The 60,948-nt window shown below is 41.3% G+C and overlaps 1 protein-coding gene across 2 annotated transcripts; it reads right to left on the reverse strand.

The window, feature by feature from the left end:
- Positions 1 to 1,973: 1,973 nt before the first annotated feature.
- slc22a13b (solute carrier family 22 member 13b) lies at positions 1,974 to 60,701 on the reverse strand. 2 transcript variants are annotated; one of them, XM_065006855.1, is made up of 10 exons: positions 60,205 to 60,691; positions 30,411 to 30,514; positions 28,961 to 29,115; positions 22,819 to 22,987; positions 22,275 to 22,395; positions 17,340 to 17,434; positions 10,061 to 10,275; positions 7,456 to 7,564; positions 2,702 to 2,911; positions 1,974 to 2,463 (listed from the first exon to the last, which is right to left on the reverse strand). In XM_065006855.1, exons 1-10 carry the CDS (start codon positions 60,583 to 60,585, stop codon positions 2,382 to 2,384), a joined length of 1,641 nt encoding a protein of 546 aa, XP_064862927.1. In that variant the 5' UTR covers positions 60,586 to 60,691; the 3' UTR covers positions 1,974 to 2,381. The 2 variants fall into 2 exon arrangements, with proteins under 2 accessions (XP_064862927.1, XP_064862928.1); XM_065006856.1 differs by lacking the exons at positions 1,974 to 2,463; positions 2,702 to 2,911 and adding an exon at positions 2,969 to 3,131 and having other exon boundaries at positions 60,205 to 60,701.
- Between the last annotated feature and the right edge of the window lie 247 nt (positions 60,702 to 60,948).

The following is a 60,948-nucleotide window of genomic DNA, read 5'->3' on the forward strand; positions in this document are numbered from 1 at the left end:
CTGTCTGCTCCCAACAGTCTGCTGTAGCTCCAACAGTCTACTGTAGCTCCAACAGTCTACTGCAGCTCCAACAGTCCAACAGTCTGCTCCAACAGTCTGCTAGCTCCAACAGTCTGCAGCTCCAACAGTCTGCTCCAACAGTCTGCTGCAGCTCCAACAGTCTGCTCCAACAGTCTGCTGCAGCTCCAACAGTCTGCTCCAACAGTCTCTGCTGTAGCTCCAACAGTCTACTGCAGCTCCAACCAGTCTGCTTTCAACAGTCTCCAAAGCTCCAACAGTCTACTAGCTCCAACAGTCTCTGCTCCAACAGTCTGCTGTAGCTCCCCAGTCTACTGTAGCTCCAACAGTCTACTGCAGCTCCAACAGTCTGCTCCAACAGTCTGCTGTAGCTCCAACAGTCTACTGTAGCTCAACAGTCTTGCTCCAACAGTCTGCTGTAGCTCCAACAGGAACTGCAGGCTCCAACAGTCTACTGCAGCTCCAACAGTCTGCTCCAACAGTCTACTAGCTCCAACAGTCTAGTAGCTCCAACAGTCTGCAAGGATGCTCCAACAGTCTACTGTAGCTCCAACAGTCTACTGGAGTCCAACAGTCTACTGCAGCTCCGTTCAGTCTGCTCCAACAGTCTACTGCAGCTCCAACAGTCTACTGTGCTCCAACAGTCTACAGTAGCTCCAACAGTCTGCTCCAACAGTCTACTGTAGCTCCAACAGTCTACTGGAGCTCCAACAGTCTACTGCAGCTCCAACAGTCTCTGTAGCTCCAACAGTCTACTGTAGCTCCAACAGTCTTCTACTAGCTCCAACAGTCTACTGCAGCTCCAACAGTCTACTGTAGCTCCAACAGTCTTCTGTAGCTGCCAGACAGTCTACTGGAGCTCCAACAGTCTGTCTGTAGCTCCAACAGTCTACTGAAGTTCAACAGCTCCAACAGTCTACTGTCTGCAAGTCACTGCAGCTCCAATGAGCTCCAACAGTCTACTAGCTCCAACAGTCTACTGCAGCTCCAACAGTCTACAATAGCTCCAACAGTCTATCAGCTCCAACAGTCTACTGTAGCTCCAAGTCAGATAGCTCAACAGTCTACTGTAGCCAACAGTCTACTGTAGCTCCAACAGTCTACTGCAGCTCCAACAGTCTACTCACCAACAGTCTACTGCAGCTCCAACAGTCTACTGCAGCTCCAACAGTCTACTGTCATTGCTCCAACAGTCTGCAGCTCCAACAGTCTACTGTAGCTCCAACAGTCTACTGTAGCTCCAACAGTCTACTGTAGCTCCAACAGTCTACTGCAGCTCCAACAGTCTACTGCTCCAACAGTCTACTGTAGCTCCAACAGTCTAACAGTCTACTGTAGCTCCAACAGCTCCAACAGTCTACTGAGCTCCAACAGTCTACTGTAGCTCCAACAGTCTACTGTAGCTCCAACAGTCTCTAGCTCCAACAGTCTACTGCTCCACAGTCATTAGCTGCTCCAACAGTCTACTGTAGCTCCAACAGTCTACTGTAGCTCCAACATTCTGCTCCAACAGTCTACTGTAGCTCCAACAGTCTACTGTAGCTCCAACAGTCTACTGTAGCTCCAACAGTCTACTGTAGCTCCAACAGTCTACTGTAGCTCCAACAGTCTGCTGTAGCTCCAACAGTCTGCTGTAGCTCCAACAGTCTACTGCAGCTCCAACAGTCTACTGTAGCTCCAACAGTCTACTGTAGCTCCAACAGTCTACAGTAGCTCCAACAGTCTACTGTAGCTCCAACAGTCTACTGCAGCTCAAACAGTCTACTGTAACTTCAGCAGTCTGCTCCAACAGTCTACTGTAGCTCCAACAGTCTACTGTAGCTCCAACAGTCTACTGTAGCTCCAACAGTCTACTGTAGCTCCAACAGTCTGCTGTAGCTCCAACAGTCTACTGCAGCTCAAACAGTCTACTGTAGCTCCAACAGTCTACTGTAGCTCCAACAGTCTACTGTAGCTCCAACAGTCTGCTCCAACAGTCTACTGTAGCTCCAACAATGCAGCAATATCTAGCAATACAATAACACTACACACATAATCCAAACGTAAAACAATAAAGGAAATGTATTTGGAACCGAAGCAGTGATTTATACAAACACATATTTTATCATTTGTATTTTTATTTAGAAATGTTCAACTATATCAAAATGTTTTTTGTGATATAAATAATGTATTTTATAATTTGATTTAATACAAAATAAAGTAGTTATGTTTACAAAATGTCTCTCTAACAATATAGTATGAGATCTGAATAACAATCGAATGTTTTGATTGACCATTTAGTAGATCTACTTGATATTGATAATAATCAAAACAATCACATACTCTATGTAAAGCTCAAGATAATATAAAACAGTGATAATCATTTACATTTTCGTGATCATTGTTTCTTCTGTCTTATCCTCTACATGACTGAGTCCATTTTCAAGATTCAACTTCTCAGGAGTTCTAGAATCAAAAATAACAAGTAAGCAATCTACTTGCAGAAATACACCATTTGAAATCATTTATTACAGTGGAAATGCTAAATCTTGATATCAACACAGTTGAAATTACGACAATATAAGCACGCTGAACCAGACTGCTTTCAAGGAGGTCTCAAAAAATATAACATCCTTCTATCCATTTGCTCTCTCATCCATCCATCCATCCATCCCCCTCCCCATCCCTCCAGAATGATACTCACACTGAGTCCTTCTCCTGTGGTTCAGTGTGGTCTTGTAGCTCAGTGTTGAGTGTCTCAGGCAGCATGAAGCAGAGGCCTCCACCCAGGAAGGGCAGGATGCCATAGATCAACATAGGGATGGAATAGTGATACACCTCCAGCAGTCTAATCAGGGGGGCAAGGATGCCAGCAACACGGGCACACATGGAGTTCAGACCCACTCCGTTCTGTCTGCAAGACAATACACATGGAGTTCAGACCCACTCCGTTCTGTCTGCAAGACAATGCACAGATCAGGGAGTTCAGACCCACTCTGTTCTGTCTGCAAGACAATACACATGGAGTTCAGACCCACTCTGTTCTGTCTGCAAGACAATACACATGGAGTTCAGACCCACTCTGTTCTGTCTGCAAGACAATACACATGGAGCTCAGACCCACTCCGTTCTGTCTGCAAGACAATACACAGATCAGGAAGTTCAGACCCACTCTGTTCTGTCTGCAAGACAATGCACAGATCAGGGAGTTCAGACCCACTCTGTTCTGTCTGCAAGACAATGCACAGATCAGGGAGTTCAAATCCAAGATGCTCTCCCCGGCCCGCTAGCTGTCTGAATCATCGTGTCTCCAGCTCGCCTAGCTACTCACTGGACCCTATGATCACTCGGCTACACATGCCTCTCCCTTATGTCAATATGCCTTGTCTATTGCTGTTTTGGTTAGTGATTTCTGTCTTATTTCACTGTAGAGCCTCCAGCTCTGCTCAATATGACTTAGCTAGCCCTTTTGTTCCACCCCCCACAAATGCAATGACCACACCTGGCTTAAATGGTGCCTCTAGAGACAAAACCTCTCTCATCGTCACTCAATGCCTAGGCTTATCTCCACTGTATTCACATCCTACCATACCATTGTCTGTACATTATGCCTTGAATCTATTCTTCTGTGCCCAGAAATCTGCTCCTTTTACTCTCTGTTCCGAACGCACTAGACGACCAGTCCTCTGTTCCTCTGGTGATGTCGAGATTAACCCAGGCCCTGCAGCCCCTAGCTCCACTCCTATTCCCCAGGTGCTCTCATTTGTTGACTTCTGTAACCGTAAAAGCCATGGTTTCATGCATGTTAACATTAGAAGCCTTCTCCCTAAGTTTGTTTTATTCACTGCTTTAGCACACTCCACCAACCCGGATGTCCTAGCCGTGTCTGGATCCTGGCTTAGGAAGGCCACCAAAAATCCAGACATTTTCATCCCTAACTATAACATTTTTCTGACAAGATAGAACTGCCAGAGGGGGCGGAGTTGCAATCTACTGCAGAGATATCCTGAGATCTGTCATACTATCCAGGTCTGTGCTCAAACAACTCGAGCTTCTACTTTTAAAAATGTCCAGAAACAAGTTTCTCACCGTTGCCGCTTGTTATAGACCCCCTTAAGCCCCCAGCTGTTCACTGGACACCATATGTGAATTGATTGCCCATCTATCGTCAGAGTTCACACTGTTAGGTGACCTAAACTGGGACATGCTTATTTAACACACCGGCCGTCCTACAATCTAAGCTACATGCCCTCAATCGCACAAATAATCAAGGAACCTACCAGGTACAACCCTAAATACGTAACCCTCTTAGATATCACCCTGACCAACTTGCCCTCTAATTACACCATTGCTGTTTTCAACCAGGACCTCAGCAATCATTGCCTGCGTGCCTAATGGGTCTGCGGTAAACCGACCACCCCTCATCACTGTCAAACACTCCCTAAAACACTTCTCCGAGCAGGCCTCTCTAATCGACCTGGCCCGGGTATCCTGGAAGGATATTGACCTCATTCCGTCAGTAGAGGATGCCTGGGTGCTCCTTTAAATTGCTTTCCTCACCATCTTAAAAAAGCATGCCCCATTCAAGAAATGTAGAACTAAGAACAGATATAGCCCTTGGTTCACCCCAGACTTGACTGCCCTTGACCAGTACAAAAACATCCTGTGGCGGACTGCAATAGCATCGAATAGACCCTGCGATATGCAACTTTTCAGGGAAGTCAGGAACCAATGCACTCAGTCAGTTAGGAAAGCTAAGGCTAGCTTTTTCAAAAATACATTTGCATCCTGTAGCACTAATTCCAAAATGTTTTGGGACACTGTAAAGTCCATGGAGAATAAGAGCACCTCCTCCCAGCTGCCCACTGCAGTGATGATAGGAAACACTGTCACCACCGATAAATCTACGATAATCAATCATTTCAATAAGCATTTTTTGATGGCTGGCCATGCTTTCCACCTGGCTACCCCTACCCCGGCCAACATACACCCCCCCCCCCCTCCCCGCTTCTCCTTCACCCAAATCCAGACAGCCGATGTTCCGTAAGAGCTGCAAAACCTGGACCCCTACAAATCAGCTGGGCTGGACAATCTGGACCCTCTCTTATCCGCAGAAATTATTGCAACCACTATTACTGGCCTGTTCATCCTCTCTTACGTATCGTCTGAGATCCCCAAATATTGGAAAGCTGCCGCGGTCATCCCCCTCTTCAAAGGGGGAGACACTCTAGACCCAAACTGTCATAGATCTATATCCATCCTCCCCTGCCTTTCTAAAATCTTCAAAAGCCAAGTTAACAAACAGATCACCGACCCTTTCAAATCCCACCGTACCTTCTCCACTATGCAATATGCTTTCCAAGCTGGACATGGGTGCACCTCAGCCACACTCAAGGTCCTAAGCGATATAAAAAAAAAACATAGATAAAAGACATTACTGTGCAGCCGTCTTCATCGACCTGGCCAAGGCTTTCGACTCTGTCAATCACCGTATTCTTATCGGCAGACTCAATAGCCTTGGATTCTCAAATGATTGCCTCGCCTGGTTCACCAACTACTTCTCAGATAGAGTTCAGCGTGTCAAATCGGAGGGCCTGTTGTCCGGACCTCTGGCAGTCTCTATAGGGGTGCCACATGGTACAATTCTCGGGCAGACTCTCTTCTCTGTATACATCAATGATGTCGCTCTTGCTGCTGGTGATTCTGTTTTTATTTTTTATTTCCCCTTTATTTAACCAGGCAAAAACAACAACACAGAGTTACACATGGAATAAACAAACATCCACCTCTAAGCAGACGACACCATTCTGTAAACATCTGGCCCTTCTTTGGACACTGTGCTATCTAACCTCCAAACCATCTTAAACGCCATACAACACTCCTTCCGAGGCCTCAACTGCTTTAAAATGCAAGTAAAACTAAGTTCTCTGTACCGATTGCTGTCCGCACTCATGTAAGTAAGTATGTTGAAACGTTTAGGCCTGTATCTGTGTGTGTTCCAGCCAATGTGTTTTAGCAGTATGAACATCTCACCTCACTACAGTGGGATAGAGCTCAGCTGTAATAAACATACCTCACTACAGTGGGATAGAGCTCAGCTGTAATGAACATACCTCACTACAGTGGGATAGAGCTCAGCTGTAATGAACATACCTCACTACAGTGGGATAGAGCTCAGCTGTGTAAACATACCTCACTACAGTGGGATAGAGCTCAGCTGTAATAAACATACCTCACTACAGTGGGATAGAGCTCAGCTGTGTAGACATACCTCACTACAGTGGGATAGAGCTCAGCTGTGTAGACATACCTCACTACAGTGGGATAGAGCTCAGCTGTAATAAACATACCTCACTACAGTGGGATAGAGCTCAGCTGTAATGAACATACCTCACTACAGTGGGATAGAGCTCAGCTGTAATAAACATACCTCACTACAGTGGGATAGAGCTCAGCTGTGTAAACATACCTCACTACAGTGGGATAGAGCCCAGCTGTAATGAACATACCTCACTACAGTGGGATAGAGCTCAGCTGTGTAAACATACCTCACTACAGTGGGATAGAGCTCAGCTGTAATAAACATACCTCACTACAGTGGGATAGAGCTCAGCTGTAATGAACATACCTCACTACAGTGGGATAGAGCTCAGCTGTAATAAACATACCTCACTACAGTGGGATAGAGCTCAGCTGTGTAGACATACCTCACTACAGTGGGATAGAGCTCAGCTGTAATAAACATACCTCACTACAGTGGGATAGAGCTCAGCTGTAATAAACATACCTCACTACAGTGGGATAGAGCTCAGCTGTAATAAACATACCTCACTACAGTGGGATAGAGCTCAGCTGTGTAGACATACCTCACTACAGTGGGATAGAGCTCAGCTGTAATAAACATACCTCACTACAGTGGGATAGAGCTCAGCTGTGTAGACATACCTCACTACAGTGGGATAGAGCTCAGCTGTAATAAACATACCTCACTACAGTGGGATAGAGCTCAGCTGTAATAAACATACCTCACTACAGTGGGATAGAGCTCAGCTGTGTAAACATACCTCACTACAGTGGGTAGAGCTCAGCTGTAATAAACATACCTCACTACAGTGGGATAGAGCTCAGCTGTGTAAACATACCTCACTACAGTGGGATAGAGCCCAGCTGTAATGAACATACCTCACTACAGTGGGATAGAGCTCAGCTGTGTAAACATACCTCACTACAGTGGGATAGAGCTCAGCTGTGTAAACATACCTCACTACAGTGGGATAGAGCTCAGCTGTGTAGACATACCTCACTACAGTGGGAGAGAGCTCAGCTGTGTAAACATACCTCACTACAGTGGGATAGAGCTCAGCTGTAATAAACATACCTCACTACAGTGGGATAGAGCTCAGCTGTAATAAACATACCTCACTACAGTGGGATAGAGCTCAGCTGTAATGAACATACCTCACTACAGTGGGATAGAGCTCAGCTGTGTAAACATAGATGATGGTGAAGGAGGCAGCCAGGGCAAATTTCCCTGACACGGCTATGACTGTCGTCACTACTGGCATGTCTGAGGGAGGAGAAACAATCAGACAGAGAATCTGTTAAACGGATTGAATTACACAAAGTGTTACAGGTGCTTAAGAATTAAAACTAGCACATATATGTTTTTAATGATAGTGTGTTGAGTGTCAAAAGTGTTTAGAAAATAACACTTAAAGCTAGAATCCTTAATTGGTGAAACAGTGGTTTGTGATATTACAACAAATAACTTGTTATCGCCGCAGGGGCAGTATTGAGTAGCTTGGATGAAAAGGTGCCCATTATAAACGGCCAGCTCCGCAGTCTCAGTTGCTAATATATGCATATTATTAGTATTGGATAGAAAACACTCTGAAGTTTCTAAAACTGTTTGAATTATGTCTGTGAGTATAACAGAACTCATATAGCAGGCAAAAACCTGAAAAATTCCACTTCCTGTTCTTTTTTCCTAGGGGTGGCAGATTTTCAACCAAGCTCTCATTGAAATTACAGCGAGATATGGATGAGTTTTCACTTTCTACGCCTTCCACTAGATGTCAACAGTCAATAGAACTTTGTCTGATGACTCCAATGTGAAGGGGGGTCGAATGAGACAGGAAATAGTCACCACTGCCACGAGTTGACCATGCTTTCACCATGCGTGTTCACAGGGGAAGGACCTGCGTTCCACCGGTCATCTGAAGTCATTCTAATTCTCCGGTTGGAACGTTATTCAAGATATATGTAAACAACATTCTAAAGATCGATTCAGTAAATCCTTTGACATGTTTCTACTTACTGTTATGGAACTTTTGGATATTTCGTCACGTTATAGTGGACGCGCTTTGTGACTTTGGAATTGTTTACCAAACGCGCTAATCAAAGTAGCTAATTGGACATAAATAATGGACATTTTCGAACAAATCAAGCATTTATTGTGGATTTGGGATTCCTAGGAGTGCATTCTGATGAAGTTCATCAAAGGTAAGGAAACATTTATCATGTACTTTCTGGTTTTTAATACATGGTGGCTAATTTGTTACCGTTTGTTACTGTTTTTCTGGTGAGCTACTGTTCTGAGCTCCGTCTTAGATTATTGCATTGGTTGTTTTTTCTGTAAACTTTTTCTGAAATCTGACACAGCGGTTGCATTAAGGAGAGGTATATCTATAATTCCATGTGTATAACTTGTATTATCATCTACATTTATGATGAGTATTTCTGTTGAAACGATGTGGCTATGCAAAATCACTCTATGTTTTTGGAACTAGTGAATCTAATACGCCAACGGAAACTCAGAGTTTTTGATATAAATTTGAACTTTATCAAACAAAACATGCATGTATTGTGTAACATGAAGTCCTATGAGTATCATCTGATGAAGATAATTCAAGGTTAGTGATTAATTTTATCTTTATTTCTGCTTTTTGTGAATGCTATATTTCGCTGAAAAATCGCTGTGCTTATTGTGGTTTGGTGGAGACCTAACATAATCGTTTGTAGTGCTTTTGCTGAAAAGCATATTTGAAATCGGACACTTTGGTGGGATTAACAATGAGAATAGCTTTAAAATGGTATGAGACACGTATGTTTTAGGAATTGTAATTATGAGATTTCTGTGGTTTGAATTTGGCGCCCTCTATTTTCACTGGTAGTTGTCATATCGATCCCGGTAGCGGGATTGCAGCCATAACAAGATAAGTAAACAACACCGTGTTTTACTTCCTCAGACATCATGATAGAACAGCAGAATATGTACCGCGGTGGATGCTCCTCTACTCTGTTAATCAGAATATGTACCGCTGTGGATGCTCTTCTACTCTGTTAATCAGAATATGTACCGCTGTGGATGCTCTTCTACTCTGTTAATCAGAATATGTACCGCTGTGGATGCTCCTCTACTCTGTTAATCAGAATATGTACCGCTGCCGGATGCTCCTCTACTCTGTTAATCAGAATATGTACCGCTGCCGGATGCTCCTCTACTCTGTTAATCAGAATATGTACCGCTGTGGATGCTGCTCTACTCCATTAATCAGAATATGTACCACTGTGGATGCACCTCTACTCTGTTAATCAGAATATGTACCACTGTGGATGCTGCTCTACTCTGTTAATCAGAATATGTACCACTGTGGATGCTCCTCTACTCTGTTAATCAGAATATGTACCACTGTGGATGCTGCTCTACTCTGTTAATCAGAATATGTACCGCTGTGGATGCTCCTCTACTCTGTTAATCAGAATATGTACCACTGTGGATGCTCCTCTACTCTGTTAATCAGAATATGTACCACTGTGGATGCTCCTCTACTCTGTTAATCAGAATATGTACCACGGTGGATGCTGCTCTACTCCATTAATCAGAATATGTACCGCTGCCGGACATTCCTCTACGTTGTTTATCAACAAAAGTGCTGGGGCAAAAGAGTGGCGCTGTTTCAACAAATGTGGATTCCATCTTCAAGTGTTAAAACAACCTTAATAATGTGAAAAGTATTAAAATAACAGCATAAAAATCTCCTTTATAAAATACTGATTTTACCATCTGGAACAGCTAGAAGAACAAGACAGGCTGTGCCTCCGAAGAACAGGGCGATGGCCTGACACATCCTCCGTCCAAAGTGTTCTATGAGGGGCAGGGAGCCCAGTCGGGCAGGGAGCTCAGCAATGCCAAAGATCAGCTGGGTCAGATAGATGTCCAGACCAAAGTTACCCACGTTTAGACTCACCCCATAGTACACCAGACTGGTTACAAACCTGAGAGCGAGAGAGAGCAAGAGAAAGTGAGAGAGACCAAAAATTCCAATTGGCTATACTTATATATCATCCTCAGCTCTGGCATCTTCCCCAATATTTGGAACCAAGAACTGATCACCCTAATCCACAAAAGTGGAGACAAATTTGAACCCAATAACTATCGTGGGATATGCGTCAACAGAAACCTTTGGAAAATCCTCTGAATTATCATTAACAGCAGACTCATACATTTCCTTAGTGAAAACAATGTACTGAGCAAATGGCAAATTGGCTTTTTACCAATGACAGACCACGTATTCACCCTGCCCACACAAATTGACAAACAAACAAAACAAAGGCAAAGTCTTCTCATGTTTGGTTGATTTCAAAAAAGCTATTGATTCAATTTGGCATGAGGTTTTCCTATACAAATTGATGGAAAGTGGTGTTGGGGGAGAAACATACCACATTACAAAATCCATGTACACAAACAACAAGTGTGTGGTTAAGTTTGGCAAAAAAACACAAATTTCTTCCGCAGGGCCGTGGGGTGAGACAGGGATGCAGCTCGAGCCCCACCCTCTTCAACATATATATAAACATATTGGCGAGGGCAGCACCCAACCGAACCCGACTAGAATCTGAAGTCAAATGTCTACTGTTTGCTGATGATCTGGTGGTTCTGTCCCCAACTAAGGAGAGCCTACAGCAGCACATAGATCTTCTGCACAGATTATGTCAGACCTGGGGACGGGCAGTAGATATCATTAAGACAAAAAAATAATGGTGTTCCAGAAAAGGTCCAGTTGCCAGGACCACAAATACAAATTTCATCTAGACACTGTTGCCCTAGAGCACACACAAAAACAACAACATCAGACTACACAGGCCCACAAAGAATTAGAAAACAAACCCAATTTTGATAAACCCCCATATCTATTGAGTGAGTGTAATGTTTGAGAGAGAGAGAGACTAACCATTTATAGCTAACCTCTCAGATACCAGTGAGTGAGAAAAAATCTTTTGGATTGAGTGTCAGTCATGCCATTGTAATTTGAATATGGCAAATCATGGGTAGTTACTGTAAACATTGATGATGGAGAGGGTGCCACAAACAGTCTCATACTGACCAGATACAGCAGAGAATGGGGTACTGCCCAGATAGAGCAGAGAATGAGGTACTGACCAGATAGAGGAGAGAATGAGGTACTGACCAGATAGAGCAGATAATGAGGTACTGACCAGATAGAGGAGAGAATGAGGTACTGACCAGATAAAGCTGAGAATGAGGTACTGACCAGATAGAGCAGAGAATGAGGTACTGACCAGATAGAGCAGAGAATGAGGTACTGACCAGATAAAGCAGAGAATGAGGTACTGACCAGATAGAGCTGAGAATGAGGTACTGACCAGATAGAGCTGAGAATGAGTTACTGACCAGATAGAGCCGAGAATGAGGTACTGACCAGATAGAGCAGAGAATGGGGTACTGACCAGATATAGGAAATAATTGGGTACTGACCAGATTGAGAATAGAATGAGGTTCTGACCAGATAGAGAAGAGAATGAGGTACTGATCAGATAGAGACAGAATGAGGTACTGGCCAGATAGAGGATAGAATGAGGTACTGGCCAGATAGAGGATAGAATGAGGTACTGACCAGATTGAGCAGAGAATGGGGTACTGACCAGATAGTGCAGATAATGAGGTACTTACCAGATAGAGAAGATAATTAGGTACTGCCCAGATAGAGCGGAGAATGTGGTACTGACCAGATAGAGCCGAGAATGAGGTACTGACCTGATATAGGAAATAATTGGGTACTGAACAGATAGAGAAGAGAATTAGGTGCTGACCAGATAGAGCAGAGAATGAGGTTCTGACCAGATAGAGCCGAGAATGAGGTACTGACCAGATATAGGAAAGAATTGGGTACTGACCAGATAGAGCTGAGAATTAGGTACTGACCAGATAGAGGAGAGAATGAGGTACTGACCAGATAGAGGAGAGAATGAGGTACTGACCAGATAGAGCTGAGAATGAGGTACTGACCAGATAGAGGAGAGAATGAGGTACTGACCAGATAGAGCTGAGAATTAGGTACTGACCAGATAGAGCTGAGAATGAGGTACTGACCAGATAGAGCCGAGAATGAGGTACTGACCAGATAAAGCTGAGAATGAGGTACTGACCAGATAGAGCAGAGAATGAGGTTCTGACCAGATAGAGCAGAGAATTGAGTCCTGACCAGATATAGGAAATAATTGAGTACTGACCAGATTCAGAAGAGAATGGGGTTCTGACCAGATAGAGAAGAGAATGAGGTACTGACCAGATAGAGAAGAGAATGAGGTACTGACCAGATAGAGCAGTGAATTTGGTCCTGACCAGATAGAGCAGAGAATGAGGTACTGACCAGATAGAGGAGAGCATGAGGTACTGACCAGATAGAGGAGATAATGAGGTACTGACCAGATAGAGCAGAGAATGGGGTACTGACCAGATATAGGAAATAATTGGGTACTGACCAGATTGAGAATAGAATGAGGTTCTGACCAGATAGAGAAGAGAATGAGGTACTGATCAGATAGAGACAGAATGAGGTACTGGCCAGATAGAGGATAGAATGAGGTACTGGCCAGATAGAGGATAGAATGAGGTACTGACCAGATTGAGCAGAGAATGGGGTACTGACCAGATAGTGCAGATAATGAGGTACTTACCAGATAGAGAAGATAATTAGGTACTGCCCAGATAGAGCAGAGAATGTGGTACTGACCAGATAGAGCCGAGAATGAGGTACTGACCTGATATAGGAAATAATTGGGTACTGAACAGATATAGAAGAGAATTAGGTGCTGACCAGATAGAGCAGAGAATGAGGTTCTGACCAGATAGAGCCGAGAATGAGGTACTGACCAGATATAGGAAAGAATTGGGTACTGACCAGATAGAGCTGAGAATTAGGTACTGACCAGATAGAGGAGAGAATGAGGTACTGACCAGATAGAGCTGAGAATGAGGTACTGACCAGATAGAGGAGAGAATGAGGTACTGACCAGATAGAGCTGAGAATGAGGTACTGACCAGATAGAGCTGAGAATGAGGTACTGACCAGATAGAGCTGAGAATGAGGTACTGACCAGATAAAGCTGAGAATGAGGTACTGACCAGATAGAGCAGAGAATGAGGTTCTGACCAGATAGAGCAGTGAATTTGGTCCTGACCAGATAGAGCGGAGAATGAGGTACTGACCAGATAGAGGAGAGAATGAGGTACTGACCAGATAGAGGAGATAATGAGGTACTGACCAGATAGAGGAGAGAATGGGGTACTGACCAGATATAGGAAATAATTGGGTACTGACCAGATTGAGAATAGAATGAGGTTCTGACCAGATAGAGAAGAGAATGAGGTACTGATCAGATAGAGACAGAATGAGGTACTGGCCAGATAGAGGATAGAATGAGGTACTGGCCAGATAGAGGATAGAATGAGGTACTGACCAGATTGAGCAGAGAATGGGGTACTGACCAGATAGTGCAGATAATGAGGTACTTACCAGATAGAGAAGATAATTAGGTACTGCCCAGATAGAGCAGAGAATGTGGTACTGACCAGATAGAGCCGAGAATGAGGTACTGACCTGATATAGGAAATAATTGGGTACTGAACAGATAGAGAAGAGAATTAGGTGCTGACCAGATAGAGCAGAGAATGAGGTTCTGACCAGATAGAGCCGAGAATGAGGTACTGACCAGATATAGGAAATAATTGGGTACTGACCAGATAGAGCTGAGAATTAGGTACTGACCAGATAGAGGAGAGAATGAGGTACTGACCAGATAGAGGAGAGAATGAGGTACTGACCAGATAGAGCTGAGAATGAGGTACTGACCAGATAGAGGAGAGAATGAGGTACTGACCAGATAGAGCTGAGAATTAGGTACTGACCAGATAGAGCTGAGAATGAGGTACTGACCAGATAGAGCCGAGAATGAGGTACTGACCAGATAAAGCTGAGAATGAGGTACTGACCAGATAGAGCAGAGAATGAGGTTCTGACCAGATAGAGCAGTGAATTTGGTCCTGACCAGATAGAGCAGAGAATGAGGTACTGACCAGATAGAGGAGAGAATGAGGTACTGACCAGATAGAGGAGATAATGAGGTACTGACCAGATAGAGGAGAGAATGGGGTACTGACCAGATATAGGAAATAATTGGGTACTGACCAGATTGAGAATAGAATGAGGTTCTGACCAGATAGAGAAGAGAATGAGGTACTGATCAGATAGAGACAGAATGAGGTACTGGCCAGATAGAGGATAGAATGAGGTACTGGCCAGATAGAGGATAGAATGAGGTACTGACCAGATTGAGCAGAGAATGGGGTACTGACCAGATAGTGCAGATAATGAGGTACTTACCAGATAGAGAAGATAATTAGGTACTGCCCAGATAGAGCAGAGAATGTGGTACTGACCAGATAGAGCCGAGAATGAGGTACTGACCTGATATAGGAAATAATTGGGTACTGACCAGATAGAGCTGAGAATTAGGTACTGACCAGATAGAGGAGAGAATGAGGTACTGACCAGATAGAGGAGAGAATGAGGTACTGACCAGATAGAGCTGAGAATGAGGTACTGACCAGATAGAGGAGAGAATGAGGTACTGACCAGATAGAGCTGAGAATTAGGTACTGACCCGATAGAGCTGAGAATGAGGTACTGACCAGATAGAGCCGAGAATGAGGTACTGACCAGATAAAGCTGAGAATGAGGTACTGACCAGATAGAGCAGAGAATGAGGTTCTGACCAGATAGAGCAGAGAATTGGGTCCTGACCAGATATAGGAAATAATTGAGTACTGACCAGATAGAGAAGAGAATGAGGTTCTGACCAGATAGAGAAGAGAATGAGGTACTGACCAGATATAGGAGAGAATGAGGTACTGACCAGATAGAGACAGAATGAGGTACTGGCCAGATAGAGGATAGAATGAAGTACTGACCAGATATAGGAGAGAATGAGGTACTGACCAGATAGAGACAGAATGATGTACTGGTCAGATAGAGGAGAGAATGAGGTACTGACCAGATAGAGCTGAGAATGAGGTACTGACCAGATAAAGCAGAGAATGAGGTACTGACCAGATAAAGCTGAGAATGAGGTACTGACCAGATAGAGGAGAGAATGAGGTACTGACCAGATAGAGGAGATAATGAGGTACTGACCAGATAGAGCAGAGAATGGGGTTCTGACCAGATATAGGAGAGAATGAGGTACTGACCAGATAGAGCAGAGAATGAGGTTCTGACCAGATAGAGCAGAGAATTGGGTCCTGACCAGATATAGGAAATAATTGAGTACTGACCAGATAGAGAAGAGAATGATGTTCTGACCAGATAGAGAAGAGAATGAGGTACTGACCAGATATAGGAGAGAATGAGGTACTGACCAGATAGAGACAGAATGATGTACTGGTCAGATAGAGGAGAGAATGAGGTACTGACCAGATAGAGCTGAGAATGAGGTACTGACCAGATAGAGCTGAGAATGAGGTACTGACCAGATAAAGCAGAGAATGAGGTACTGACCAGATAAAGCTGAGAATGAGGTACTGACCAGATAGAGGAGAGAATGAGGTACTGACCAGATAGAGCAGAGAATGGGGTACTGACCAGATATAGGAAATAATTGGGTACTGACCAGATAAAGCTGAGAATGAGGTACTGACCAGATAGAGGAGAGAATGAGGTACTGACCAGACAGAGCCGAGAATGAGGTTCTGACCAGATAGAGGAGAGAATGAGGTACTGACCAGATAGAGGAGATAATGAGGTACTGACCAGATAGAGCAGAGAATGGGGTACTAACCAGATATAGGAAATAATTGGGTACTGACCAGATTGAGAAGAGAATGAGGTTCTGACCACATAGAGAAGAGAATGAGGTACTGACCAGATAGAGGAGAGAATGAGGTACTGATCAGATAGAGACAGAATGAGGTACTGGCCAGATAGAGGATAGAATGAGGTACTGGCCAGATAGAGAAGAGAATGAGGTACTGACCAGATAGAGCAGATAATGAGGTACTTACCAGATAGAGAAGATAATGAGGTACTGACCAGATAGAGCAGAGAATGGGGTACTGACCAGATATAGGAAATAATTGGGTACTGACCAGATTGAGAATAGAATGAGGTTCTGACCAGATAGAGAAGAGAATGAGGTACTGACCAGATAGAGGAGAGAATGAGGTACTGATCAGATAGAGACAGAATGAGGTACTGGCCAGATAGAGGATAGAATGAGGTACTGGCCAGATAGAGGATAGAATGAGGTACTGACCAGATAGAGCTGAGAATTAGGTACTGACCAGATAGAGGAGAGAATGAGGTACTGACCAGATAGAGGAGAGAATGAGATACTTACCAGATAGAGAAGATAATTAGGTACTGCCCAGATAGAGCAGAGAATGTGGTACTGACCAGATAGAGCCGAGAATGAGGTACTGACCTGATATAGGAAATAATTGGGTACTGAACAGATAGAGAAGAGAATTAGGTGCTGACCAGATAGAGCAGAGAATGAGGTTCTGACCAGATAGAGCCGAGAATGAGGTACTGACCAGATATAGGAAAGAATTGGGTACTGACCAGATAGAGCTGAGAATTAGGTACTGACCAGATAGAGCCGAGAATTAGGTACTGACCAGATAGAGCCGAGAATTAGGTACTGACCAGATAGAGCTGAGAATGAGGTACTGACCAGATAGAGGAGAGAATGAGGTACTGACCAGATAAAGCAGATAATGAGGTACTGACCAGATAAAGCTGAGAATTAGGTACTGACCAGATATAGGAGAGAATGAGGTACTGATCAGATATAGGAGAGAATGAGGTACTGACCAGATAGAGCAGAGAATGAGGTTCTGACCAGATAGAGCCGAGAATTAGGTACTGACCAGATAGAGGATAGAATGAGGTACTGATCAGATAGAGACGAGAATTAGGTACTGACCAGATATAGGAGAGAATGAGGAACTGACCAGATAAAGCAGAGAATGAGGTACTTACCAGATATAGCAGAGAATGAGAGCCCGTTTTCTCAAGTAGGGGATCCTGAAGAGGTCCAACATACTGCCCGTCTTGGTCGAGCCCTCCTCCTCCAGCTGCAGAGAAAGATCAAATCAAATTCAATTGTATTAGTCACCTGACAAATACAACAGGTAGACCTTACAGGGAAATGCTTTCTTACGAACCCCAAGCAGTTTAAGAAAAATACAGATAAGAATAACATAAAAGTAACAAGTAATTAAACAGTAAAAAATAATATATACAGGGGGGTGCCGGTATAGAGTCAATGTTTATTATTTATTATTTTTTCACCTTTATTTAACCAGGTAGGCCAGTTGAGAACAAGTTCTCATTTACAACTGTGACCTGGCAAAGATAAAGCAAAGCAGTGCAACACAAACAACAACAACAGAGTTACACATGGAATAAACAACAGTACAGTCAATAACACAATAGAAACATCTGTATACAGTGTGTGCAAATGAAGTACGGAGGTGAGGCAATAAATAGGCCAATAGTGGTGAAGTAATTACAATTTAGCAATTTACACTGGAGTGATGTATGTGCAGATGAGGATGTGCAAGTAGAAATACTGGTGTGAAAAAAGCAGAAAAACAAAAACAAATATGGAGATGAGGTAGTTGGTTGGATGGGCTATTTACAGATGGGCTGTGTACAGCTGCAGTGATCTGTGAGCTGCTCTGACAGCTGACGCTTAAAGTTAGTAAGGGAACACCCCCCTGAAATGTACAAAAATGAATGGGAAGTCATTGGCACTGTACAAACCATATACAGTACATGGTGTCCAATACCACTCAATTCGGCGTCGTTTCATTCAAAGTTGATTGCAAATGCCATATGGCAGATGCCAGGTGTAACACTGCAAATATCCAACAGGTGGCGAGTGCGCTCCACCATGATTTTTCATATTGCAAATGTAACACAAGTCAAGACCCAAAAGTAACATTTTGAAAAACTGAAAAAAATTCCCATTTTTTTTTTGGTCAATTACACACGTATAAGAACTGTATGAATATACTTTCGTCAAATTTTATTATCATTATTTTGCAATTTGCAAAAGTCAAAAGTCAAAGTCAAAAGTAACTTTTTTGGGGGGGCCAAACGCCATAAGAAATGTCGAAATGCAATATGAAACCTGCTGGATGTTAGTATGATAGTGATGATAACCTAGATGTCAGTATGATAGTGATGATAATAACCTGGATGTCAGTATGATAGTGGTGATAATAACCTGGATGTCAGTATGATAGTGGTGATAATAACCTGGATGTTAGTATGATAGTGATGATAATAACCTGGATGTCAGTATGATAGTGATGATAATAACCTGGATGTCAGTATGATAGTGATGATAATAACCTGGATGTCAGTATGATAGTGATGATAATAACCTGGATGTCAGTATGATAGTGATAATAACCTGGATGTCAGTATGATAGTGATGATAATAACCTGGATGTCAGTATGATAGTGGTGATAATAACCTAGATGTCAGTATGATAGTGGTGATAATAACCTGGATGTTAGTATGATAGTGATGATAATAACCTGGATGTCAGTATGATAGTGATGATAATAACCTGGATGTCAGTATGATAGTGATGATAATAACCTGGATGTCAGTATGATAGTGGTGATAATAACATGGATGTTAGTGTGATAGTGATGATAATAACCTGGATGTCAGTATGATAGTGATGATAATAACCTGGATGTCAGTATGATAGTGGTGATAATAACATGGATGTTAGTATGATAGTGATGATAATAACCTGGATGTCAGTATGATAGTGATGATAATAACCTGGATGTCAGTATGATAGTGATGATAACCTGGATGTCAGTATGATAGTGATGATAATAACCTGGATGTCAGTATGATAGTGGTGATAATAACCTGGATGTCAGTATGATAGTGATGATAATAACCTGGATGTTAGTATGATAGTGATGATAATAACCTGGATGTCAGTATGATAGTGATGATAATAACCTGGATGTCAGTATGATAGTGATGATAACCTGGATGTCAGTATGATAGTGATGATAATAACCTGGATGTCAGTATGATAGTGATGATAATAACCTGCTGGATGTTAGTATGATAGTGATGATAATAACCTGGATGTTAGTATGATAGTGATGATAATAACCTGCTGGATGTCAGTATGATAGTGATGATAATAACCTGGATGTCAGTATGATAGTGATGATAATAACCTGGATGTCAGTATGATAGTGATGATAATAACCTGGATGTCAGTATGATAGTGATGATAATAACCTGGATGTTAGTATGATAGTGATGATAATAACCTGGATGTCAGTATGATAGTGATGATAATAACCTGCTGGATGTCAGTATGATAGTGATGATAATAACCTGGATGTTAGTATGATAGTGATGATAATAACCTGGATGTCAGTATGATAGTGATGATAACCTGGATGTCAGTATGATAGTGATGATAATAACCTGGATGTCAGTATGATAGTGATGATAATAACCTGCTGGATGTTAGTATGATAGTGGTGATAATAACCTGGATGTCAGTATGATAGTGGTGATAATAACCTGCTGGATGTCAGTATGATAGTGATGATAATAACCTGGATGTCAGTATGATAGTGATGATAATAACCTGGATGTCAGTATGATAGTGATGATAACCTGGATGTCAGTATGATAGTGATGATAATAACCTGGATGTCAGTATGATAGTGGTGATAATAACCTGGATGTCAGTATGATAGTGATGATAATAACCTGCTGGATGTTAGTATGATAGTGATGATAATAACCTGGATGTTAGTATGATAGTGATGATAATAACCTGGATGTCAGTATGATAGTGATGATAATAACCTGGATGTCAGTATGATAGTGATGATAACCTGGATGTCAGTATGATAGTGATGATAATAACCTGGATGTCAGTATGATAGTGATGATAATAACCTGCTGGATGTTAGTATGATAGTGATGATAATAACCTGGATGTCAGTATGATAGTGATGATAATAACCTGGATGTCAGTATGATAGTGATGATAATAACCTGGATGTCAGTATGATAGTGATGATAATAACCTGGATGTCAGTATGATAGTGATGATAATAACCTGGATGTTAGTATGATAGTGATGATAACCTGGATGTCAGTATGATAGTGATGATAATAACCTGGATGTCAGTATGATAGTGATGATAATAACCTGGATGTTAGTATGATAGTGATGATAATAACCTGGATGTCAGTATGATAGTGGTGATAATAACCTGGATGTCAGTATGATAGTGATGATAATAACCTGGATGTCAGTATGATAGTGATGATAATGATGATAATAACCTGGATGTCAGTATGATAGTGATGATAATAACCTGGATGTCAGTATGATAGTGGATGATAATAACCTGGATGTAGTATGATAGTGATGATAATAACTGCTGGATGTTAGTATGATAGTGATGATAATAACCTGGATGTCAGTATGATAGTGGTGATAATAACCTGGATGTTAGTATGATAGTGGTGATAATAACCTGGATGTCAGTATGATAGTGATGATAATAACCTGGATGTTAGTATGATAGTGATGATAATAACCTGGATGTTAGTATGATAGTGATGATAATAACCTGGATGTCAGTATGATAGTGATGATAATAACCTGGATGTCAGTATGATAGTGATGATAACCTGGATGTCAGTATGATAGTGATGATAATAACCTGGATGTCAGTATGATAGTGATGATAATAACCTGGATGTCAGTATGATAGTGATGATAATAACCTGGATGTTAGTATGATAGTGATGATAATAACCTGGATGTCAGATGACAGTGATGATAATAACCTGATGTCAGTATGATAGTGATGATAATAACCTGGATGTCAGTATGATAGTGATGATAATAACCTGGATGTCAGTATGATAGTGATGATAATAACCTGGATGTCAGTATGACAGTGATGATAACCTGGATGTCAGTATGATAGTGATGATAATAACCTGGATGTCAGTATGATAGTGATGATAATAACCTGGATGTCAGTATGATAGTGATGATAATAACCTGGATGTCAGTATGATAGTGATGATAACCTGATGTCAGTATGATAGTGATGATAATAACTGCTGGATGTCAGTATGATAGTGATGATAAACCTGGATGTCAGTATGATAGTGATGATAATAACCTGGATGTCAGTATGATAGTGATGATAATAACCTGGATGTCAGTATGATAGTGGTGATAATAACCTGGATGTCAGTATGATAGTGATGATAATAACCTGCTGGATGTCAGTATGATAGTGGTGATAATAACCTGGATGTTAGTGTGATAGTGGTGATAATAACCTGGATGTTAGTATGATAGTGATGATAATAACCTGGATGTTAGTATGATAGTGGTGATAATAACCTGGATGTCAGTATGATAGTGATGATAATAACCTGGATGTTAGTATGATAGTGGTGATAATAACCTGCTGGATGTCAGTATGATAGTGATGATAACCTGGATGTCAGTATGATAGTGATGATAATAACCTGGATGTTAGTATGATAGTGATGATAATAACCTGGATGTTAGTATGATAGTGGTGATAATAACCTGGATGTCAGTATGATAGTGGTGATAATAACCTGCTGGATGTCAGTATGATAGTGGTGATAATAACCTGGATGTCAGTATGATAGTGATGATAATAACCTGGATGTCAGTATGATAGTGATGATAATAACCTGGATGTCAGTATGATAGTGATAATAACCTGGATGTCAGTATGATAGTGATGATAATAACCTGGATGTCAGTATGATAGTGATGATAATAACCTGGATGTCAGTATGATAGTGATGATAATAACCTGCTGGATGATAGCGATGACGGTGTAACTAACCTTGTCCAGCAGGGCTTCAGGGACCTCCCTTCTGTTGACTCTCGCTGCTCTGCGGACCTCCTGGCGAGCCTCCGCCTTTCGGCCCTGGGTCATCAGCCACCGAGCTGACTCTGGGAGGATCCTAACAAATTATCAGGTATGGTTGAGTCAAGGTCCAGAAAATACAGGGGTGAGTCTTTTTTTATTTTTTGAACCTTTATTTAACTAGGCAAGTCAGTTAAAGAACACATTCTTATTTTCAATGACGGCCTAGGAACAGTGGGTTAACTGCCTGTTCAGGGGCAGAACGACAGATTGTCAGCTCGGGGGTTTGAACTTGCAACCTGCCGGATACTAGTCCAACGCTCTAACCACTAGGCTACCCTGCCGCCCCAAAATAGATGGGTGGAGTAGGCTTCTCTAAAACCAGACTGACGGGTCAGAGGTTAGAGGTAAAAGGGTTGGAGGTTAGAGACGTACCAGTAGAATACCCCGAGGAACAGGACAGGGCTGCAGAGGACCAGCTGACAGACTGACAGGTTAGAGGTCAAGGGCCAGAACGTACCAGTAGAATACCCCGAGGAACAGGACAGGGCTGAAGAGAACCAGCTGTAGGATCCTCCAGTCTCTGACCCCGTAGGCAATCCCAGACATCAGCATCAGACCAATGGCATAGAAACAGTGGGAGAAGATGGTGAACAGAGCCCGCCTGTTGTTACCAGTCCACTCAGCACCTGGTTAGAGATCAGGGGTTAGAGGTCAGTGGTGAACAGAGCCATATGGGTTGGAGGGTTGGAGTGAGCGGTCGCATCTGCACTCGGTCCGCAGGTAGTATTACATTTCATTACATTTCATTATAGTACAACGGTTTGATTTGTCTAATCTTAGCAATTTCTTCTTAGCTAGCTACATAGCCGTCTTTGTATCATAGATAATTGCGTAATTATCGTATTTCGTCGTCCTAACGCAGTCTACACTGCCCTGCAGCTAGCCAGCTAGCTAACGTCCACCGTTAGCTAGTCCACCGTCTACCGATTAGCAGCACAACTATTACACTCAACTGAACGACTTGATTAGTGTAGTGTTAGCTAGCTACATAGTTGTCTTTGCTGTCTTCGTATCCAAGATAATTGTGTAGTTTAGAGTGTGTAGTTTTAGAGTGATTTATCTTAATTTACCGAGGTTAGCTAGCCAGCAAATTTGTCGTCCTTAACGTAGGAGACCCTGCTAGCTAGCCAACAGCTAGCCAACGTCTACCGAACAGAACTTCTGCACTCAACAATCCGGTCGCATTTCGCTTCGCTCCACAGGTAGTATCACATTTTTCATTTCATTTCATTACAGTACAACGGCTTGATTTGTTTGATCGTAGCTAGCTACATAGCTAGCTACATAGCCGTCTTTGTATCAAAGATAAATGTGTAGTCTAGAGCGATTTCCTAGGTTAGCTAGCCAGCTATTGTCGTTCTTTTAACGCAACGTAACGTAATCAACACTGCTAGCTAGCCAAGCTAGCCCTGAATAGCAGCACAGTAGAAACTATTACACTCAACGGAACGACTTGATTAGTGTAGTGTCAACAACGCAGCCAATGCCAGCTAGCCTACATAGTCAACAACGCAGCCTCTGCCAGCTAGCCTACTTCAGCAGTACTGTATCATTTTAATCATTTTAGTCAATAAGATTCTTGCTACGTAAGCTCAACTTTCTGAACATTCGAGACGTGTAGTCCACTTGTCATTCCAATCTCCTTTGCATTAGCGTAGCCTCTTGTGTAGCCTGTCAACTATGTGTCTGTCTATCCCTGTTCTCTCCTCTCTGCACAGACCATACAAATGCTCCACACCGCGTGGGCCGCGCCACCCTAATCTGGTGGTCCCAGCGCACGACCCACGTGGAGTTCCAGGTCTCCGGTAGCCTCTGGAACTGCCGATCTGCGGCCAACAAGGCAGAGTTCATCTCCGCCTATCCCTCCCTCCAGTCCCTCGACTTCTTGGCACTGACGGAAACATGGATCACCACAGACAACACTGCTACTCCTACTGCTCTCTCTTCGTCTGCCCACGTGTTCTCGCACACCCCGAGAGCTTCTGGTCAGCGGGGTGGTGGCACCGGGATCCTCATCTCTCCCAAGTGGTCATTCTCTCTTTCTCCCCTTACCCATCTGTCTATCGCCTCCTTTGAATTCCATGCTGTCACAGTTACCAGCCCTTTCAAGCTTAACATCCTTATCATTTATCGCCCTCCAGGTTCCCTCGGAGAGTTCATCAATGAGCTTGATGCCTTGATAAGCTCCTTTCCTGAGGACGGCTCACCTCTCACAGTTCTGGGCGACTTTAACCTCCCCACGTCTACCTTTGACTCATTCCTCTCTGCCTCCTTCTTTCCACTCCTCTCCTCTTTTGACCTCACCCTCTCACCTTCCCCCTACTCACAAGGCAGGCAATACGCTCGACCTCATCTTTACTAGATGCTGTTCTTCCACTAACCTCATTGCAACTCCCCTCCAAGTCTCCGACCACTACCTTGTATCCTTTTCCCTCTCGCTCTCATCCAACACTTCCCACACTGCCCCTACTTCGCTCTCTCTCATCCGCTACTCTCTCCTCTTCCATCCTATCATCTCTTCCCTCTGCTCAAACCTTCTCCAACCTATCTCCTGATTCTGCCTCCTCAACCCTCCTCTCCTCCCTTTCTGCATCCTTTGACTCTCTATGTCCCCTATCCGCCAGGCCGTCCTCCCCTCCCGCTCCGTGGCTCGGTCCTCACAGAACCTCCGGGCAGCCCGAAAACTCGCCTCCGGTGACATCCTTTCACTCCCTCCTCTCTACATTTTCCTCTTCTCTCTCTGCTGCTAAAGCCACTTTCTACCACTCTAAATTCCAAGCATCTGCCTCTAACCCTAGGAAGCTCTTTGCAACCTTCTCCTCCCTCCGGAATCCTCCTCCCCCTCCCCCCTCCTCCCTCTCTGCAGATGACTTCGTCCACCATTTTGAAAAGAAGGTCGACGACATCCGATCCTCGTTTGCTAAGTCAAACGACACCGCTGGTTCTGCTCACACTGCCCTACCCTGTGCTCTGACCTCTTTCTCCCTCTCTCTCCAGATGAAATCTCGCGTCTTGTGACGGCCGGCCGCCCAACAACCTGCCCGCTTGACCCTATCCCCTCCTCTCTTCTCCAGACCATTTCCGGAGACCTTCTCCCTTACCTCACCTCGCTCATCAACTCATCCCTGACCGCTGGCTACGTCCCTTCCGTCTTCAAGAGAGCGAGAGTTGCACCCCTTCTGAAAAAACCTACACTCGATCCCTCCGATATCAACAACTACAGACCAGTATCCCTTCTTTCTTTTCTCTCCAAAACTCTTGAACGTGCCGTCCTTGGCCAGCTCTCCCGCTATCTCTCTCAGAATGACCTTCTTGATCCAAATCAGTCAGGTTTCAAGACTAGTCATTCAACTGAGACTGCTCTTCTCTGATCACGGAGGCGCTCCGCACTGCTAAAGCTAACTCTCTCTCCTCTGCTCTCATCCTTCTAGACCTATCGGCTGCCTTCGATACTGTGAACCATCAGATCCTCCTCTCCACCCTCTCCGAGTTGGGCATCTCCGGCGCGGCCCACGCTTGATTGCGTCCTACCTGACAGGTTGCTCCTACCAGGTGGCGTGGCGAGAATCCGTCTCCACACCACGTGCTCTCACCACGGTGTCCCCCAGGGCTCTGTTCTAGGCCCTCTCCTATTCTCGCTATACACCAAGTCACTTGGCTCTGTCATAACCTCACATGGTCTCTCCTATCATTGCTATGCAGACGACACACAATTAATCTTCTCCTTTCCCCTTCTGATGACCAGGTGGCGAATCGCATCTCTGCATGTCTGGCAGACATATCAGTGTGGATGACGGATCACCACCTCAAGCTGAACCTCGGCAAGACGGAGCTGCTCTTCCTCCCGGGGAAGGACTGCCCGTTCCATGATCTCGCCATCACGGTTGACAACTCCATTGTGTCCTCCTCCCAGAGCGCTAAGAACCTTGGCGTGATCCTGGACAACACCCTGTCGTTCTCAACTAACATCAAGGCGGTGGCCCGTTCCTGTAGGTTCATGCTCTACAACATCCGCAGAGTACGACCCTGCCTCACACAGGAAGCGGCGCAGGTCCTAATCCAGGCACTTGTCATCTCCCGTCTGGATTACTGCAACTCGCTGTTGGCTGGGCTCCCTGCCTGTGCCATTAAACCCCTACAACTCATCCAGAACGCCGCAGCCCGTCTGGTGTTCAACCTTCCCAAGTTCTCTCACGTCACCCCGCTCCTCCGCTCCCTCCACTGGCTTCCAGTTGAAGCTCGCATCCGCTACAAGACCATGGTGCTTGCCTACGGAGCTGTGAGGGGAACGGCACCTCAGTACCTCCAGGCTCTGATCAGGCCCTACACCCAAACAAGGGCACTGCGTTCATCCACCTCTGGCCTGCTCGCCTCCCTACCACTGAGGAAGTACAGTTCCCGCTCAGCCCAGTCAAAACTGTTCGCTGCTCTGGCCCCCCCAATGGTGGAACAAACTCCCTCACGACGCCAGGACAGCGGAGTCAATCACCACCTTCCGGAGACACCTGAAACCCCACCTCTTTAAGGAATACCTAGGATAGGATAAAGTAATCCCTCTCACCCCCCCCCCCCTTAAAATATTTAGATGCACTACTGTTCCACTGGATGTCATAAGGTGAATGCACCAATTTGTAAGTCGCTCTGGATAAGAGCGTCTGCTAAATGACTTAAGTGTAAATGTAATGTAAATGTTACCGGTCTACTCAGCACCTGGTTAGAGATCAGGGGTTAGAGGTCAGTGGTGAACAGAGCCATCCTGTTGTTACCAGTCCACTCAGCACCTGGTTAGTTACCTGGAGGATGGAAACACCTACAGTACATGCCAGAGGTGTCAGACATCTAGTATGGTAGTGTGCAACATGAGTCCTAGAGGGCTGCTGGGGTGCAGGATTTTGTTCCAGCCCAGCACCAACACAGCTTATTTCTGGGAAGTAAACAACTAAACCTCGCATTTGAAACAAGAAATTTGAGAGCTTTAGTTTTCACTACGTGAAAAGGTAGCTACGTACAGTTGAAAGTTTACATACAATCAGGTTGGAGTCATTAAAACTAGTTTTTCAACCACTTCACAAATTTCTTATTAACAAACTATAGTTTTGGCAAGTCGGTAAGGACATCTACTTTGTTCATGACACAAGTAATTTGTCCAACAACTGTTTACAGACAGATTATTTCACTTATAATTCACTGTATCACAATTCCAGTGGGTCAGAAGTTTACATAAACTAAGTTTACTGTGCCTTTAAACAGCTTGGAAAATTCAAGAAAATGTCATTGGTTTAGGAGCTTCTGATAGGTTTATTGACATCATTTGAGTCAATTGGAGGTGTACCTGTGGATTTATTTAAAGGCCTACCTTCAGACTCAGTGCCTCTTCACTTGACGTCATGGGAAAATCAAAAGAAATCAGCCAAGACCTCAGAAGAAAAACTTGTAGACCTTCAAAAATGTCTGGTTCAACCTTGGGAGCAATTTCCAAATGCCTGAAGGTGGTACCACATTCATCTGTACAAACAATATTATGCACGTATAAACACCATGGGACCATGGAGCCGTCATACCGCTCAGGAAGTATACACGTTCTGTCTCCTAGAGATGAAGAGCGCAAATCAATCCCAGAACAACAGCAAAGGACCTTGTGAAGATGCTGGAGGAAACAGGTACAAAAGTATCTATATCCACAGTAAAACAAGTCCTATATCGACATAATCTGAAAGGCCGCTCAGCAAGAAGCCAGACTACGGTTTGCAACTGCACATGGGGACAAAGATTGTACTTTTTGGAGAAATGTCCTCTGGTCTGATGAAACAAAAATAGAACTGTTTGGCCATAATGACCATCGTTATGTTTGGAGGAAAAAGGAGGAGGTTTGCAAGCCGAAGAACACCATCCCAACTGTGAAGCATGGGGGTGGCAGCATCATGTTGTGGGAGTGCTTTGCTGCAGGAGGGCCTGGTGCACTTCACGAAATAGATGGCATCATGAGGAGAGACAATTATGTGGATATATTGAAGCAACATCTCAAGACATCAGTTAAAGCTTGGTCGTAAATGGGTCTTCCAAATGGACATTGACCCCAAGCATATTTCCAAAGTTGTGGCAAAATGGCTTTAGGACAAGAAAGTCAAGGTATTGGAGTGGCCATCACAAATCCCTGACCTCAGTCCTATAGAACATTTGTGGGCAGAACTGAAAAAGCGTGTGCAAGCAAGGAGGACTATAAACCTGACTAAGTTACACCAGCTCTGTCAGGAGGAATGGGACAAAATTGTGGGAAGCTTGTGGAAGGCTACCCAAAACGTTTGATCCAAGTCAAACAATTTAAAGGCAATGCTACCAAATAATAATTGAGTGTATGTAAACTTCTGACCCACTGGGAATGTGATGAAATAAATACATCTGAAATAAATCATTCTCTCTAATATTATTCTGACATTTCACAGTCTTAAAATAAAGTGGTGATCCTAACTGACCTAAGACAGGTAATTATTACTAGGATTAAATGTCAGGAATTGTGAACAACTGAGTTTAAATGTATTTGGCTAAGGTGTAGGTAAACTTCTGACTTCATCTGTTGTAGAACATCGCAGTGTACCCACCTAAGACATACGTGTTTATAGCGACGCCTGAGATGGTGGTGCCGACCATGAATCTGAAGGCTATGTAAACATAGATGTTGGGAGAGAAGGCTGCTCCCACGCTGAACAACAGCTGGACGAGCAAAGAGAGGAGGACCACAAAACGCCTACCATACCTGAGGAGACAGGACAGGAAAAAAGAGGGGAGAAGTGAGGAGGAGAGGAGAGGAGAGGAGAGGAGAGGAGAGGAGAGGAGAGGAGAGGAGAGGAGAGGAGAGGAGAGGAGAGGAGAGGAGAGGAGAGGATCATTAACTACCTGTGGAGGAGAGGATAAAGGAAAGGAGGTGAGAGGAGAGGAGACAGGAAAGGAGGGGAGACAGGAAAGGAAGGGAGAGGAGACAGGAAAGGAAGGGAGACAGCCTCATTAACTACCTGTGGAGGAGAGGAGACAGGAGAGGAGAGACAGGAGAGGAGAGGAGACAGGAGGGAGACAGGAGAGGAGAGACAGGAGAGGAGAGGAGACAGGAAAGGAGGGGAGACAGCCTCATTAACTACCTGTGGAGGAGAGAAGACAGCATGGTGGGCACTGGGTCCTCTTAAACCTGTAACCTCCAATACAACCCAGTGGGCTCGGATAACTGAAATATCTTCTAATAACCTCCAATAAGCCCCAGTGGGCTCGGATAACTGAAATGTCTTCTAATAACCTCCAATATGCCCCAGTGGGCTCGGATAACTGAAATATCTGTGATAACTTCTAATAACCTAGAACTAGAATACCTTCTACAATTACAACTTGTGTTTGAATTTCTGAGAGACAATCTGAGAGACACACTGAGGGCATTGTTCTAAAGTTGCCTTAGTTACAACAACAATAAAACAGACTAGTGGAGTGATGTCTTTGGCATAACATATTGGCACTTGATTAGGAATATTCATTAACAGACAACTGAATAGAACCCATGTGTCATGTTTAAGAGCCATGAAAACAGACATTAGTCAGAGAAACGCCTAAAGGGTGAGCAGATGTTTCAGAACTCTGACAAGATGAGTCAGTGTTTCCCCAGGGGTGAGCAGATGTTTCAGAACTCTGACAAGATGAGTCAGTGTTTCCCCAGGGGTGAGCAGATGTTTCAGAACTCTGACAAGATGAGTCAGTGTTTCCCCAGGGGTGAACAGATGTTTCAGAACTCTGACAAGATGAGTCAGTGTTTCCCCAGGGGTGAACAGATGTTTCAGAACTCTGACAAGATGAGTCAGTGTTTCCCCAGGGGTGAACAGATGTGTCGGAGCTCTGATAGGATCATTTTAAATGAATAGTCATTGGCTCAATGGAAGTCTATGGGAACAGCTAGCTTGTCATTACGTTAACTCTAGTAGCAATGCACCCCCCCCCCACCACCACACACCCTGCTACCTTTGCCACCACCGCTGAAAAAAATCCCAAGGGAAACACTGGATGGGTCCATACCTGTCTGCCATTGGCCCAAACACCAGAGCACCGATCAGGAGCCCTGCCATGAAGATGGACTGGGACGCCTCGTTCAGACCACTGTTGGCACACACCAAGTTGAACTGAAGAGGATGGGAGGAAGAAGGAGGAGGAGAAGAAAGTAGAGGAGTCAGGGAGAACCATAATTGCATAATAAGGACACTGCAAAAACAGCAGAAAATAGGTTGGTTGGCGAAATACATTGGAGACATATTTATTATTTGATAAATAATATGTTCCCCAATGGTGGAACAAACTCTGTTCTGACGCCAGGACATCTGTTCTGTTCAATCTGTTCTGTTCCTTAGAGACACCTGAAACCCCACCTCTTTAAGGAATACCTAGGTTCTTAGGATAAATAATCCTGTTCTGTTCTTAGAAAGACCTAGAGACATATTTAAAGTGGCTGTTCCACTTGAGACATATAAGGACATATCTGTTCTGTTCTTAGAGTAACATATCTGGATAAGAGCGTCTGCTAAATGACTTAAATGTAATGTAAATGTAATGTTCTGTTCTTAGAGACATATCTGTTCTGTTCTTAGAGACATATCTGTTCTGTTCCTAGAGACATATATGTTCTGTTCATATCTGTTCTGTTCTTAGAGACATATCTGTTCTGTTCAGACATATCTGTTCTGTTCTTAGAGACATATGTTCTGTTCTTAGAGACATATCTGTTCTGTTCTTAGAGACATATCTGTTCTGTTCTTAGAGACATATCTGTTCTGTTCTTAGAGACATATCTGTTCTGTTCTTAGAGACATATCTGTTCTGTTCTTAGAGACATATCTGTTCTGTTCTTAGAGACATATCTGTTCTGTTCTTAGAGACATATCTGTTCTGTTCTTAGAGACATATCTGTTCTGTTCTGTTCTTAGAGACATATCTGTTCTGTTCTTAGAGACATATCTGTTCTGTTCTTAGAGACATATCTGTTCTGTTCTTAGAGACATATCTGTTCTGTTCTTAGAGACATATCTGTTCTGTTCTTAGAGACATATCTGTTCTGTTCTTAGAGACATATCTGTTCTGTTCTTAGAGACATATCTGTTCTGTTCTGTTCTTAGAGACATATCTGTTCTGTTCTTAGAGACATATCTGTTCTGTTCTTAGAGACATATCTGTTCTGTTCTTAGAGACATATCTGTTCTGTTCTTAGAGACATATCTGTTCTGTTCTTAGAGACATATCTGTTCTGTTCTTAGAGACATATCTGTTCTGTTCTTAGAGACATATCTGTTCTGTTCTTAGAGACATATCTGTTCTGTTCTTAGAGACATATCTGTTCTGTTCTTAGAGACATATCTGTTCTGTTCTTAGAGACATATCTGTTCTGTTCTTAGAGACATATCTGTTCTGTTCTTAGAGACATATCTGTTCTGTTCTTAGAGACATATCTGTTCTGTTCTTAGAGACATATCTGTTCTGTTCTTAGAGACATATCTGTTCTGTTCTTAGAGACATATCTGTTCTGTTCTTAGAGACATATCTGTTCTGTTCTTAGAGACATATCTGTTCTGTTCTTAGAGACATATCTGTTCTGTTCTTAGAGACATATCTGTTCTGTTCTTAGAGACATATCTGTTCTGTTCTTAGAGACATATCTGTTCTGTTCTTAGAGACATATCTGTTCTGTTCTTAGAGACATATCTGTTCTGTTCTTAGAGACATATCTGTTCTGTTCTTAGAGACATATCTGTTCTGTTCTTAGAGACATATCTGTTCTGTTCTTAGAGACATATCTGTTCTGTTCTTAGAGACATATCCTGTTCTGTTCTTAGAGACATATCTGTTCTGTTCTTAGAGACATATCTGTTCTGTTCTTAGAGACATATCTGTTCTGTTCTTAGAGACATATCTGTTCTGTTCTTAGAGACATATGTTCTTAGAGACATATCTGTTCTGTTCTTAGAGACATATCTGTTCTGTTCTTAGAGACATATCTGTTCTGTTCTTAGAGACATATCTGTTCTGTTCTTAGAGACATATCTGTTCTGTTCTTAGAGACATATCTGTTCTGTTCTTAGAGACATATCTGTTCTGTTCTTAGAGACATATCTGTTCTGTTCTTAGAGACATATCTGTTCTGTTCTTAGAGACATATCTGTTCTGTTCTTAGAGACATATCTGTTCTGTTCTTAGAGACATATCTGTTCTGTTCTTAGAGACATATCTGTTCTGTTCTTAGAGACATATGTTCTTAGAGACATATCTGTTCTGTTCTTAGAGACATATCTGTTCTGTTCTTAGAGACATATCTGTTCTGTTCTTAGAGACTGTTCTGGAGACATATCTGTTCTGTTCTTAGAGACATATCTGTTCTGTTCTTAGAGACATATCTGTTCTGTTCTTAGAGACATATCTGTTCTGTTCTTAGAGACATATCTGTTCTGTTCTTAGAGACATATCTGTTCTGTTCTTAGAGACATATCTGTTCTGTTCTTAGAGACATATCTGTTCTGTTCTTAGAGACATATCTGTTCTGTTCTTGGAGACATATCTGTTCTGTTCTTAGAGACATATCTGTTCTGTTCTTAGAGACATATCTGTTCTGTTCTTAGAGACATATCTGTTCTGTTCTTAGAGACATATCTGTTCTGTTCCTGGAGACATCTGTTCTGTTCTTAGAGACATATCTGTTCTGTTCTTAGAGACATATCTGTTCTGTTCTTAGAGACATATCTGTTCTGTTCTTAGACATATCTGTTCTGTTCTTAGAGACATATGTTCTGTTCTTCTGTTCTTAGAGACATATCTGTTCTGTTCTTAGAGACATATCTGTTCTGTATCTGTTCTGTTCTTAGAGACATATCTGTTCTGTTCTTAGAGACATATCTGTTCTGTTCTTAGAGACATATCTGTTCTGTTCTTAGAGACATATCTGTTCTGTTCTTAGAGACATATCTGTTCTGTTCTTGGAGACATATCTGTTCTGTTCTTAGACATATCTGTTCTGTTCTTAGAGACATATCTGTTCTGTTCTTAGAGACATATCTGTTCTGTTCCTGGAGACATCTGTTCTGTTCTTGTTCTTAGAGACATATCTGTTCTGTTCTTAGAGACATCTGTTCTGTTCTGTTCTTAGAGACATATCTGTTCTGTTCTTAGAGACATATCTGTTCTGTTCTTAGAGACATATCTGTTCTGTTCTTAGAGACATATCTGTTCTGTTCTTAGAGACATATCTGTTCTGTTCTTAGAGACATATCTGTTCTTGTTCTGTTCTGCTCTTAGAGACATATATGTTCTGTTCTTAGAGACATATCTGTTCTGTTCTTAGAGACATATCTGTTCTGTTCTTAGAGACATATCTGTTCTGTTCTTAGAGACATATCTGTTCTGTTCTTAGAGACATATCTGTTCTGTTCTTAGAGACATATCTGTTCTGTTCTTAGAGACATATCTGTTCTGTTCTTGGAGACATATCTGTTCTGTTCTTAGAGACATATCTGTTCTGTTCTTAGAGACATATCTGTTCTGTTCTTAGAGACATAGTTTTTTGAGACATATCTGTTCTGTTCTTCTGTTCTGAGACATATCTGTTCTGTTCTTAGAGACATATCTGTTCTGTTCTTAGAGACATATCTGTTCTGTTCTTAGAGACATATCTGTTCTGTTCTTAGAGACATATATGTTCTGTTCTTAGAGACATATCTGTTCTTGTTCTTAGAGACATATCTGTTCTGTTCTTAGAGACATATCTGTTCTGTTCTTGGAGACATATCTGTTCTGTTCTTAGAGACATATCTGTTCTGTTCTTAGAGACATATCTGTTCTGTTCTTAGAGACATATCTGTTCTGTTCTTAGAGACATATCTGTTCTGTTCCTGGAGACATCTGTTCTGTTCTTAGAGACATATCTGTTCTGTTCTTAGAGACATATCTGTTCTGTTCTTAGAGACATATCTGTTCTGTTCTTAGAGACATATCTGTTCTGTTCTTAGAGACATATCTGTTCTGTTCTTGGAGACATATCCGTTCTGTTCTTAGAGACATATATGTTCTGTTCTTAGAGACATATATGTTCTGTTCTTAGAGACATATCTGTTCTGTTCTTAGAGACATATATGTTCTGTTCTTAGAGACATATCTGTTCTGTTCCTGGAGACATATCTGTTCTGTTCTTAGAGACATATCTGTTCTGTTCTTAGAGACATATCTGTTCTGTTCCTGGAGACATATCTGTTCTGTTCTTAGAGACATATCTGTTCTGTTCTTAGAGACATATCTGTTCTGTTCTTAGAGACATATCTGTTCTGTTCTTAGAGACATATCTGTTCTGTTCTTAGAGATATCTGTTCTGTTCTTAGAGACATATCTGTTCTTGTTCTTAGAGACATATCTGTTCTGTTCTTTAGAGACATATCTGTTCTGTTCCTGGAGACATCTGTTCTGTTCTTAGAGACATATCTGTTCTGTTCTTAGAGACATATCTGTTCTGTTCTTAGAGACATATCTGTTCTGTTCTTAGAGACATATCTGTTCTGTTTTGGAGACATATCTGTTCTGTTCTTAGAGACATATCCGTTCTGTTCTTAGAGACATATCTGTTCTGTTCTTAGAGACATATCTGTTCTTTGTATCTTAGAGACATATCTATGTTCTGTTCTTAGAGACATATCTGTTCTGTTCTTAGAGACATATCTGTTCTGTTCTTAGAGACATATACTAGAGATATCTGTTCTGTTCTTAGAGACATATCTGTTCTGTTCTTAGAGACATATCCTGTTTCTGTTCTTAGAGACATATCTGTTTCTGTTCTTGGAGACATATATGTTCTGTTCTTAGAGACATATCTGTTCTGTTCTTAGAGACATATCTGTTCTGTTCTTAGAGACATATCTGTTCTGTTCTTGGAGACATATCTGTTCTGTTCTTTAGAGACATATCTGTTCTGTTCTTAGAGACATATCTGTTCTGTTCTTAGAAACATATCTGTTCTGTTCCTGGAGACATATGTTCTGTTCTTTAGAGACATATCTGTTCTGTTCTTAGAGACATATCTGTTCTGTTCTTTAGAGACATATCTGTTCTGTATCTTGTTCTTGAGACATATCTGTTCTGTTCTTAGAGACATATCTGTTCTGTTCTTTTAGAGACATATCTGTTCTGTTCTTAGAGACATATATGTTCTGTTCTTAGAGACATATCTGTTCTGTTCTTGGAGACATATCTGTTCTGTTCTTAGAGACATCTGTTCTGTTCTTAGGAGACATATCTGTTCTGTTCTTAGAGACATATCTGTTCTGTTCTTAGAGACATATCTGTTCTGTTCTTAGAGACATATCTGTTCTGTTCTTAGAGACATATCCGTTCTGTTCTTAGAGACATATCTGTTCTGTTCTTCTTATGTTCTGTTCTTAGAACATATCTGTTCTGTTCTTAGAGACATATCTGTTCTGTTCTTAGAGACATATCTGTTCTGTTTCTTAGAGACATATGTTCTGTTCTTAGAGACATATATGTTCTGTTCTTAGAGACGTATCTGTTCTGTTCTTAGAGACATATCTGTTCTGTTCTTAGAGACATATCTGTTCTGTTCTTGGAGACATATCTGTTCTGTTCTTGGAGACATATCTGTTCTTAGAGACATATCTGTTCTGTTCTTAGAGACATCTGCTCTGTTCTTAGAGACATATCTGTTCTGTTCTGATCTTGGAGACATCTGTTCTGTTCTTTGAGACATATCTGTTCTGTTCTTATACATATCTGTTCTGTTCTTAGACATATATGTTCTGTTCTTAGAGACATATCTGTTCTGTTCTTAGAGACATATCTGTTCTGTTCTTAGAGACATATCTGTTCTGTTCTTGGAGACATATCTGTTCTGTTCTTAGAGACATATCTGTTCTGTTCTTGGAGACATATCTGTTCTGTTCTTGCAGACATATCTGTTCTGTTCTTAGAGACATATCTGTTCTGTTTCTTAGAGACATATATGTTCTGTTCTTAAAGACATATCTGTTCTGTTCTTAGAGACATATCTATTTCTGTTCCTGGAGACATCTGTTCTGTTCTTAGAGACATATCTGTTCTGTTCTTGTGAGACATATCTGTTCTGTTCTTAGAGACATATCTGTTCTTGTTCTTAGAGACATATCTGTTCTGTTCTTTATCTGAGACATATCTGTTCTGTTCTTGGAGACATATCTGTTCTGTTCTTGAGACATATCTGTTCTGTTCTTGAGACATATCTGTTTCTGTTCCTGGAGACATATATGTTCTGTTCTTAGAGACATATCCGTTCTGTTCTTAGAGACATATCGTTTCTGTTCTTAGAGACATATCTGTTCTGTTCTTAGAGACATATCTGTTCTGTTCCTGGAGACTATATCTGTTCTGTTCTTAGAGACTATCTGTTCTGTTCTAGAGACATATCTGTTCTGTTCTTAGAGACATATCTGCTCTGTTCTTAGAGACATATCTGTTTCTGTTCCTGGAGACATCTGTTCTGTTCTTAGAGACATATCTGTTCTGATCTTAGAGACATATATGTTCTGTTCTTAGAGACATATCTGTTCTGTTCTTAGAGACATATCTGTTCTGTTCTTAGAGACATATCTGTTCTGTTCTTAGAGACATATCTGTTCTGTTCTAGAGACATATCTGTTCTGTTTTAGAGACATATCTGTTCTGTTCTTAGAGACATATCTGTTCTGTTCTTAGAGACATATCTGTTCTGTTCTTAGAGACATATCTGTTCTGTTCTTAGAGACATATATGTTCTGTTCTTTGGACATATCTGTTCTGTTCTTAGAGACATATCTGTTCTGTTCTTAGAGACATATCTGTTCTGTTCTTAGAGACATATCTGTTCTGTTCTTAGAGGACATATCTGTTCTGTCTCCTGGAGACATCTGTTCTGTTCTTGGAGACATATCTGTTCTGTTCTTAGAGACATATCTGTTCTGTTCTTAGAGACATATCTGTTCTGTTCTTAGAGACATATCTGTTCTGTTCTTAGAGACATATCTGTTCTTTGGAGTTCCTGGAGACATATCTGTTCTGTTCTTAGAGACATATATGTTCTTGTTCTTAGAGACATATCTGTTCTGTTCTTAGAGTACATATCTGTTCTGTTCTTAGAGACATATCTGTTCTGTTCTTAGGAACATATCTGTTCATATATGTTCTTAGAGACATATCTGTTCTGTTCTTGAGACATATCTGTTCTGTTCTTAGAGACATTCGTTCTGTCTTTTTATATCTGTTCTGTTCTTAGAGACATATCTGTTCTGTTCTTAGAGACATATCTGTTCTGTTCTTAGAGACTTATGTTCTGTTCTTAGACATATCTGTTCTGTTCTTTGAGATATCTGTTCTGTTCTTAGAGACATATCTGTTCTGTTCTTAGAGACATATCTGTTCTGTTCTTAGAGACATATCTGTTCTTGTTCTTAGAGACATATCTGTTCTGTTCTTAGAGACATATCTGTTCTGTTCTTAGAGACATATCTGTTCTGTTCTTAGAGACATATATGTTCTGTTCATATCTGTTCTGTTCTTAGAGACATATCTGTTCTGTTCTTGAGACATATCTGTTCTTGTTCTTAGAGACATATCTGTTCTGTTCTTAGAGACATATCTGTTCTCTGTTCTTAGAGACATATCTGTTCTGTTCTTAGAGACATATCTGTTCTGTTCTTAGAGACATCTGTTCTGTTCTTATCTGTTCTGTTCTTAGAGACATATCTGTTCTGTTCTTAGAGACATATATGTTCTGTTCTTAGAGACATATCTGTTCTGTTCTTAGAGACATATCTGTTCTGTTCTTAGAGACATATCTGTTCTGTTCTTGGAGACATATCTGTTCTGTTCTTAGAGACATATCTGTTCTGTTCTTAGAGACATATCTGTTCTGTTCTTAGAGACATATCTGTTCTGTTCTTAGAGACATATCTGTTCTGTTCTTAGAGACATATCTGTTCTGTTCTTAGAGACATATCTGTTCTGTTCTTAGAGACATATCTGTTCTGTTCATATCTGTTCTGTTCTTAGAGACATATCTGTTCTGTTCTTAGAGACATATCTGTTCTGTTCTTAGAGACATATCTGTTCTGTTCTTAGAGACATATCTGTTCTGTTCCTAGAGACATATCTGTTCTGTTCTTAGAGACATATCTGTTCTGTTCTTAGAGACATATCTGTTCTGTTCTTAGAGACATATCTGTTCTGTTCTTAGAGACATATCTGTTCTGTTCTTAGAGACATATCTGTTCTGTTCTTAGAGACATATCTGTTCTGTTCTTAGAGACATATCTGTTCTGTTCTTAGAGACATATCTGTTCTGTTCTTAGAGACATATCTGTTCTGTTCTTAGAGACATATCTGTTCTGTTCTTAGAGACATATCTGTTCTGTTCTTAGAGACATATCTGTTCTGTTCTTAGAGACATATCTGTTCTGTTCTTAGAGACATATCTGTTCTGTTCTTAGAGACATATCTGTTCTGTTCTTAGAGACATATCTGTTCTGTTCTTAGAGACATATCTGTTCTGTTCTTGGAGACATATCTGTTCTGTTCTTAGAGACATATCTGTTCTGTTCTTAGAGACATATCTGTTCTGTTCTTAGAGACATATCTGTTCTGTTCCTAGAGACATATCTGTTCTGTTCTTAGAGACATATCTGTTCTGTTCTTAGAGACATATCTGTTCTGTTCTTAGAGACATATCTGTTCTGTTCTTAGAGACATATCTGTTCTGTTCTTAGACATACATCCTGTTCTGTTCTGTTCTTAGAGACATATCTGTTCTGTTCTTAGAGACATATCTGTTCTGTTCTTAGAGACATATCTGTTCTGTTCTTAGAGACATATCTGTTCTGTTCTTAGAGACATATCTGTTCTGTTCCTGGAGACATATCTGTTCTGTTCTTAGAGACATATCTGTTCTGTTCTTAGAGACATATCTGTTCTGTTCTTAGAGACATATCTGTTCTGTTCTTAGAGACATATCTGTTCTGTTCTTAGAGACATATCTGTTCTGTTTCTTAGAGACTGTTCTTAGAGACATATCTGTTCTGTTCTTAGAGACATATCTGTTCTGTTCCTGGAGACATATCTGTTCTGTTCTTAGAGACATATCTGTTCTGTTCTTAGAGACATATCTGTTCTGTTCTTAGAGACATATCTGTTCTGTTCTTAGAGACATATCTGTTCTGTTCTTAGAGACATATCTGTTCTGTTCTTAGAGACATATCTGTTCTGTTCTTAGAGACATATCTGTTCTGTTCTTAGAGACATATGTTCTGTTCTGTTCTGTTCTGTTCTTAGAGACATATCTGTTCTGTTCCTTAGAGACATATCTGTTCTGTTCTTAGAGACATATATGTTCTGTTCTTAGAGACATATCTGTTCTGTTCTTAGAGACATATCTGTTCTGTTCTTAGAGACATATCTGTTCTGTTCTTAGAGACATATCTGTTCTGTTCTTTAGAGACATATCTGTTCTGTTCTTAGAGACATATCTGTTCTGTTCTTAGAGACATATCTGTTCTGTTCTTAGAGACATATCTGTTCTGTTCTTAGAGACATAGACATATCTGTTCTGTTCCTGGAGACATATCTGTTCTGTTCTTAGAGACATATCTGTTCTGTTCTTAGAGACATATCTGTTCTGTTCTTAGAGACATATCTGTTCTGTTCTTAGAGACATATCTGTTCTGTTCCTGGAGACATATCTGTTCTGTTCTTAGAGACATTATCTGTTCTGTTCTTAGAGACATATCTGTTCTGTTCTTAGAGACATATCTGTTCTGTTCTTAGAGACATATCTGTTCTGTTCTTAGAGACATATCTGTTCTGTTCTTAGAGACATATCTGTTCTGTTCTTAGAGACATATCTGTTCTGTTCTTAGAGACATATCTGTTCTGTTCTTAGAGACATATCTGTTCTGTTCTTAGAGACATATCTGTTCTGTTCTTAGAGACATATCTGTTCTGTTCTTAGAGACATATCTATTTCTGTTCTTAGAGACATATCTGTTCTGTTCTTGGAGACATATCTGTTCTGTTCTTCTTAGAGACATATCTGTTCTGTTCTTAGAGACATCTATCTGTTCTGTTCTTAGAGACATATCTGTTCTGTTCTTAGAGACATATCTGTTCTGTTCTTAGAGACATATCTGTTCTGTTCCTGGAGACATATCTGTTCTGTTCTTAGAGACATATCTGTTCTGTTCTTAGAGACATATCTGTTCTGTTCTTAGAGACATATCTGTTCTGTTCTCTGTTCTGTTCCTGGAGACATATCTGTTCTGTTCTTAGAGACATATCTGTTCTGTTCTTAGAGACATATCTGTTCTGTTCTTAGAGACATATCTGTTCTGTTCTTAGAGACATATCTGTTCTGTTCTTAGAGACATATCTGTTCTGTTCTTAGAGACATATCTGTTCTGTTCTTAGAGACATATCTGTTCTGTTCTTAGAGACATATCTGTTCTGTTCTTAGAGACATATCTGTTCTGTTCTTAGAGACATATCTGTTCTGTTCTTAGAGACATATCTGTTCTGTTCTTAGAGACATATCTGTTCTGTTCTTAGAGACATATCTGTTCTGTTCTTAGAGACATATCTGTTCTGTTCTTAGAGACATATCTGTTCTGTTCTTAGAGACATATCTGTTCTGTTCCTGGAGACATATCTGTTCTGTTCTTAGAGACATATCTGTTCTGTTCTTAGAGACATATCTGTTCTGTTCTTAGAGACATATCTGTTCTGTTCTTAGAGACATATCTGTTCTGTTCCTGGAGACATATCTGTTCTGTTCTTAGAGACATATCTGTTCTGTTCTTAGAGACATATCTGTTCTGTTCTTAGAGACATATATGTTCTGTTCTTAGAGACATATCTGTTCTGTTCTTAGAGACATATCTGTTCTGTTCTTAGAGACATATCTGTTCTGTTCTTAGAGATCTGACATATCTGTTCTGTTCTTGAGACATATCTGTTCTGTTCTTAGACATATCTGTTCTGTTCTTAGAGACATATCTGTTCTGTTCTTAGAGACATATCTGTTCTGTTCTTAGAGACATATCTGTTCTGTTCTTGGAGACATATCTGTTCTGTTCTTAGAGACATATCTGTTCTTGTTCTTAGAGACATATCTGTTCTGTTCTTAGAGACATATCTGTTCTGTTCTTAGAGACATATATCTGTTCTGTTCTTAGAGACATATCTGTTCTGTTCTTAGAGACATATCTGTTCTGTTCTTAGAGACATATCTGTTCTGTTCTTAGAGACATATCTGTTCTGTTCTTAGAGACATATCTGTTCTGTTCTTAGAGACATATCTGTTCTGTTCTTAGAGACATATCTGTTCTGTTCTTAGAGACATATCTGTTCTGTTCTTAGAGACATATCTGTTCTGTTCTTAGAGACATATCTGTTCTGTTCTTAGAGACATATCTGTTCTGTTCTTAGAGACATATCTGTTCTGTTCTTAGAGACATATCTGTTCTGTTCTTAGAGACATATCTGTTCTGTTCTTAGAGACATATCTGTTCTGTTCTTAGAGACATATCTGTTCTGTTCTTAGAGACATATCTGTTCTGTTCTTAGGGAACAATATCTGTTCTGTTCTTAGAGACATATCTGTTCTGTTCTTAGAGACATATCTGTTCTGTTCTTAGAGACATATCTGTTCTGTTCTTAGAGACATATCTGTTCTGTTCTTAGAGACATATCTGTTCTGTTCTTAGAGACATATATGTTCTGTTCTTAGAGACATATCTGTTCTGTTCTTAGAGACATATCTGTTCTGTTCTTAGAGACATATCTGTTCTGTTCTTAGAGACATATCTGTTCTGTTCTTAGAGACATGTTCTGTTCTCCTAGAGACATATCTGTTCTGTTCTTAGAGACATATCTGTTCTGTTCTTAGAGACATATCTGTTCTGTTCTTCTTAGAGACATATATGTTCTGTTCTTAGAGACATATCTGTTCTGTTCTTAGAGACATATCTGTTCTGTTCTTAGAGACATATCTGTTCTGTTCTTGGAGACATATCTGTTCTGTTCTTAGAGACATATCTGTTCTGTTCTTAGAGACATATCTGTTCTGTTCTTAGAGACATATCTGTTCTGTTCTTAGAGACATATCTGTTCTGTTCTTAGAGACATATCTGTTCTGTTCTTAGAGACATATCTGTTCTGTTCCTAGAGACATATCTGTTCTGTTCATATCTGTTCTGTTCTTAGAGACATATCTGTTCTGTTCTTAGAGACATATCTGTTCTGTTCTTAGAGACATATCTGTTCTGTTCTTAGAGACATATCTGTTCTGTTCATATCTGTTCTGTTCTTAGAGACATATCTGTTCTGTTCTTAGAGACATATCTGTTCTGTTCCTGGAGACATATCTGTTCTGTTCCTAGAGACATATCTGTTCTGTTCATATCTGTTCTGTTCTTAGAGACATATCTGTTCTGTTCTTAGAGACATATCTGTTCTGTTCCTAGAGACATATCTGTTCTGTTCTTAGAGACATATCTGTTCTGTTCTTAGAGACATATCTGTTCTGTTCTTAGAGACATATCTGTTCTGTTCTTAGAGACATATCTGTTCTGTTCTTAGAGACATATCTGTTCTGTTCTTAGAGACATATCTGTTCTGTTCTTAGAGACATATCTGTTCTGTTCTTAGAGACATATCTGTTCTGTTCTTTCTGTTCTTAGAGACATATCTGTTCTGTTCTTAGAGACATATCTGTTCTGTTCTTAGAGACATATCTGTTCTGTTCTTAGAGACATATCTGTTCTGTTCTTAGAGACATATCTGTTCTGTTCTTAGAGACATATCTGTTCTGTTCTTAGAGACATATCTGTTCTGTTCTTAGAGACATATCTGTTCTGTTCTTAGAGACATATCTGTTCTGTTCTTAGAGACATATCTGTTCTGTTCTTAGAGACATATCTGTTCTGTTCTTAGAGACATATCTGTTCTGTTCTTAGAGACATACATATCTGTTCTGTTCTTAGAGACATATCTGTTCTGTTCCTGGAGACATATCTGTTCTGTTCTTAGAGACATATCTGTTCTGTTCTTAGAGACATATCTGTTCTGTTCTTGGAGACATATCTGTTCTGTTCTTAGAGACATATCTGTTCTGTTCTTAGAGACATATCTGTTCTGTTCTTAGAGACATATCTGTTCTGTTCTTAGAGACATATCTGTTCTGTTCTTAGAGACATATCTGTTCTGTTCTTAGAGACATATCTGTTCTGTTCTTAGAGACATATCTGTTCTGTTCTTAGAGACATATCCGTTCTGTTCTTAGAGACATATCTGTTCTGTTCTTAGAGACATATCTGTTCTGTTCTTAGAGACATATCCGTTCTGTTCTTAGAGACATATCCGTTCTGTTCTTAGAGACATATCTGTTCTGTTCTTAGAGACATATCTGTTCTGTTCTTAGAGACATATCCGTTCTGTTCTTAGAGACATATCTGTTCTGTTCTTAGAGACATATGTTCTGTTCTTGGAGACATATATGTTCTGTTCTTAGAGACATATCTGTTCTGTTCTTAGAGACATATCTGTTCTGTTCTTAGAGACATATCTGTTCTGTTCTTAGAGACATATCTGTTCTGTTCTTAGAGACATATCTGTTCTGTTCATATCTGTTCTGTTCTTAGAGACATATCTGTTCTGTTCTTAGAGACATATCTGTTCTGTTCTTAGAGACATATCTGTTCTGTTCTTAGAGACATATCTGTTCTGTTCTTAGAGACATATCTGTTCTGTTCTTAGAGACATATCTGTTCTGTTCTTAGAGACATATCTGTTCTGTTCTTAGAGACATATCTGTTCTGTTCTTAGAGACATATCTGTTCTGTTCTTAGAGACATATCTGTTCTGTTCTTAGAGACATATCTGTTCTGTTCTTAGAGACATATCTGTTCTGTTCTTAGAGACATATCTGTTCTGTTCTTAGAGACATATCTGTTCTGTTCTAGAGACATATCTGTTCTGTTCTTAGAGACATATCTGTTCTGTTCTTAGAGACATATCTGTTCTGTTCTTAGAGACATATCTGTTCTGTTCTTAGAGTTCTGTTCTGTTCTTAGAGACATATCTGTTCTGTTCTTAGAGACATATCTGTTCTGTTCTTAGAGACATATCTGTTCTGTTCTTAGAGACATATCTGTTCTGTTCTTAGAGACATATCTGTTCTGTTCTTAGAGACATATCTGTTCTGTTCTTAGAGACATATCTGTTCTGTTCTTAGAGACATATCTGTTCTGTTCTTAGAGACATATCTGTTCTGTTCTTAGAGACATATCTGTTCTGTTCTTAGAGACATATCTGTTCTGTTCTTAGAGACATATCTGTTCTGTTCTTAGAGACATATCTGTTCTGTTCTTAGAGACATATCTGTTCTGTTCTAGAGACATATCTGTTCTGTTCTTAGAGACATATCTGTTCTGTTCTTAGAGACATATCTGTTCTGTTCTTAGAGACATATCTGTTCTGTTCTTGGAGACATATCTGTTCTGTTCTTAGAGACATATCTGTTCTGTTCTTAGAGACATATCTGTTCTGTTCTTAGAGACATATCTGTTCTGTTCTTAGAGACATATCTGTTCTGTTCTTAGAGACATATCTGTTCTGTTCTTAGAGACATATCTGTTCTGTTCTTAGAGACATATCTGTTCTGTTCTGGAGACATATCTGTTCTGTTCTTAGAGACATATCTGTTCTGTTCTTAGAGACATCTGTTCTGTTCTTGTTGTTCTTGTATATCTGTTCTGTTCTTAGAGACATATCTGTTCTGTTCTTAGAGACATATCTGTTCTGTTCTTAGAGACATATCTGTTCTGTTCTTAGAGACATATCTGTTCTGTTCTTAGAGACATATCTGTTCTGTTCTTAGAGACATATCTGTTCTGTTCTTAGAGACATATCTGTTCTGTTCTGTTCTGTTCTTAGAGACATATCTGTTCTGTTCTTAGAGACATATCTGTTCTGTTCTTAGAGACATATCTGTTCTGTTCCTGGAGACATATCTGTTCTGTTCTTAGAGACATATCTGTTCTGTTCTTAGAGACATATCTGTTCTGTTCTTAGAGACATATCTGTTCTGTTCTTAGAGACATATCTGTTCTGTTCTTAGAGACATATCTGTTCTGTTCTTAGAGACATATCTGTTCTGTTCTTAGAGACATATCTGTTCTGTTCTTAGAGACATATATGTTCTGTTCTTAGAGACATATCTGTTCTGTTCTTAGAGACATATCTGTTCTGTTCTTAGAGACATATCTGTTCTGTTCTTAGAGACATATATGTTCTGTTCTTAGAGACATATCTGTTCTGTTCTTGGAGACATATCTGTTCTGTTCTTAGAGACATATCTGTTCTGTTCTTAGAGACATATCTGTTCTGTTCTTAGAGACATATATGTTCTGTTCTTAGAGACATATCTGTTCTGTTCTTAGAGACATATCTGTTCTGTTCCTGGAGACATCTGTTCTGTTCTTAGAGACATATCTGTTCTGTTCTTAGAGACATATCTGTTTAGAGACATGTTCTTAGAGACATATCTGTTCTGTTCCTGGAGACATCTGTTCTGTTCTTAGAGACATATCTGTTCTGTTCTTAGAGACATATCTGTTCTGTTCTTAGAGACATATCTGTTCTGTTCTTAGAGACATATCTGTTCTGTTCTTAGAGACATATCTGTTCTGTTCTTGGAGACATATCTGTTGTTCTGTTCTTAGAGACATATCTGTTCTGTTCTTAGAGACATATCTGTTCTGTTCTTAGAGACATATCTGTTCTGTTCTTGACATATATGTTCTGTTCTTAGAGACATATCTGTTCTGTTCTTAGAGACATATCTGTTTCTGTTCTTAGAGACATATCTGTTCTGTTCTTAGAGACATATCTGTTCTGTTCTTAGAGACATATGTTCTGTTCTTAGAGACATATCTGTTCTGTTCTTAGAGACATATCTGTTCTGTTCTGGAGACATATCTGTTCTGTTCTTAGAGACATATCTGTTCTGTTCTTAGAGACATATCTGTTCTGTTCTTAGAGACATATCTGTTCTGTTCTTAGAGACATATCTGTTCTGTTCTTAGAGACATATCTGTTCTGTTCTTAGAGACATATCTGTTCTGTTCTGTTTGGAGACATATCTGTTCTGTTCTTAGAGACATATCTGTTCTGTTCTTCTTAGAGACATATCTGTTCTGTTCTTAGAGACATATCTGTTCTGTTCTTAGAGACATACATATCTGTTCTGTTCTTAGAGACATATCTGTTCTGTTCTTAGAGACATATCTGTTCTGTTCTTAGAGACATATCTGTTCTGTTCTAGAGACATATCTGTTCTGTTCTTAGAGACATATCTGTTCTGTTCTTAGAGACATATCTGTTCTGTTCTTAGAGACATATCTGTTCTGTTCTTAGAGACATATCTGTTCTGTTCTTAGAGACATATCTGTTCTGTTCTTAGAGACATATCTGTTCTGTTCTAGAGTTCTGTTCTGTTTAGAGACATATCTGTTCTGTTCTTAGAGACATATCTGTTCTGTTCTTAGAGACATATCTGTTCTGTTCTTAGAGACATAGAGACATATCTGTTCTGTTCTTAGAGACATATCTGTTCTGTTCTTAGAGACATATATATGTTCTGTTCTTAGAGACATACATATCTGTTCTGTTCTTGTTCTGTTCTTAGAGACATATCTGTTCTGTTCATATCTGTTCTGTTCTTAGAGACATATCTGTTCTGTTCTTAGAGACATATCTGTTCTGTTCTTAGAGACATATCTGTTCTGTTCTTAGAGACATATCTGTTCTGTTCTTAGAGACATTCTGTTCTGTTTGACATATCTGTTCTGTTCTTAGAGACATATCTGTTCTGTTCTTGGAGACATATCTGTTCTGTTCTTAGAGACATATCTGTTCTGTTCTTAGAGACATATCTGTTCTGTTCTTATCTGTTCTGTTCTTAGACATATCTGTTCTGTTCTTAGAGACATATCTGTTCTGTTCTTGAGACATAGAGACATATCTGTTCTGTTCATATCTGTTCTGTTCTTGAGACATAGAGACATATCTGTTCTGTTCCTGGAGATGTTCTGTTGAGACATATCTGTTCTGTTCTTAGAGATATCTGTTCTGTTCTTAGAGACATATCTGTTCTGTTCTTAGAGACATATCTGTTCTGTTCAATGTTCTGTTCTTAGAGACATATCTGTTCTGTTCTTAGAGACATATCTGTTCTGTTCTTAGAGACATATCTGTTCTGTTCTTAGGTTCTACAGACATCTGTTCTGTTCTTGATGAGACATATCTGTTCTGTTCTTAGAGACATATCTGTTCTGTTCTTAGAGACTTATAGCCTGTTCTTGAGACATATCTGTTCTGTTCTTAGAGACATATCTGTTGTTCTTACATATCTGTTCTGTTCTTAGACATATATGACATATCTGTTCTGACATATCTGTTCTGTTCTTACAGCGACATATCTGTGTTCACATCTGTTCTGTTCAGGGTTCTGAGAGACAATCTGTTCTGTTTTGAGACATATCTGTTCTGTTCAGACAGTGATACATGTTCTGATCTGTTCTGTTCTTAGAGACATATCTGTTCTGTGACATCTGTTCTGTTCAATATCTGTTCCACCTGTTCTGTTCTTAGAGACACTGTTGCTGTTCTGTTCTTGCATCTATATGTTCTGTTCTGATATCTTAGAGACATATCTGTTCTGTTCTTAAACATATCTGTTCTGTTCAACAGTTCTGTTCAAGACAATAGTTTGTTCTTGGACAAATTCAGAGACATATCTGTTTGTTCTTAGAGACATATCTGTTCTGTTCTTAGAGACATATCTGTTCTGTTTTGACATATCTGTTCTGTTTAGAGACATATGTTCTGTTTTCAACAGATATCTGTTCTTAGAGACATATCTGGTTCTGTTCTTAGAGAATCTGTTCTGTTCTTAGAGAATACACCCCTGATATCTGTTCTGAGACATATCTGTTCTGTTCTTAGAACATATCTGTTCTGTTCTTAGAGCTCACTTTCATGTTCTGTTCAGTTCTGTTCTTAGAGACATCTGTTCTGTTCTTGGAGACATATTCCTTCTGTTCTTAGAGACATATGTTCTGTTCTATCTTCCTCTTAGAGACATATCTGTTCTGTTCTTGGAGACCTGTTCTGTTCTTAGAGACATATCTGTTCTGTTCTTAGAGACATATCTTGACATATCTGCACAACACTGTTTTGACATATCTGTTCTGTGAACAAAAAACATCCTTTCCTGGAGACAAGCCAAACAGTTCGAGTTTGAGAAGGAGACATATCTGGACAGACTTAGAGACAACCTATATCTGTTGTCAGCATATTAGCATAAAGTTTAAAATGTTCTTCAACAGACATATCTGTTCTGTCAACATATGCTCACTTTCTAGAGCCCATATCTATCTGCTATCTTCCTCTCAACAGCTTCCCTTTGCTTTAGTAAACCCCCTACCTAGAGACAGTCATGCAGTAACGTCACAGTTCTGTTACCTACATCTGTAAACAGTGTACAGTTAGTAAGCAGTTACACCGGCGGGTCCCAGAGGCAATACATTTGTAAAACCAAAAGCTTACCTTGACGTGGAAGAGTTCCAGTGTTGTGTTGGAAAGACATCGCCAGCTAGCTAGCATAGCATCCCCCTGTTTGAGCAGGGTATTTCAGTTTGTTTGAACTAGCTAGCTGCATTTGATAGCTAAGTAAGTGAAACTGAAAAATAAATGACTCTCTCTCTCTATTTCTCCTTCATTCTGAAATAAATTAATTTGTTCAAAACTATTCAACTATTGTCTTTCTCTCTCTTTGAGTCAACTACTCACCACATTTTATTCACTGCAGTGCTAGCTAGCTGTAGCTTATGCTTTCAGTACTAGATTCATTCTCTGATCCTTTGATTGGGTGGACAACATGTCAGTTACTGCTTCTAGAGCTCTGATAGACTGGAGGATGTCCTCCGGAAGTTGTCATAATTACTGTGTAAGTCTATGGAAGGGGGTAATCACTTCTCAAAATAGGGCTACTTAATGTTAGATCCCTTACTTCAAAGGCAATTATAGTCAATGAACTAATCACTGATCATAATCTTGATGTGATTGGCCTGACTGAAACATGGCTTAAGCCTGATGAATTTACTGTGTTAAATGAGGCCTCACCTCCTGGCTACACTAGTGACCATATCCCCCGTGCATCCCGCAAAGGCGGAGGTGTTGCTAACATTTACGATAGCAAATTTCAATTTACAAAAAAAAAAATGACGTTTTCGTCTTTTGAGCTTCTAGTCATGAAATCTATGCAGCCTACTCAATCACTTTTTATAGCTACTGTTTACAGGCCTCCTGGGCCATATACAGCGTTTCTCACTGAGTTCCCTGAATTCCTATCGGACCTTGTAGTCATTGCAGATAATATTCTAATCTTTGGTGACTTTAATATTCACATGGAAAAGTCCACAGACCCACTCCAAAAGGCTTTCGGAGCCATCATCGACTCAGTGGGTTTTGTCCAACATGTCTCTGGACCCACTCACTGTCACAGTCATACGCTGGACCTAGTTTTGTCCCATGGAATAAATGTTGTGGATCTTAATGTTTTTCCTCATAATCCTGGACTATCGGACCACCATTTTATTACGTTTGCAATTGCAACAAATAATCTGCTCAGACCCCAACCAAGGAACATCAAAAGTCGTGCTATAAATTCACAGACAACACAAAGATTCCTTGATGCCCTTCCAGACTCCCTCTGCCTACCCAAGGACGCCAGAGGACAAAAATCCGTTAACCACCTAACTGAGTATCTCAATTTAACCTTGCGCAATACCCTAGATGCAGTTGCACCCCTAAACTAAAAAAATGTCTCATAAGAAACTAGCTCCCTGGTACACAGAAAATACCCGAGCTCTGAAGCAAGCTTCCAGAAAATTGGAACGGAAATGGCGCCACACCAAACTGGAAGTCTTCCGACTAGCTTGGAAGGACGGTACCGTGCAGTACCGAAGAGCCCTTACTGCTGCTCGATCATCCTATTTTTCTAACTTAATTGAGGAAAATAAGAACAATCCGAAATTCCTTTTTGATACTGTCGCAAAGCTAACTAAAAAGCAGCATTCCCCAAGAGAGGATGACTTTCACTTTAGCAGTGATAAATTCATGAACTTCTTTGAGGAAAAGATTATGATTATTAGAAAGCAAATTACGGACTCCTCTTTAAACCTGCGTATTCCTCCAAACCTCAGTTGTCCTGAGTCTGCACAACTCTGCCAGGACCTAGGATCAAGAGAGACGCTCAAGTCTTTTAGTACTATATCTCTTGACACAATGATGAAAATAATCATGGCCTCTAAACCTTCAAGCTGCATACTGGACCCTATTCCAACTAAACTACTGAAAGAGCTGCTTCCTGTGCTTGGTCCTCCTATGTTGAACATAATAAACGGCTCTCTATCCACTGGATGTGTACCAAACTCACTAAAAGTGGCAGTAATAAAGCCTCTCTTGAAAAAGCCAAACCTTGACCCAGAAAATATAAAAAACTATCGGCCTATATCGAATCTTCCATTCCTCTCAAAATTTTAGAGAAGGCTGTTGCGCAGCAACTCACTGCCTTCCTGAAGACAAACAATGTATACGAAATGCTTCAGTCTGGTTTTAGACCCCATCATAGCACTGAGACGGCACTTGTGAAGGTGGTAAATGACATTTTAATGGCAACGGACCGAGGCTCTGCATCTGTCCTCGTGCTCCTAGACCTTAGTGCTGCTTTTGATACCATCGATCACCACATTCTTTTGGAGAGATTGGAAACCCAAATTGGTCTACACGGACATGTTCTGGCCTGGTTTAGATCTTATCTGTCGGAAAGATATCAGTTTGTCTCTGTGAATGGTTTGTCCTCTGACAAATCAACTGTAAATTTCGGTGTTCCTCAAGGTTCTGTTTTAGGACCACTATTGTTTTCACTATATATTTTACCTCTTGGGGATGTTATTCGAAAACATAATGTAAACTTTCACTGCTATGCGGATGACACACAGCTGTACATTTCAATGAAACATGGTGAAGCCCCAAAATTGCCCTCGCTAGAAGCATGTGTTTCAGACATAAGGAAGTGGATGGCTGCAAACTTTCTACTATTAAACTCGGACAAAACAGAGATGCTTGTTCTAGGTCCCAAGAAACAAAGAGATCTTCTGTTGAATCTGACAATTAATCTTAATGGTTCAGTACAGTCGTCTCAAATAAAACTGTGAAGGACCTCGGCGTTACTCTGGACCCTGATCTCTCTTTTGAAGAACATATCAAGACCATTTCGAGGACAGCTTTTTTCCATCTACGTAACATTGCAAAAATCAGAAACTTTCTGTCCAAAAATGATGCAGAAAAATTAATCCATGCTTTTGTCACTTCTAGGTTAGACTACTGCAATGCTCTATTTTCCGGCTACCCGGATAAAGCACTAAATAAACTTCAGTTAGTGCTGAATACGGCTGCTAGAATCCTGACTAGAACCAAAAAATTTGATCATATTACTCCAGTGCTAGCCTCTCTACACTGGCTTCCTGTCAAAGCAAGGGCTGATTTCAAGGTTTTACTGCTAACCTACAAAGCATTACATGGGCTTGCTCCTACCTATCTCTCTGATTTGGTCCTGCCGTACATACCTACACGTACGCTACGGTCACAAGACGCAGGCCTCCTAATTGTCCCTAGAATTTCTAAGCAAACAGCTGGAGGCAGGGCTTTCTCCTATAGAGCTCCATTTTTATGGAACGGTCTGCCTACCCATGTCAGAGACGCAAACTCGGTCTCAACCTTTAAGTCTTTACTGAAGACTCATCTCTTCAGTGGGTCATATGATTGAGTGTAGTCTGGCCCAGGAGTGGGAAGGTGAACGGAAAGGCTCTGGAGCAACGAACCGCCCTTGCTGTCTCTGCCTGGCCGATTCCCCTCTTTCCACTGGGATTCTCTGCCTCTACCCTGTTACGGGGGCTGAGTCACTGGCTTACTGGGGCTCTCTCATGCCGTCCCTGGGGGGGGGTGCGTCACCTGGGTGGGTTGATTCACTGTTGTGGTCGGCCTGTCTGGGTTGGCGCCCCCCCCTTGGGTTGTGCCGTGGCGGAGATCTTTGTGGGCTATTCTCGGCCTTGTCTCAGGATGGTAAGTTGGTGGTTGAAGATATCCCTCTAGTGGTGTGGGGGCTGTGCTTTGGCAAAGTGGGTGGGGTTATATCCTTCCTGTTTGGCCCTGTCCGGGGGTGTCCTCGGATGGGGCCACAGTGTCTCCTGACCCCTCCTGTCTCAGCCTCCAGTATTTATGCTGCATTAGTTTATGTGTCGGGGCTAGGGTCAGTTTGTTATATCTGGAGTACTTCTCCTGTCCTATTCGGTGTCCTGTGTGAATCTAAGTGTGCGTTCTCTAATTCTCTCCTTCTCTCTTTCTTTCTCTCTCTCGGAGGACCTGAGCCCTAGGACCATGCCCCAGGACTACCTGACATGATGACTCCTTGCTGTCCCCAGTCCACCTGGCCATGCTGCTGCTCCAGTTTCAACTGGCCTGGGCCCTAGGACCATGTCCCAGGACTACCTGACATGATGACTCCTTGCTGTCCCCAGTCCACCTGACTGTGCTGCTGCTCCAGTTTCAACTGTTCTGCCTTATTATTATTCGACCATACTGGTCATTTATGAACATTTGAACATCTTGGTCATGTTCTGTTATAATCTCTACCCGGCACAGCCAGAAGAGGACTGGCCACCCCACATAGCCTGGTTCCTCTCTAGGTTTCTTCCTAGGTTTTGGCCTTTCTAGGGAGTTTTTCCTAGCCACCGTGCTTTTACACCTGCATTGTTTGCTGTTTGGGGTTTTAGGCTGGGTTTCTGTACAGCACTTTGAGATATCAGCTGATGTACGAAGGGCTATATAAATAAATTTGATTTGATTTGATTTAATAACCATGAGCCTCCTAGGTTTTGTATTGAAGTAAATATATCTAGAGGAGGATGGAAGCTAGGTGTCCTCCGGCTACACCATGGTGCTACCCTACAGAGTGCTGTTGAGGCTACTGTAGACCTTCATTGTGAAACAGTGTGTTTTAATCAATTATTTGGTGACGTGAGTATATTTAATACAGTTTAATATAAAACAGGTAAACTTTTTAAATTTTTAAAAATGTATTTCTATGAAATTCACTGAGGAGGATGGTCCTCCCGATCCTCCTCTGAGGAGTCTCCACTGGACTACATGTAGTCTAGACAGTACAGCCTGCCCTACACAGTACACGTAGTCTAGACAGTACATGTAGTCTAGAGAGTACAGCCTGCCCTACACAGTACATGTAGTCTAGACAGTACAGCCTGCCCTACACAGTACATGTAGTCTAGACAGTACAGCCTGCTCTACACAGTACATGTAGTCTAGACAGTACAGCCTGCTCTACACAGTACATGTAGTCTAGACAGTGCAGCCTGCCCTACACAGTACATGTAGTCTAGACAGTACAGCCTGCTCTACACAGTACATGTAGTCTAGACAGTACAGCCTGCTCTACACAGTACATGTAGTCTAGACAGTACAGCCTGCTCTACACAGTACATGTAGTCTACACAGTACATGTAGTCTAGACAGTACAGCCTGCCCTACACAGTACATGTAGTCTAGACAGTACAGCCTGCCCTACACAGTACATGTAGTCTAGACAGTACATGTAGTCTAGACAGTACAGCCTGCTCTACACAGTACATGTAGTCTAGACAGTACAGCCTGCCCTACACATTACATGTAGTCTAGACAGTACAGCCTGCTCTACACAGTACATGTAGTCTAGACAGTACATGTAGTCTAGACAGTACAGCCTGCCCTACACAGTACATGTAGTCTAGACAGTACATGTAGTCTAGACAGTACATGTAGTCTAGACAGTACATGTAGTCTAGACAGTACAGCCTGCCCTACACAGTACACGTAGTCTAGACAGTACATGTAGTCTAGACAGTACAGCCTGCCCTACACAGTACATGTAGTCTAGACAGTACAGCCTGCTCTACACAGTACATGTAGTCTAGACAGTACATGTAGTCTAGACAGTACATGTAGTCTATACAGTACAGCCTGCTCTACACAGTACATGTAGTCTATACAGTACAGCCTGCCCTATACAGTACATTTAGTCTATACAGTACATGTAGTCAATACAGTACATGTAGTCTATACAGTACATGTAGTCTAGACAGTACAGCCTGCCCTACACAGTACATGTAGTCTAGACAGTACATGTAGTCTAGACAGTACATGTAGTCTAGACAGTACATGTAGTCTAGACAGTACAGCCTGCCCTATACAGTACATGTAGTCTAGACAGTACATGTAGTCTAGACAGTACAGCCTGCCCTATACAGTACATGTAGTCTAGACAGTACATGTAGTCTAGACAGTACAGCCTGCTCTACACAGTACATGTAGTCTATACAGTACATGTAGTCTAGACAGTACATGTAGTCTAGACAGTACATGTAGTCTAGACAGTACAGCCTGCCCTACACAGTACATGTAGTCTAGACAGTACATGTAGTCTAGACAGTACATGTAGTCTAGACAGTACATGTAGTCTAGACAGTACAGCCTGCCCTACACAGTACATGTAGTCTAGACAGTACATGTAGTCTAGACAGTACAGCCTGCTCTACACAGTACATGTAGTCTAGACAGTACATGTAGTCTAGACAGTACATGTAGTCTACACAGTACATGTAGTCTAGACAGTACAGCCTGCCCTACACAGTACATGTAGTCTAGACAGTACAGCCTGCCCTAAACAGTACACGTAGTCTAGACAGTACATGTAGTCTAGACAGTACATGTAGTCTAGACAGTACAGCCTGCCCTACACAGTACACGTAGTCTAGACAGTACATGTAGTCTAGACAGTACAGCCTGCCCTACACAGTACATGTAGTCTAGACAGTACAGCCTGCTCTACACAGTACATGTAGTCTAGACAGTACATGTAGTCTAGACAGTACATGTAGTCTATACAGTACAGCCTGCTCTACACAGTACATGTAGTCTATACAGTACAGCCTGCCCTATACAGTACATTTAGTCTATACAGTACATGTAGTCAATACAGTACATGTAGTCTATACAGTACATGTAGTCTAGACAGTACAGCCTGCCCTACACAGTACATGTAGTCTAGACAGTACATGTAGTCTAGACAGTACATGTAGTCTAGACAGTACAGCCTGCCCTATACAGTACATGTAGTCTAGACAGTACATGTAGTCTAGACAGTACAGCCTGCCCTATACAGTACATGTAGTCTAGACAGTACATGTAGTCTAGACAGTACATGAGACTACAGTACATGTAGTCTAGACAGTACATGTAGTCTAGACAGTACAGCCTGCTCTACACAGTACATGTAGTCTAGACAGTACAGCCTGCTCTACACAGTACATGTAGTCTAGACAGTACATGTAGTCTAGACAGTGCAGCCTGCCCTACACAGTACATGTAGTCTAGACAGTACAGCCTGCTCTACACAGTACATGTAGTCTAGACAGTACAGCCTGCTCTACACAGTACATGTAGTCTAGACAGTACAGCCTGCTCTACACAGTACATGTAGTCTACACAGTACATGTAGTCTAGACAGTACAGCCTGCCCTACACAGTACATGTAGTCTAGACAGTACAGCCTGCCCTACACAGTACATGTAGTCTAGACAGTACATGTAGTCTAGACAGTACAGCCTGCTCTACACAGTACATGTAGTCTAGACAGACAGTACATGTAGTCCTAGTACATGTAGTCTAGACAGTACAGCCTGCCCTACACAGTACATGTAGTCTAGACAGTACATGTAGTCTAGACAGTACATGTAGTCTAGACAGTACATGTAGTCTAAACAGTACAGCCTGCCCTACACAGTACATGTAGTCTAGACAGTACATGTAGTCTAGACAGTACAGCCTGCTCTACACAGTACATGTAGTCTAGACAGTACATGTAGTCTAGACAGTACATGTAGTCTACACAGTACATGTAGTCTAGACAGTACAGCCTGCCCTACACAGTACATGTAGTCTAGACAGTACAGCCTGCCCTAAACAGTACACGTAGTCTAGACAGTACATGTAGTCTAGACAGTACATGTAGTCTAGACAGTACATCCTGCCCCACAGTACACACGTAGTCTAGACAGTACATGTAGTCTAGACAGTACAGCCTGCTCTACACAGTACATGTAGTCTAGACTGTACATGTAGTCTAGACAGTACATGTAGTCTATACAGTACAGCCTGCTCTACACAGTACATGTAGTCTATACAGTACAGCCTGCCCTATACAGTACATTTAGTCTAGACAGTACATGAGACTACAGTACATGTAGTCTAGACAGTACATGTAGTCTAGACAGTACAGCCTGCTCTACACAGTACATGTAGTCTAGACAGTACAGCCTGCTCTACACAGTACATGTAGTCTAGACAGTACATGTAGTCTAGACAGTGCAGCCTGCCCTACACAGTACATGTAGTCTAGACAGTACAGCCTGCTCTACACAGTACATGTAGTCTAGACAGTACAGCCTACTCTACACAGTACATGTAGTCTAGACAGTACAGCCTGCTCTACACAGTACATGTAGTCTACACAGTACATGTAGTCTAGACAGTACAGCCTGCCCTACACAGTACATGTAGTCTAGACAGTACAGCCTGCCCTACACAGTACATGTAGTCTAGACAGTACATGTAGTCTAGACAGTACAGCCTGCTCTACACAGTACATGTAGTCTAGACAGTACAGCCTGCCCTACACAGTACATGTAGTCTAGACAGTACAGCCTGCTCTACACAGTACATGTAGTCTATACAGTACATGTAGTCTAGACAGTACATGTAGTCTAGACAGTACATGTAGTCTAGACAGTACAGCCTGCCCTACACAGTACATGTAGTCTAGACAGTACATGTAGTCTAGACAGTACATGTAGTCTAGACAGTACAGCCTGCCCTACACAGTACATGTAGTCTAGACAGTACATGTAGTCTAGACAGTACAGCCTGCTCTACACAGTACATGTAGTCTAGACAGTACATGTAGTCTAGACAGTACATGTAGTCTACACAGTACATGTAGTCTAGACAGTACAGCCTGCCCTACACAGTACATGTAGTCTAGACAGTACAGCCTGCCCTAAACAGTACACGTAGTCTAGACAGTACATGTAGTCTAGACAGTACATGTAGTCTAGACAGTACATCCTGCCCTACACAGTACACGTAGTCTAGACAGTACATGTAGTCTAGACAGTACAGCCTGCTCTACACAGTACATGTAGTCTAGACTGTACATGTAGTCTAGACAGTACATGTAGTCTATACAGTACAGCCTGCTCTACACAGTACATGTAGTCTATACAGTACAGCCTGCCCTATACAGTACATTTAGTCTATACAGTACATGTAGTCAATACAGTACATGTAGTCTATACAGTACATGTAGTCTAGACAGTACAGCCTGCCCTACACAGTACATGTAGTCTATACAGTACATGTAGTCTAGACAGTACATGTAGTCTAGACAGTACATGTAGTCTAGACAGTACAGCCTGCCCTATACAGTACATGTAGTCTAGACAGTACATGTAGTCTAGACAGTACAGCCTGCCCTATACAGTACATGTAGTCTAGACAGTACATATAGCCTAGACAGTACATGTAGTCTAGACAGTACATGTAGTCTAGACAGTACATGTAGTCTATACAGTACATGTAGTCTAGACAGTACATGTAGTCTATACAGTACATGTAGTCTAGACAGTACATGTAGTCTATACAGTACATGTAGTCTATACAGTACATGTAGTCTAGACAGTACATGTAGTCTATACAGTACATGTAGTCTATACAGTACATGTAGTCTATACAGTACATGTAGTCTATACAGTACATGCTGGCCCAGTCGTTCTGTTATTAAACAACTATACCGTGCTGACTGACTAACAGACAAGACACACAGTCTGATTGGGAGGAACACTGATTTATGATGATGATTTAGGTCTGAGAGAGACACGAAAACAGATGGCTGGCTGCCCTCACTAAAGAAACAGCTGCCAGGTCTAACATTAAGGAAACAGCTGCCAAGTCTAACATTAAGGAAACAGCTGCCAAGTCTAACATCATTATGGAAACAGCTGCCAGGTCTAACATCATTAAGGAAACAGCTGCCAGGTCTAACATCATTAAGGAAACAGCTGCCAGGTCTAACATCATTATGGAAACAGCTGCCAGGTCTAACATCATTATGGAAACAGCTGCCAGGTCTAACATCATTAAGGAAACAGCTGCCAGGTCTAACATCATTATGGAAACAGCTGCCAGGTCTAACATCATTAAGGAAACAGCTGCCAAGTCTAACATCATTATGGAAACAGCTGCCAGGTCTAACATCATTATGGAAACAGCTGCCAGGTCTAACATCATTAAGGAAACAGCTGCCAGGTCTAACATCATTAAGGAAACAGCTGCCAGGTCTAACATCATTATGGAAACAGCTGCCAGGACTAACATCATTATGGAAACAGCTGCCAGGTCTAACATCATTAAGGAAACAGCTGCCAGGTCTAACATCATTATGGAAACAGCTGCCAGGTCTAACATCATTAAGGAAACAGCTTTCAAGTCTAACATCATTATGGAAACAGCTGCCAGGTCTAACATCATTATGGAAACAGCTGCCAGGTCTAACATCATTATGGAAACAGCTGCCAAGTCTGACATCATTAAGGAAACAGCTGCCAAGTCTAACATCATTATGGAAACAGCTGCCAAGTCTAACATCATTATGGAAACAGCTGCCAGGTCTAACATCATTAAGGAAACAGCTGCCAGGTCTGACATCATTAAGGAAACAGCTGCCAAGTCTGACATCATTAAGGAAACAGCTGCCAAGTCTGACATCATTAAGGAAACAGCTGCCAGGTCTAACATCATTAAGGAAACAGCTGCCAAGTCTAACATCATTATGGAAACAGCTGCCAGGTCTAACATCATTAAGGATACAGCTGCCAGGTCTAACATCATTAAGGAAACAGCTGCCAGGTCTAACATTAAGGAAACAGCTGCCAGGTCTAACATCATTATGGAAACAGCTGCCAGGTCTAACATCATTATGGAAACAGCTGCCAGGTCTAACATCATTATGGAAACAGCTGCCAAATCTAAAATCATTATGGAAACAGCTGCCAAGTCTAACATTATTCTGTCTGTTTGACAGAATAATAGAGGTAGTGTGGCATCACCAGATCACTGGTAGTGGAATAACAGAGGTAGTGTGGCATCACCAGATCACTGGTAGTGGAATAACAGAGGTAGTGTGGCATCACCAGATCACTGGTAGTGGAATAACAGAGGTAGTGTGGCATCACCAGATCACTGGTAGTGGAATAATAGAGGTAGTGTGGCATCACCAGATCACTGGTAGTGGAATAACAGAGGTAGTGTGGCATCACCAGATCACTGGTAGTGGAATAATAGAGGTAGTGTGGCATCACCAGATCACTGGTAGTGGAATAATAGAGGTAGTGTGGCATCACCAGATCACTGGTAGTGGAATAATAGAGGTAGTGTGGCATCATTTGATTTACTCAAACTAGGGCATCAGACTGCAGGCTCAACAGATATTTAGTATCTCTACTGACCCATTGTCTGCCCCAACTGCCCTATCCTACGACCCTACCTCAGTCACCAGGCTGGTGGTCCCTTGGGGAGCCTCGTACTTCCATCCATCCCTGCAGGAGATGGTACTGTTTATCCCATACACTTCAATAGTCTGCAAGTCCAGATCCACCGGAGTGTACATCTGACAGGACTGGAACCCAGGGCCATCGTCCAACGGTGGAAGGGTGAGGTTCAACAGCCTATCGTTGGTCAGGTTGGGTCCCTGCGTCCTGATCCAGTCTGTGTTACAGTGATGAGGGAAGTTCATCCCCGTAAACACCTGACAGAACATGTGGAACCCGTTGAAGATGTTCGGGAAGCATATCGCAGCCAACATTTGCTTCTGGAATGTTCCGAATTCCCCGACCGCTGTCAGTACCTGCCCGAACCCGGAGCTCATCTTCAGTCACAGGTGTTGGTGCAACACACAGGCTGGAAGTGTTCGATAGGAGATTTGTTTGTCAAGTGGAGGTTTAACACCTTTCCATTGGTAGGAGGGCATTAGTGGGTAGATAAATTAATGTTTAATCTGTCATAACACACTCACAGGAGTGTTATCAGTTGTCACCCGGTCATCTGCGTGTGTAAAATAACTCCTTACTCTACAAACCTTTAGAAAATGAATAACTTCAATTCAAGGCCTCAACAAAATACTTAATTAGTTCAGGTTAATTGATCATCTAGTGCCTTTACAGTCTATTTCATCAATTCAACGCAGTTTTAGATGTTTCCCTTGTGCTTGTTTTTGCTTCCTTCAGCAGTC

This window comes from Oncorhynchus nerka, linkage group LG22 (genome assembly GCF_034236695.1).
Source record: "Oncorhynchus nerka isolate Pitt River linkage group LG22, Oner_Uvic_2.0, whole genome shotgun sequence".
NCBI lineage: Eukaryota > Metazoa > Chordata > Actinopteri > Salmoniformes > Salmonidae > Oncorhynchus > Oncorhynchus nerka.

Bases quoted from the DNA above. Each gene is read 5' to 3' on its own strand.
- slc22a13b (XM_065006855.1), bottom strand. From the start codon at position 60,585: ATGAGCTCCGGGTTCGGGCAGGTACTGACAGCGGTCGGGGAATTCGGA. The intron at 30,515-60,204 runs GTAGGGTCGTAG...CATCCTCTTCAG, and splicing joins CCACCAGCCTGGTGACTGAG to TTCAACTTGGTGTGTGCCAA. The intron at 29,116-30,410 runs GTATGGACCCAT...CTGTCTCCTCAG, and splicing joins TTTGGGCCAATGGCAGACAG to GTATGGTAGGCGTTTTGTGG.